Source organism: Arachis hypogaea, chromosome 11 (genome assembly GCF_003086295.3).
Source record: "Arachis hypogaea cultivar Tifrunner chromosome 11, arahy.Tifrunner.gnm2.J5K5, whole genome shotgun sequence".
NCBI classification, from domain to species: domain Eukaryota; kingdom Viridiplantae; phylum Streptophyta; class Magnoliopsida; order Fabales; family Fabaceae; genus Arachis; species Arachis hypogaea.
The window spans coordinates 16,879,530-16,951,618 of record NC_092046.1 but is presented as its reverse complement, the minus strand read 5'-3'; the positions used below and the strand labels follow the sequence as shown (position 1 = coordinate 16,951,618).

Below are 72,089 nucleotides of genomic sequence, written 5' to 3'. Positions count from 1 at the left end.
TATATGTCCACAATTCCGATTACCTGAGTGGTGCGCGGAAATCGTGACGGTTCATTTCCTTGGTAACGGTGCTAAAAACTCAATACGCATGTTCATAATCTTAGTTCTTTGTCACAACTTTGCACAACTAACCAGCAAGTGCACTGGGTCGTCCAAGTAATAATCCTTACGTGAGTAAGGGTTGATCCCACGGAGATTGTCGGCTTGAAGCAAGGTATGGTCACCTTGTAAATCTCAGTCAGGCGGATTCAATTGATTATAGAGACTTAATAATTAAAAGATAAATAAAATGTAAAATAAAGATAGTGATACTTATGTAATTCATTGGTGAGAATTTCAGATAAGCGTATAGAGATGCGTTCGTTCCTCCTGACCCTCTGCTTTCCTATTGTCTTCATCCAATCATTCATACTCATTTCTATGGCAAGCTGTATGTTAGGCATCACCGTTGTCAATGGCTACATCCTGTCCTCTCAGTGAAAATGGTCCAATGCGCTGTCACTGCATGGCTAATCATCTGTCGGTTCTCGATCATACTGGAATAGGATCCATTAATCCTTTTGCGTCTGTCACTACGCCCAGCACTCGCGAGTTTGAAGCTCGTCGCAGCCATCCCTTCCCAGATCCTACTCGGAATACCACAGACAAGGTTTATACTTTCCGGATCTCAAGAATGGCCATCCATGGATTCTAACTTATACCACGAAGATTCTGATTAAGGAATCCCAGAGATACTCATTCAATCTAAGGTAGAACGGAAGTGGTTGTCAGGCACGCGTTCATAGGTTGGGAATGATGATAACTGTCACGATCATCACATTCATATTGAGGTGCGAATGAATATCTTAGAATCAAAATAAGCTTGAATTGAATAGAAAAATGATAGTACTTTGTATTAATTCATGAGGAACAGCAGAGCTCCACACCTTAATCTATGGTGTGTAGAAACTCTACCGTTGAAAATACATAAGTGATGAAGGTTCAGGCGTGGCCGAATGGCCAGCCCCCAAACGTGATCAAAGGATCAAAAGACCATCCAAAGATGTAAATACAATAGTAAAAAGTCCTATTTATGCTAAACTAGTTACTAGGGTTTACAAAAATGAGTAAATGATGCAGAAATCTACTTCTGGGGCCCACTTGGTATGTGCTTGGGCTGAGCATTGAGCTTTACACGTGTAAAGGCTTTTCTTGGAGTTGAACGCCAGTTTGTAACCTGTTTCTGGCATTTAACTCCACTTTGAAACCTGTTTCTGGCGTTTAACTCCAGAATGCAGCATAGAATTGGCGTTGAACGCCAGTTTACGTCATCTAAACTCAGGTAAAGTATGGACTATTATATATTTCTGGAAAGCCCTGGATGTCTACTTTCCAACGCAATTAAGAGCGCGCCATTTGGAGTTCTGTAGCTCCATAAAATCCACTTTGAGTGCAGGGAGGTCAGAATCCAACAGCATCTGCAGTCCTTCTTCAACCTCTGAATCTGATTTTTGCTCAAGTCCATCAATTTCAGCCAGAAATTATCTGAAATCACAGAAAAATACACAAACTCATAGTAAAGTCCAGAAATGTGATTTTTATTTAAAAACTAATAAAAATATACTAAAAACTAACTAAATTATACTGAAAACTATGTAAAAACAATGCCAAAAAGAGTATAAATTATCCGCTCATCACAACACCAAACTTAAATTGTTACTTGTCCCCAAGCAACCAAAAATCAAATAGGATAAAAAGAAGAGAATATACTATAAATTCCAAAATATCAATGAAACTTAGCTCCAATCAGATGAGCGGGACTTGTAGCTTTTTGCCTCTTGAATAGTTTTGGCATCTCACTTTATCCATTGAAGTTCAGAATGATTGGCATCTATAGGAACTCAGAGTTCAGATAGTGTTATTGATTCTCCTAGTTTAGTATGTTGATTCTTGAACACAACTACTTTATGAGTCTTGGTTGTGGCCCTAAGCACTTTGTTTTCTAGTATTATCACCGGATACATAAATGCCACAGACACATAACTGGGTGAACATTTTCAGATTGTGACTCAGCTTTGCTAGAGTCCCCAATTAGAGGTGTCCAGGGTTCTTAAGCACACTCTTCTTTTTGCTTTGGACCTCGACTTTAACCACTCAGTCTCAAGTTTTCACTTGACACCTTCACGCCACAAGCACATGGTTAGGGACAGCTTGGTTTAGCCGCTTAGGCCAGAATTTTATTCCTTTAGGCCCTCCTATCCACTGATGCTCAAAGCCTTGGATCCTTTTTATTTACCCTTGCCTTTTGGTTTTAAGGGCTATTGGCTTTTTGCTCTTGCCTTTTGGTTTAAAGAGCTTTTGGCTTTTTCTGCTTGCTTTTTCTTTTTCTTTCTTTTTTTCACCATTTTTTTTCTTTTTTTTTTCTGCAAGCTTTTGTATTCACTGCTTTTTCTTGCTTTAAGAATCATTTTTATGATTTTTCAGATTATCAAATAACAATTCTCCTTATCATCATTCTTTCAAGAGCCAACATATTTAACATTCATAAACAACAACTTCAAAAGACATATGCACTGTTCAAGCATTCATTCAGAAAACAAAAAGTATTGTCATCACATCAAAATAATTAAACTAATTTCAAGGATGAATTCGAAACCATGTACTTCTTGTTCTTTTGTGATTAAAACATTTTTCATTTAAGAAAGGTGATGGATTCATAGGACATTCATAACTTTAAGGCATAGACACTTAGACACTAGTGATCATATAGTAAAGACACAAACATAAATAAAACATAAAGCTCAAAAATAAAAAAAAAACCCGTAAAATAAATAGACAAGGAGATTAAGGAATGAGTCCACCTTAGTGAGGGTGACGTCTTCCTCTTCTTGAAGAACCAATGGTGCTTTTGAGCTCCTCTATGTCTCTTCCTTGCCTTTGTTGCTCCTCCCTCATGGCTCTTTGATCTTCTCTAATCTCATGGAGGATGATGGAGTGCTATTGGTGCCCCACCCTTAGTTGTCCCATGTTGAAACTTAATTCTCCTAGGGAAGTGTTGATTTGCTCCCAATAATTCTGTGGAGGAAAGTGCATCCCTTGAGGCATCTCAGAGATTTCATGGTGAGGAATTTCCTCATGCTCATGTTGAGGCCCATGATCTCTTATTTGCTCCATCCTTTTCTTAGTGATGGGCTTGTCCTCTTCAATGAGGATGTCTCCCTCAATGTCAATTCCAGCCGAATTGCAGAGGTGGCATATGAGGTGAGGAAAGGCTAACCTTGCCCAAGTGGAGGACTTGTCAGCCACCTTGTAAAGTTCTTGAGGTATAATCTCATGAACTTCCACCTCCTCTCCAATCATGATACTATGGATCATGATGGCCCGGTCTTTAGTAACTTCAGACCGGTTACTAGTAGGAATGATTGAGTGTTGAATGAACTCTAGCCATCCCCTAGTCACTGGTTTGAGGTCATGCCTTCTTAATTGAACCGGCTTGCCTCTTGAGTCAATTTTCCATTGATCTCCTTCCTCACATATGTCTATGAGGACTTGGTCCAACCTTTGATCAAAGTTGACCCTTCTTGTGTAGGGGCGTGCGTTCTCTTCCATCGTTGGCAAGTTGAACGCCAGCCTTACATTTTCCGGACTGAAATCTAAGTATTTCCCCCGAACCATGGTAAGCCAATGCTTTGGATTCGGGTTCACACTTTGATCATGGTTCCGAGTGATCCATGCGTTTGCATAAAACTCTTGAACCATTAGGATCCCGACTTGTTAAATGGGGTTGGTGAGAACTTTCCAACCTCTTCTTTGGATCTCAAGTCGGATCTCCGGATACTCATTATTTTTGAGCTTGAAAGGAACCTCAGGGATCACTTTCTTCTTGGCCACAACTTCATAGAAGTGGTCTTGATGGACCTTTGAGATGAATCTCTCTATCTCCCATGACTCAGAGGTGGAAGCAATTGCCTTCTCTTTCCTCTTTCTAGAGGTTTCTCTGGCCTTAGGTGCCATAAATGGTTATAGAAAAACAAAAAGCAATGCTTTTACCACACCAAACTTAAAATGTTTGCTCGTCCCTGAGCAAAAGAAGAAGGAAAGAAGGAGAAGAAGAAAAAGAATGGAGGAGATGGAGGGAGAAGGTGTATTCGGCCAAGGGTAAGAAGAGAGGGTTGTGTTGTGTGAAAATGAAGAAGGAATGAGGGGTTTATATAGGGGTGGGATGGGATGTAGGGTACGACCATTAGGGTTGGGTTTGGAAGGGAAAATATTTTGAATTTTGAAGGTAGGTGGGGTTTATGGGGAAGAGAGGATGGATGTGAGTGGTGAAGAGGTGATGGGAAAGAGTGATTGAGGTGATTGGTGAAGGGTATTTGGGGAAGAGAGTTATGAAAAGGTGTGAAGAGGAGAGAAGAAGATGTGGGGATCCTGTGGGGTCCACAGATCAAGTGGGGTCAAGGACTTAACATCCCTGCCCCAATTAGGCGTGTAAAACGCCCTTACTGTGCAATCCTGGCGTTTAACGCCAGAATGCTGCCTATTTCTGGCGTTTAACGCCAGGAAGATGCTTGTTTCTGGCGTTAAACGCCAGCTTGGTGCCTTTTTCTGACGTTAAACGCCAGACAGATGCTTGTTTCTGGCGTTTAAACGCCAGGCTGCTCTCCTCCAGGGTGTGCTATTTTCAATGCTATTTTTCATTCTATTTTTGATTTTTCAGTAGTTTTTGTGACTTCACATGATCATCAACCTAATAAAACACGGAATAACAAAAATAAAATAAAATAGATATGATTAAATAACATTGGGTTGCCTCCCAACAAGCGCTTCTTTAATGTCAATAGCTTGACAGTGAGCTCTCATGGAGCCTCACAGATAATCAGAGCAAGGTTGGAACCTCCCAACACCAAACTTAGAGTTTGAATGTGGGGGTTCAACACCAAACTTAGAGTTTGGTTGTGGCCTCCTAACACCAAACTTAGAGTTTGACTATGGGGGCTTTAGTTGACTCTGCAGTGAGATAAGCTTTTCATGCTTCCTCTCCATGGTTACAGAAGGAGATCCTTGAGTCTTAAACACAAGGTTGTCCTTATTCATTTGAAGGACCAACTCTCCTCTGTCCACATCAACCATAGCTCTTGCTGTGGCTAGGGAGGGTCTTCCAAGGATGATGGATTCATCCTCTTCCTTCCTAGTGTCTAGGATTATGAAATCAGCAGGGATGTAAAGGCCTTCAACCTTTACTAACACGTCCTCTACTTGTCCATAAGCCTATTTTCTTGAGTTGTCTGCCATCTCTAATGAGATTCTGACAGCTTGCGCCTCAAAGATCCCAAGTTTCTCCATTATAGAGAGTGGCATTAAGTTTATTCCTGACCCCAGGTCACACAGAGCCTTCTCAAAGGTCATGGTGCCTATGGTATATGGTATTAAGAATTTGCCAGGATCCTGTTTCTTTTGAGGTAATATCTGCCTATCCAATGCATTTAGTTTATTGGTGAGCAAGGGAGGTTCATCTTCCCAAGTCTCATTACCAAATAATTTGGCATTCAGCTTCATGATTGCACCAAGGTACTTAGCAACTTGCTCTTCAGTAATTTCTTCATCCTCTTCAGAGGAAGAATACTCATCAGAGCTCATGAAGGGCAGAAGGAGGTTCAATGGAATCTCTATGGTCTCTAATTGAGCCTCAGATTCCTTTGGTTCCTCAAAGGGAAACTTCTTATTGGTCACTGGACGTCCCAGGAGGTCTTCCTCACTAGGATTCACGTCCTCCTCCTCCCTTGTAGGTTCGGCCATGATGGTTAAATCAATGGGCTTGCACTCGCTCTTCAGATTTTCTTCTGTATTGCTTGGGAGAGTACTAGGAGGAGTTTCAGTGACTCTTTTACTCAGCTGGCCCACTTGTGCCTCCAAATTTCTAATGGAGGACCTTGTTTCATTCATGAAACTTAAAGTGGCCTTAGATAGATCAGAGACTATATTTGCTAAGCTAGATGGATTCTGCTCAGAATTCTCTGTCTGTTGCTGAGTGGATGATGGAGAAGGCTTGCTATTGCTAAACCTGTTTCTTCCACCATTATTAAAGCCTTATTGAGGCTTTTGTTGATCCTTCTATGAGAAATTTGGATGATTTCTCCATGAGGGATTATAGGTGTTTCCATAGGGTTCACCCATGTAATTCACCTATGCTATTGCAGGGTTCTCAGGATCATAAGCTTCTTCTTCAGAAGATGCCTCTTTAGTACTGTTGGATGATTTCTTCAATCCATTCAGACTCTGAGAAATCATATTGACTTGCTGAGTCAATATTTTGTTCTGAGCCAATATGGCATTCAGAGTATCAATTTCAAGAACTCCCTTCTTTTGAGACGTCCCATTATTCACAGGATTCCTTTCAGAAGTATAAATGAACTGGTTATTTGCAACCATGTCAATGAGTTCCTAAGCTTCTGCAGGCATTTTCTTTAGGTGAATGGATCCACCTACAGAATGGTCCAATGACATCTTTGATAATTCAGACAGACCATCATAGAATATATACAGGATGGTCCATTCTGAAAGCATGTCAGAAGGACACTTTTTGGTCAGTTCCTTGTATCTCTCCCAAGCTTCATAGAGGGATTCACCTTCCTTCTGTCTGAAGGTTTGAACATCCACTCTAAGCTTGCTAAGCTTTTGAGGAGGAAAGAACTTGGCTAAGAAAGCCGTGACCAGCTTATCCCAAGAGTTCAGGCTGTCTTTAGGTTGAGAGTCCAACCATATTCTAGCTCTGTCTCTTACAGCAAATGGGAAAAGCATAAGCCTGTAGACCTTGGGATCAACCCCATTGGTCTTAACAGTATCACAGATCTGCAAGAATTCAGTTAAGAACTGAAAGGGATCTTCGGATGGAAGTCCATAAAACTTGCAATTCTGTTGCATCAGAGAAACTAGTTGAGGTTTCAGCTCAAAATTGTTTGCTCCAATGGCAGGGATTGTGATGCTTCTTCCATGTAAATTAGAATTAGGTGCAGTAAAGTCACCAAGTATCTTCCTTGCATTGTTATTATTTTCGGCCATGCTTCCTTCTTTTTCGAAAATTTCTGTAAGATTTTCTCCAGAGAGTTGTGCTTTAGCTTTCCTTAGCTTCCTCTTTAGAGTTCTTTCAGGTTCAGGATCATCTTCAACAAGAATGTTCTTGTCCTTGTTCCTGCTCATATGAAAAAGAAGAGAACAGAAAATATAGAATCCTCTATGTCACAGTATAGAGATTCCTTTATTTGAGTAGAAGAAGATATGAATAGAAGAAGGAGAATCTAAACACAAGGGTGAGGAATAGGTTCGAATTCTTGGATGAAGAGGAGTGTTAGTAAATGAATAAATAAATAGAAGGAGGTGAGGGAGAAGAATTTTCGAAAATTATATAGAATAAAATAAAAGTATTTTTGTTTTTAAATTAGAATTAAAATAAAAAATTCAAAAATTAAGAAAGGAAAAATTAAATCAAATTAAATTTAATTTAAAACAATTAGTTAAAAAAGGAATTTTGAAAAAGATGAAGGTGATTTTCGAAAATTAAAGAAAGAATTAGTTAGATAGTTTTGAAAAAGATATGATTGAAATAGTAAACTTTTAAAATCAATCAAAAAGTTAAGTGGTTAGTTGAAAAAGATTTGAAAATTAATTTTGAAAAGATAAGAAGTTAGAAAAGATTTTGAAATTGATTTTGAAAAAGATGTGATTGAAATTTATTTTGAAAAAGATTTGAAAAAGAAATTTAAAAAGATTTGATTTTGAAAATTAAAGTTGATTACTTGACTAACAAGAAACTAAAAAGATATGATTCTAGAGTTTAAAGATTGAACATTTCTTACTAGGCAAGTAACAAACTTAAAAATTTTGAATCAATCACATTAATTGTTAGCATTAATTTCGAAAATATGAATTAGAAATAAGAAAAAGATTTTGAAAATCAATCATAAAGTTTTCGAAAATATGAAAGAAAAAATGAAAAATATTTGATTTTTGAAAAAGATTTGAAAAAGATAGAATTTTTAAATTGAAAATTTGATTTGACTCATAAAAAACAACTAAATTTTAAAAAGTTTTGAAAAAGTCAACTCAAATTTTCGAAAATTTATGAATGAAAAAGGAAAAGATATTTTTTTTTATTTTTGAATTTTTAATGATGAAAGAGAAAAACATCAAAAAGACTCAATGCATGAAAATTTTGGATCAAAACACATTATGCATGCAAGAACACTATGAATGCCAAGATGAACACCAAGAACACTTTGAATGTCAAGATGAACACCAAGAACTTATTTTTGAAAATTTTGAAGAAAAGAAAAACATGCAAGACACCAAACTTAAAGATTTTTAATTTTTAGACACTAACAAATTGAAAATGCATATGAAAAACAAGAAAAGACACAAAATAAGAAAATATGAAGATCAAACAAGAAGACTTGTCAAGAACAACTTGAAGATCATGAAGAACACATGCATGAGTTTTCGAAAAATGCACAAATTTTTAAACATGCAATTGACACCAAACTTAAAAATTGACTCAAGACTCAAACAAGCAACACAAATATTTTTGATTTTATGATTTTATAATTTTTTTTTTTGGATTTTCAAAAATTAATTGGAAAAGGAAAAATAAGGATTTCAAAATTTTTAATAAGAATTCCAAGAATCTTGCAATGTTAGTCTAAAGTTCCAGTCCAGGAATTAGACATGACTTACTAGCCAGCCAAGCTTTCAGTGAAAGCTCCGGTCCAAAACACTAGACATGGCTAATGGCCAGCCAAGCTTCAGCAGATATTGATACCTCACATGTATACAACAACTATGTGTGTAACTGCCAAATGGGTGAAGATCAACAAGCTCTTGTGATGATAAGTTGAAACCCCGGTCCAAAAGATTAGACATGGCTTACAGCCAGCTAGGATTCAACAGATCATCATGAAACACTAGAATTCATTCTTAAAAATTCTGAATAAAAATATTTTTTTGAAAATATTTATTTTTATTTTTTTCAAAAATAAGAATAATAAAAACAAAAAACTTAAAATTAAAATAAAATTACCTAATCTGAGCAACAAGATGAACCGTCAGTTGTCCAAACTCGAACAAACCCCGGCAACGGCGCCAAAAACTTGGTGCGCGAAAATCGTGACGGTTCTTTTCCTTGGTAACGGCGCTAAAAACTCAATACGCATGTTCATAATCTTAGTTCTTTGTCACAACTTCGTACAACTAACCAGCAAGTGCACTGGGTCGTCCAAGTAATAAACCTTACGTGAGTAAGGGTCGATCCCACGGAGATTGTCGGCTTGAAGCAAGCTATGGTCACCTTGTAAATCTCAGTCAGTCGGATTTAATTGATTATAGAGACTTAATAATTAAAAGATAAATAAAATGTAAAATAAAGATAGTGATACTTATGTAATTCATTGGTGAGAATTTCAGATAAGCGTATAGAGATGCGTTCGTTCCTCCTAAACATCTACTTTCCTATTGTCTTCAACCAATCATTTATACTCCTTTCTATGGCAAGCTGTATGTTAGGCATCACCGTTGTCAATGGCTACATCCTGTCCTCTCAGTGAAAATGGTCTAATGCGCTGTCACTGCATGGCTAATCATCTTTCGGATCTTGATCATACTGGAATAGGATCCATTGATCTTTTTGCGTCTGTCACTATGCCCAGCACTCGCGAGTTTGAAGCTCGTCGCAGCCATCCCTTCCCAGATCCTACTCGGAATACCACAGACAAGGTTTAGACTTTTCGGATCTCAAGAATGGCCGTCCATGGATTTTAACTTATACCACGAAGATTCTGATTAAGGAATCCCAGAGATACTCATTCAATCTAAGGTAGAACGGAAGTGGTTGTCAGGCACGCATTCATAGGTTGGGAATGATGATGACTGTCATGATCATCACATTCATATTGAGGTGTAAATGAATATCTTAGAATCAGAATAAGCTTAAATTGAATAGAAAAATGATAGTACTTTGTATTAATTCATGAGGAACAGCAGAGCTCTACACCTTAATCTATGGTGTGTAGAAACTCTACCGTTGAAAATACATAAGTGATGAAGGTTCAGGCATGGCCGAATGGCCAGCCCCCAAACGTGATCAAAGGATCAAAAGACAATCCAAAGATGTAAATACAATAGTAAAAAGTCCTATTTATGCTAAACTAGTTAGTAGGGTTTACAGAAATGAGTAAATGATGCAGAAATCCACTTCTGGGGCCTACTTGGTGTGTGCTTAGGCTGAGCATTAAGCTTTACACGTGTAGAGGCTTTTCTTGGAGTTGAACGCCAGTTTGTAACCTGTTTCTGGCGTTTAACTCTACTTTGCAACCTGTTTCTGGCGTTTAACTCTAGAATGCAGCATGGAACTGGCGTTGAACGCCAGTTTGCATCATCTAAACTAGGGCAAAGTATGAAATATTATATATTGATGGAAAGCCCTGGATGTCTACTTTCCAACGCAATTGAGAGCGCACCATTTGGAGTTCTGTAGCTCCAGAAAATCCACTTTGAGTGCAGGGAGGTCAGAATCCAACAGCATCTGTAGTCCTTCTTCAACCTCTGAATCTGATTTTTGCTCAAGTCCCTCAATTTCAGCCAAAAATTACCTGAAATCACAGAAAAACACGCAAACTCATAGTAAAGTCCAGAAATATGATTTTTATTTAAAATCTAATAAAAATATACTAAAAACTAACTAAATTATACTAAAAACTATGTAAAAACAATGCCAAAAAGCGTATAAATTATCCGCTCATCACTGAGCACCATCAAACAAGGACCGAACAAAAGCCTGAAAGACTACATGACTAGGTTCGCTGAAGCAACCAATGAAATACCCAACCTAAACCCTAAAGTACACCTCCACGCCCTAAAAAGTGGCCTCCGACCAGGGAAATTCCAGGAATCTATAGTGGTGGCGAAACCAAAAACCCTGGCCGAATTCCGAGAAAAGGCAACGACTCAGATCGAAATCGAAGAATTTCGAGCACTACGAAGAGCGGAAAAACTACCACAAACAGGGAAGAAGAAAGACGAAACAGACACCCAACCGGCAGGACAGAGCAGAGATCATTCAGATTAACTCCTAAGTTCGACAGCTATACCCCCCTTAACGCAAAAAGGGAGGACATTATAAAGAACATACTACACTCAAAACTCATCAAACCCCCAAATAAAGCTGGTATATATCAGGACCAGCAACATATGGACAGATCAAAGTATTGTGCTTTTCACCAAAAGTACGGCCACACCACAGACGACTGCGTAATAGCAAAAGATGTCCTAGAGAAGCTGGCCCGCCAGGGACTACTCGACAAATACATTGACAGCCGAGCACAAAGGCGGAATATGGAAGACCTCGGCCAACAACCAAAAGCAACTGACAATTCTCGAGATAAAGGGAAAAAGGTAGATAGTGATATCAATCCACCACGTAGGATAATAAACTGCATTTCTGGTGGTTTTGCAGGTGGCGGATGTACAAACTCGGCACGAAAAAGGTCGTACCGAGCTATGATGACGATGACAGAATCCACTTCATCTCAACCTATCGACAAGGACAAGCCGAAAATTTTATTCGTCCCCAAAGACTATAAGGCAAATGATCGAAACTTGGATGACCCGGTTGTCATCACAGCACAAGTCGGAGAACCATTAGTAAAGAAGATCCTAATGGATCCAGGAAGCAGCGCAGACATGCTTTTCTATTCAACATTCCAAAAGATGAAACTAAGTGACAAGAATATCCAACCATCTTCCGGCAAACTGGTAGGTTTCTCAGGTGAGCGCGTCTCCATTTGAGGTTATATTTGGTTACAAACCACCTTTGGGGATTATCCTAACAGCAAGACAATAGACATACAGTATCTTGTCGTGGACTACAAAAGCCCATACAACATTATTTTGGGCAGACCATCTTTGAACGTATTCAATGCTATTGTTTCTACTGTGCATTTGTGTGTTAAGTTTCTTTCGCATGATAATAAAGTCATCACTATCCACGGAGACTAGAAGAGGCCAGACAGTGCTATAACGCCAGTCTGAAAAGTGAACAGCCAAGACAACCCAAACAGCAATATGTCCAAGCAGTATATAACTCGGATCAACTGCCTTCCCTGGCCGACCTAGACCCCAAAACTAACCATCAAGAGTGGCTGATGCCAATAGATGATCTGACTAAAATTCAATTAACAAACAACGAATCCAAGTACACATACCTCGGCAACGCGCTTAAAAAAGAAGAACAAGACCAATTAGCCAAACTTCTGAGGAACAACACTGACCTATTCGCTTGGACCCCAGCAGACATGCCAGGAATAGATCCTAACGTCATTTGCCATAAGTTGGCCATCAACCCAACAGTCCGACCTATAGCCCAAAAGAAACGACACCTCGGCACCGACAAGAGAGCAGCCTCTTTGGAAGAAACTCAAAAGCTACTTAACGCTGGCTTCATCAAAGAACTCAGATACTCCACTTGGTTAGCCAATGTTGTAATGGTAAAAAAGAACAACGGTAAGTGGAGGATGTGTGTGGACTATACAGACCTTAACAAGGCCTGTCCAAAGGACGCATACCCCCTCCCATGCATTGATAAACTTGTTGATAATTCTTCTGGTTTCCAATGTTTAAGCTTCATGGATGCCTATTCTGGCTATAATAAAATCCTTATGCATAAGGCTGACCAAGATAAAACTGCCTTTATTACTGACAATGGAAATTTCTGTTATAAGGTTATGCCATTTGGACTCAAGAATGCAGGTGCTACCTACCAACGACTTATGGACAAAATTTTCACAAGTCAAATCGGACGAAACATAGAAGTCTATGTCGATGATATGGTGGCAAAATCAACACACACGGCAAACCATGTTAAAGACCTAACAGAGATATTCCAACAACTCCGAAGGTACAATATGAAGCTTAATCCTGATAAATGTGCTTTCGGAGTACAGAGTGGAAAATTCCTTGGCTTCATGCTCACTTGCCGAGGTATTGAAGCAAATCCCGAAAAGTTCCCGGAAATCCTAAACATGCAAAGCCCAAATACAGTCAAGGAGGTCCAACAACTAACTGGCCGACTCGCAGCCTTAGCCAGGTTTCTGCGTCGAGTAGCCCACCGATCACGTCATTTTTTCAAAAATCTACAGAAACAAGAAGAGTTTCACTAGACCGGGGAATGCAAAACAGCTTTCACCGAACTCAAGGCCATACTTTCAGCTCCTCCAATCCTCAAAACTCTAGAAACTGGTAAACCACTCTATTTATATTTATCTATTACTAACCAGGCTATCAGTTCTGTCTTGGTAACAGAAACAGAAAAACAGCAACACCCGGTATATTGCGTCAGCAAATCTCTTCAAAATGCCGAGGTTCGTTACCCAAAGATAGAGAAACTGGCTCTAGCTCTGGTCACAATGGCCAGACGCCTACGACATTACTTCCAAAGCCACACCATCGTGGTCAGAACAGAACAACCTTTAAGACAAATACTAACGAAGCCCGAGCTAGCAGGAAGATTAATCAAATGGTTGATCGAGCTGTCAGAATACGACATCCAATATCAATTCAGAGGAGCCATCAAATCACAAGCACTAGCCGACTTCATTGTAGAACTCACTACAGAAGAGCAGGATCCTAAAGATAACATATGGACACTATATATTGATGGAGCCTCAAACAGCAAAGGTTCCGGAGCAGGAATACTCCTCGAAGACAAACACGAAACACAATTCGAGCAATCCCTGCAATTTACTTTTCATGCAAGCAATAACCAAGCAGAGTACGAAGCTCTAATAGCAGGACTTCAACTGGCTCACACAATGGGAATAGCACATTTAAACGTCAAATGCGACTCCTTCCTTGTGGTGCAACAGGTAACAGGTAGTTTCCAGGTAAAAGACCCGTTGTTAGAAAATTACAATATCATAGTCAATAACCTCGTCAATAATTTTCAGAAATTTAATATATCTCACATACCTCGGGAACAAAATGATAGAGCAGATATTCTCTCAAAATTAGCAACAACAAGAAGTCAAACCACACCACCTATCTTATCCCAACTAACACTCGAAGAGCCTAGTGTTATACTAACATCAATCTCGAGTATTTCGGAGAAAGATGACTGGAGATCACCCTTCATCACTTACTTGTAAACAGGTCACATCCCTAGCAACATCCAAAATCAACGAAAGTTCAAACGAAGAGCGAGTTTCTATACAATGCTCGGAACCAAATTATACAAAAGAGGATTCATAAGACCTCTGCTAAGATGTCTAAATACAGCAGAAGCCAAACTGGCAATAGATGAAGTCCATGAAGGAGTCTGTGGCACACACATCGGCGGCCGGAGTCTAGCTGCCAAAATCCTCCAAGCTGGTTACTACTGGCTGACGTTACAACAAGACTGCATGAATAAAGTCAAACATTGTGACCACTGCCAACGTCATGCACCAATTATTCATAACCCAGTCGAGCAGTTACATACATCCGAGATATGCTGGCCGTTCAACAAATGGGGGCTAGATATCCTCGGACCATTTCCACCCGCTCCAGGCCAGGTTAAATTTTTAATTGTCGCCATAGATTACTTCACAAAATGGATAGAGGCTACACCATTGGCAAAAATCACTTCCGAAAAAATGATTTCTTTCGTATGGAAAAACATACTATGCCACTTTGGTATTCCTCAATCCATCATCACCGATAATGGTAGACAATTTATAGATCAAAAGTTCACAAATTTTTTACAAAATTTAAAAATATTTCAATAGTTCTCTTCTGTCGAACATCCACAAACTAACGGCTTAGCTGAAGCCGCCAATAAGATCATTTTGCAGGGCCTTAAAAAGAAGCTCGACGACTCAAAATGAGAATGGGCCGAGCTTATTCCTGAAGTACTATGGAGCTATAACATATCTGAACAATCAGCAACAAAGGAAACACCATTCAGGCTAGTCTACAGAAGCGACGTAATGATACCAATTGAGGTATCCCTACAAAACACCATAACCACAAATACAAGCGAAAGCGACAATGCTGAAAATAGAAGAGCCGAGCTCGACCTCATAGAGGAAGCTTGAGACAAAACTGCACTACAACAGACAGCGGCAAAACGAGCTATAGCTCAAAAATACAATAGGAAGCTCAAGACGAGGACATTCTCAGAAGGAGACCTCATACTCAGAAAAGTTGAAGACATACAAAAGCCACAAGGACATGGCAAACTAAGCGCAAATTGAGAAGGACCATTCAGAATACGCAAAGTCGTCTGCAAGGGAGCATACAAAATACAAAGGCTCGACGGAACTATACTACCAAACACTTGGAACATATCCTCTCTGAAAATGTACTTCAGTTAGTCTATAAGTCGGACATGGTGATGCACTCTTTTTCCTACTACCAGATTTTATCCCTAAGGAGGGTTTTGCTGGAGAGGTTTTAATGAGGCACACCACCCTGCATCTTTTTCAATCAATTAAATTGCACACTAAGAAACACAACTATCTATATCCTATCTTACATTCCATTCGCGTGACTAAACTCAAACAACCAATACTAACTCTTCGACACATTCAATCTGTTGCAAAACAAATCAAACATTCCATACGTTTATCAAACCCAGTTCTAACTTTATCAAACTTTCTCAAACCAAACTCGTATAGTTCCAAATAAACACAGTCAAATGGCAGTAAGCCCAAACAACACTGATACTATGTATCTAGTTACACAAATCCTATGTATCAAACCAAAACGCAAACTGCTCGGAGGTACAAAAAACAAACACTTGTACCTTACTCCATCCTCTAATCATTCGATACCAATATGCCAAAATATTCAAACATGAAATATGAACAAAAACAAATATTTGTTTGGCTAAAGGCCAGCAGTTCATAACAACAAGCCAAAACGACCTTAAGTCAAATACGTTCAAAAAACTACACAAACCAGCCTATTACAAACTTAAACATCAGGGTTCTCCCCCTCACCCTTGACACCATCCTCGTCCTGAACTAACTCATCCCCAACAACAACCTTACACGGATCTATTTTCGAAAAGTCAGCAGCAGGAGCTAGAAGCTTTGCCTGCTCAACAGCTCTCTCAAATCCAGCCGAGAACATCTCCAAACCATGATCCTCTTTCTCAGTTTCAGCCTGTTTCTTTTCCACTCCAAGAACCACAAGTCTAGCCTCCAAAGATACATTTTTCTCTTTCAATTCCTTTCCCGCACTCTCATAAGTCGTCAATTTCTCTTGCAATGTGTTGACCAAGTCAAGAGCATCACGCAGCTTACTCGCCTTCTCCACATTCTCCTGCATTAATTGAGTCATGGCAGCCTTATCAAACGAATCCCTAGCATGCTTCAACTCTTGAGTTCGACCAATAGACATCTACCGAGCTCCAATCACCTACATCAAATAAGCAAAACAAATCAAAAATCCACACAAGCAAACACAATAAAACAACGAAGTGACACTATACCTGCGGATACTGACAAACCCCAATGCAATATCGTCAACTTCCTGGACGAGTTTAACATCAGCCGGATTCTGACAGTGCTCATCAACAACCATAATAAACGGGAAATGCTCATTCCAAAGGGAAGTCAAATCCTCATCCCCACGATAACCATGAAGCACCCTTTGGTTCTCGGTAAAACGCTTGACCACCTCAAGATCAATCTCTTTCCCTCCGACCTTATCCTCGGCCACATCCACCGGCCTATCTTTCGTCCCATTTCCTCTTTTTCTTTTAAAGTTAACCTTCTTTGGAGACGGTTGATTAACTTCAGCACCTTTCTCCGCCATAATACGACTAGTAGAGCTTTTCTTTTCAATGTTTTTCGACCGAAAATACGCTCGCAAGCTGCTTGAGGTCACCTTTGGAGCCTTTTCAACTACACACAAAACATAAAGATAACGAATAAACAACCGTTACCGAACCATACAAAAACAAATTACACAAAGCAAATACTTATATATCCAGCCAAGGCATCTCTATCCATTTCCAACTCCAGAAGTTCAACAACCGACAACAAACTCGACGACAAAACATGATTAACCAAAAACTCCACAACCATCTCATTTCTGTATTTCATCCCATCCATACCCAATATTTGCCTAGGCCTCGGAACCCAGAATAATGGGAACCTCTCCAATAAATACTCATCTATAAACCAAGAAAATTTACCCTCAACAACGCCAATCTTCACAAACATAGACTTAAACCCTTTATACGAAGACCTATATAAGCTGAAAATGGCACGACCTGGAACACTAGCGAGATTCAACCAACAGCCTCACCTAACCCCCTTACACTGAAACAAAGTAAAAAAAGACTTCCAAGGATGGTTCAATCTCTAAATACCTCATCAGAATCTGAAAAGCTCTAACAAAAGCCCACGAATTAGGATGCAGCTGAGACGGTGCACACTTAAGCTGCATGAGAACACCACACTCAAATTCAGAAAAGGAAAACTTAACACCCAAGTCCACAAAAACACAGCTGTACATGAAGAAAAACTCAAACCCTTCCCCACGATGAAAGACACGATCATCAGCATTATACGGTATGAACTTAAGCTTAATATCAGTTCCCTCCCTGACCCACGAAGACACTAACCCTAATTGCGACACACTTTGATCATCGTCGAACACAGAAGCATACTCCTTCATTGAATCTGCAACCCATGAAAAAAGGATTCACAGGATCCCAAACCCAAACATCTTCAACTAGCTTAACTTCTACCTTACCACCCACATCCGTCCCTATCTCAACCTTTTTCCCTTATCCATCCCGAAAACAAACATGCACACAGAAAACAAGAGCACACGAGGAAGAAAGGAATAACTAACCTTTCTTATTCATCTTCCAAAAACACAGGCGAAAAAAGAAAAAGCAAGCCTCGAAACCAGATAATCAAACAATCCAAACAAAAAACCACCCACCAGCCCACTACCCACACCTTCTTCAAGCAGTAAAAATTCAAGAATAATCCCTAACCGTCGATTATTAAACACAAAAAGAAAATCAGCGGCTAGATCTCACTAGCGCTACATTACCCAACACGCATTAAAAGCGAATGCGTTTTCCAATATTTCTCTTTCCTCCCCAAGAGACGCACACAAAATATTAAGCGCGAAAATTCAAAAGGACAACCTACTTCCACTCCTTACACCGAGAATAAACATGCTAACCTTGGGGCTCCGAGCTATAACTCGGCACACCTAAAAGTTGTCACAATCAACCCACTCCAGATCCTGGTTCCGAGTTATAACACCTGAAAAAGGTTAACCTGTTTATATCTCGACCCCAAAACAAGCCAACTTTGGGGACTATGATCCGTTATGTTAGAACCGAGTCATAACGGGAATATCGGAACCAGGATCAACTCACAACTCCTCCGCAGACCTCTCTCCATAGATACCTAAGTTCCGAAATATTAGAACACAACCAAATCAATAACAAACAATGTGGATAACAGTTCCCCAATTACTCCATTATATACGAGTGATTTACTCAGTTACAGGTACGCAATTCATTCTGGTTTTCTACTCTGAACTCTCTCACACTCGTACTTACTTGAGCGTTGGAGTCCCTTTGTAGGTACTCAACGCCGCCTTCTCAGGAGAAGACGACGTTCCACGCCTTCTACTCCAAGGAAAGCCGGTTCCAGCATCAGCAGAACGAGCTATACCTCGGAGTTCACTTTCATACAGGAACAACATATATCAAGATATATATAATACAAGTAGGAGTTACTCTAGCGAAAGAAAGATTGATGATTGAGATACTAGTGTTTATATGGCTTTTGCCACCAAAATTTGAGTTGTGGGATTATTAATAGAGTAAGTACCCAACTCGATTCGTGATAATTTTTTTTTTTTGAAGGACTATGAGATTTTTAAACTAAAAATATTTTTTTTATTTTTAATATGTATTTTGTGAGATTAGTTAGTTTCTGTATCAATGATCTTTTTTTAAAACATATTTATATGACATGTTAATCACTAATATATCTTCTATTTAATTTTTATAAATAAAAATAATTTAAAAATTACTAATATTTCTTACTTTTATACAGTAAATTTAGTTAATATATTTAAAAAAAAGTAATAGAAAATAAAAATAAAAACTAAACTGCCCTAATAATTATTCTTAAAAGACAACGAAATTCTCAACAAAAAAGAATTTGTTAATCCTAGTTGATTCTTAATGAATAAATCAATAATTTAACATACATACCATGTAGACTTATTCTGTTAATACCGATCAAAGATATTGACAGAAGAACTAATCAATCTTATAAAAATAAAAATTAAGAATAAAAAAATATATTTTTGTTAAAAGCATCGTTGTTTTTGGAAGTAATTATCTGCGCCGTTTAAAATTTATCTCTTATTAATATTGTATAATAAAGGTAACAGCTGATGCAATCTAAAGCATAGTTATCAAACCCAGCTCAATCCGGACGGTTCGACCGGAAATCTGGTCACCCAGTCACCTAACCGGACCAAACCACTCATTGAACCGTTCACACAACAGACCCGGTCAAACCCGGTTCGATCCGACGGGTTTCATGCAAACCCGGTGACCCGGCCGGTTAATCCAACCCGGTCCGGGTCATGTTTATTAATTTTTTTTCTTCCTTGAAACGGCATCGTTTCAGACCCATCCCAACCCCCCTCTTTGAATGAACCCTAACTCCCTGGCGTCATAGAGTGGAACCCAACCACCCCCTCCCAAGCCCTCGTCTCTCTGTCTCTGCTCTCTCAAGCTTGGCGTTGGCAGCGGGTAGTCTCTCACCTTCACCTCGTCACTCTCTCGAGCTCGGCGTCGGCATCCCCTCACCCTCACCTCGTCGTCAGTTCGTCACTCTCAGTTTCTGGGTCTCTCACCTCATCGCTGTCTCGGTCTCTCACCATGAGTCCGTGATCCTGCGTTCGCTTCGTCGAAACCAGTGAAGCAACACCTGCTCCCTCGGGTGGTGGTGGTGGCGTCTTCTCTACCATGCAAGCTCCAGTTTTCAACCCTGTTCTTTCTCTAGGTCAATGTTCATTTCGGTGAATCTGGTGATTGTTGAATATGAGTTGTTGCTGTTTTATTTAGTTTTTTGAGTTCTTGTTGATGTTATTTCTCTGGTTTGATGTTAATTTTGGTGAACCTGAGCAAATTTTAGAGTTGTTGCTGTTCTTTTTGTTTGTTGAATGTTGATTTTTTAGAGTTGTTGTTGCTGTTCATTCTCGGATTCGATGTTAATTTTGGTGAATCTGAGCAAATTTTAGAGTTGTTGCTGTTCTTTCTGTTTATTGAATATTGGTTTTTTAGAGTTGTTGTTGCTGTTCATTCTCTTATTCGATGTTAATTTTGGTGAATCTTAGCAAATTTTAGAGTTGTTGCTGTTCTTTCTATTTATTGAATATTGGTTTTTTAGAGTTGTTGTTGCTGTTCTTTCACTGATTCGATGTTAATTTTGGTGAATCTGAGCAAATTTTAGAATTATTGTTCTTTCTGTTTGTTGAATGTTGGTTTTTTAGAGTTGTTGTTTCTGTTCTTTCTGTTCTTTCTCTGGTTTAAATTTTAGTTAGAATTATTGTTGAATCTGGCAGTTGCTGCTGTTATTTGATTTTTTTAGAGTTGTTGTTGAACCTGAAAAAATTTTAGTGAACTTAATTAGATTGAATAGTTAAATTCGTTGTTGATTATCATTAGTGAACTTTTGGTGGTTGTTGATTCTCATTAGTTGTTGCTGTGTTTCTTTTGCTTGAATGGAAAGGTTTTCCAACTAGCCATTATACCTGAGATTGCGAGAAGTCCTTCTTCTTCTTTGGAGCTTGTTCTTGTTCCTAGGGGTAAGTTCTACTGGTTTGTCGGGGATGCTCTTGTTTTTCTTTCAGGAGTTGGTTCGTGGCATGGACACCTAGCCCTTTCTTATTTTTAGTATTTGTGACAATCATAGAGTTTATAATAATAGAGGGAAGACTGATTCTGCTTGGGGTCATTGTAAACAAATTGTGGATTTATCGATTGTGTTATCTTTTACTCGCCTTTGATGATTTAAATTAAAAAAGTATTTTGTAATAGAGACTAATATATTATATTTTTTTAGATAATTAGTTATGTTTAAAAATTAATATTAAATTATTAATATTTGTAAAGATTTATATTTTAATTTTTAAGACATTATTTTAATTTTATTCATATAATTTTTTTTTTATAATAACCGAATTGATCGAATAAATTAATGACCAACCAGTTGAACTAATAACCTAGTGACTCATCGTATAACCATATTGATTACTAGTTTAATTATGATAACTATGATCTAAAACTAATCTAGACCATATACACACATGCGTGGAGTGAAGAGTGAAACTTCCAAAATCATCATCTTGTTACGCGATTGACGCCCAACCCATCATGCAAGTGGGGCAATCCGTGTGGTACCCAGCAAACTCTTTTTGCTTCTTCTGCTGCATTGCCTACGGTGCATATATAACATGCATTTTTCTCTTTATATATGTTTTTTTTCAATAATATTAAAGAGACAATAATATATAGGGTGTGTTTGGCAAACACGTTGGGGAGGAGAAAAGTCCGTTTGAGCTTCTTGAAAGTTTCATTTTGATGTTTAACAATTTTTATCTTTTTAAACGCAGAATTGATTTTGCCTCTAAACGTACGTTCAGGAGAAGCTGAAATTCGTAGCTTCTGCGTTTCACGTTCATGGTTGTGATTGCCATTAGAAAATTGGGTACAAAATTTATTTTATTTTTACCAACCCTACCCTTCATTTTCTTCTATAAGAATGATACCAATAACTATTACATGTTCTTTGTAGTTCTTTCTAGTTCCTATTTCTTCATAGTTTTTTCGTTCCAATTTTTTTTTCATCAAAATGGTTCAAATTTGTTTCAATCACTAGCAAATTGAATATTTTTTTTATTATTTTTAGTACTCATTTTCATATTTTAATTTTTATGTTTTTTTTATTGTATTATTTATTTATATTTTTTATTTATATGATAAAAATTTTTATATTATTTATGTAGTATTCTGATTTCTCATGTTATGTTTTTATACGAGTTTTTTTATCATTTAATATATTATTTTTTATATGTATATTTTTTATAAATTTTTTTTAAATTTTTGGTTGGCTTTGTTTATATGATTTTTTATTTATTTTATTGTATTTCTTTTATTCATATGATAAATGTTGTTGATTTTTTTTTATTTTTTATGGTGCTATGATTTTTTAAGTATTTTATTAATTTTTACAATATTTTTATTATTTTTTTATATGAATTCTTTTTTTTTTTATCCTTTACTGCATTGTATTTATGTTGTGTATGAAATTTTTTATTTTTTTATTTGATTTTATTCATATGAATTTTATTTACTTTTTATGGTATTTTTTGGTTCATATGATATATGTTGTTGATTTTATGGAATTTTTATTATTTTTTATTTGTATAATTTTTTTTCTATTCTTTGATGTACTCTATTTTTATTTTATATTAATTTTTTTATTTTTTATTCTGATTTTGTAAAATTTGTAATTGTAATTATTATATACTACGTTTAGTATCAAAATTTTGTATAATATAAATTATGATCCTATAAAAAAAAGACAAAATGAATAAAAAATTAATTATAAATAACAATAAAGTCATAAATAATAAAAATTTATAGTGCAAAATAATACTAAATTAAAGAGTACTGACGGTATTAAAAAAATTATAGAATATTTTTTTTGACATTATAAAATTTATAGTACTCTCTTTTATATTTTTATTTTTTATTGTATTTATTTTATTTATATGATAAATATTTTTTATATTATTTTTGATAGTGTTTTGATTTTGTAGGTATATAAAAAAAATTATTTAAATTCATGTTTCTTTTAGTAATTTTTCATCTAAAAGTGATTTTAAGTAATATAATCCAAACAACATTTATTTTACTATAATCAATTTTGATATAAAGATTGCCAAACATAAATCACGTTAACTCAAACTTACTTATCATCAAAATCAATTTTGTAAAATCAATTTTATGCAAACTCCCGTTTGCAAACTGTAATCCAAACACACACATAAAATTATTTTAAGTAATTTAATATTTATAATTTAATATTTATTATATTTAAAATTATTTATTTATTTTAATAATAATTTAAAATATAAAATATAAAATAAATATATTAAAAAAATTGTAACTCTCTATGGTTTTTAAATTATGATTCCAAATATTACTCGTTCTTTTTAAATTTTTCATAAGATTGATAAAAAAAAATATATTATCCCAGCATAAAATAATTCATTCTTGCCCTTTTAAAAGGGGTTAACTTTTCATGATATATTCTTTTTTTGGGTTAAAATTTTAGAATTTTTTATTTAAATTAAATAAATATAGAAATTACGAAAATATATAAAATATGAAGTAATTATCTAAATGTATAATAAATCACATTTCAAATATTGAGAGGTGAAGTGAAAAATAAGCATATCTAAGCAACTGAAATCCTGTGCTGCGATGATACAACACTGTGACAAATCTAGGGTGTACCTAAAATACGTGTTAAGTGGGAGAACGGATATTGAGTATCCGAGATACGCGTGAACTCGAAACAAGGTCAGTATTCGAGATACATGTAAAACGCGTAATTCAGGTCTCAACATCTGGGATACACTCAAACGTGTAATGCAGGTCTCAACATCCAAGATATGTATATTATGGTGTAGGTGTCTTTGCACCCTAGATATTTTGGAGAAAAAAATCTATATATATCCTCCCATTCTCAACTATTTTCTCACAATTCACAATTCAATCTTTTCTTTCTCCTCTTTCTATTTTGTTCTCATGGAGAATAATCAGTTCTTTTTTGTTATGATTTATCCCAATGAAATAGTAAAAAATGGTGATGAAGGAGTGATTTTGTAATCTAATTCAACTATGATGTTACGCACTAACCGTGTTGATATTCTACATGCGCTAAAGACGGTCATACTGAGCAACAATGGAGGGAGAATAGGTAGCAAGGGGGTTGGACGGGTTGCATATAGATTTTTGCACGCATTTTTGAACAGTGGATTTACCAACAGGTTATTCTGGATTGAAGGGGATCAGCATGTGAGGGCAATGTTCGACGTACATATAAGGCTAATGCCACAACATGTGATGGAGTGGTATGCTGCCGTGCGTGACATGGTTGTTGGTGGTGGGCCGTCCTCTTCGAGTTCTCAAGTAGTCCCACTGGATGCAACACCAATTCACTACACCCTGCCTCATGATAGTGCCGAAGAAGACGACAACGAGGCGATTCAGATTATGTTGCCGAATTTGGGTTGTCCAACGAGACTTCTACCAATAGTGGTGCTCGATTTCTCCTGCCTCCTCTTTTATCCGTTCCTCAATTGTCATAAGTTTCAAGTCATTATCACAGTTTAAATTTGCACATAATGCAGCTAGATGATCCTTTCAATGTCGGCCAAGGAGAGGCTTACAACACCGATGGTGGGTTGGAATTTCGGGTTGGCCATAGGTTCAGGAATCGTGATGCTATTCTGATAATAGTGAAGAACTACAGTATTCGAAGAAATGTAGAGTATATAGTTTTGGAGTCGGATAGGCTTGAATACCACTGTTGTTGCAAGCAATTCACCAACGGTTGTCCATTGAGTTTTCGTGTGGCACTATGTTAGAACTTGAACTACTGGTATATTTTACATGTTATTTTTTAGTTGAAATTAAAGTCTATTACGTTAATTATGTCTTGTACTAAACATTGACATACACGAGTATTTTTGTAGGGAAGTGTGTAGGTTCGATAGAGCACATACCTGTTTGACACCAACCATGTCTCAAGACCATGCTTAGTTGGATAGTAGCTTGATGTGCAAGGTCATTCTACCTATAATAAAGAATGACCCCGTCGGTGTCTATCCTAGTGTTGCAAAGTGAGGGTGCATCAGAGTTACCATTTCAAGTCATCGTATCGAAAAATGTGGATGACAAAGCAAAAAGTGATTGCTTAGATTTATGGTGATTGAAAAGAGTCGTATAACAAGATACCCGATCTCTCACAAGCTTTGCAGGAATGCTTCCTAGATACGATTCACAACTGCGTTGTTGTTCCTTATTATGACGAGGACATGGTTGACGGAGATTGAAGCCAGGTTAATAAGGTCTTTTGGATATTCTCTCATTGCATTGAGGCAATTAAATATTGCAAGACTTTTGTATCGCTGGATGGGATACATTTGTACGAAAAGTACGAGAGTGTGCTGTTAATTGTTGTGGTTCAAGATGGTAATAACAACATTCTGCCCATAGCTTTCGTATTAGTCAAGTCTGAGATAACTGAGTCATGGTCATTTTTCCTCTCGAATTTGAGGCAGCATGTTACTCCGCAGCTGGAACTTCTTCTCATATCTAGTAGATCGCAGACCATTCGCGCTGCCCTAAATGTACCTCACAATGGATGGCATCCTCCCTCCACACATCATGCTTAATTAATTGCTTATTGCACATCATCCTACTATGGCCTTATATATGTCTCAGAGCATATTTTGGATGTCTGGATTCGAATTATGCGTTTTACACATATCTCGGATACTGAGATTCTGTTTTGAATTTATGCATATTTCGGATATTCAGTATCCATTCTCACACTTAACACATATTCTGGGTGCATCTTGGAAATGTCATGGCGCCGTATTGTTACAGTATGGAGTCTCAGTCGCCAAGATATATTTATATTCCACTTCACCCTTCAATATCCAAGATGTTATACGTTGTGCATTTAAGTAATTACTTCATATTTTATGTATTTTTGTAATTTTTATATTTATTTAATTTAAATAAAAATTCCAAAATTTTGTGATAAATAACTATAGCGTATCGATAATAAATTAATAATGTGAATGGATAAAGCATGGAAAAGCACAAGCAAGCCAGTAACGTCCCAAAGGGCAAAAGCAATGTAATAATATGTTAGTTGTGAAACTATGGCCTACATTACATTAATTGCCTGTTGGTTCTTAATTAGTTGAATCTCTGATAAAATTTATTTTCCTCTGCTTTAATTTGTTTTGGCTCCGGCATAATGACCCTTTTTTTTAAATAATAATAAAAAAAGAAGGCGGTTCTTTTATTATTGCATTGAAACGGTTACTAGTCCACTTTATGAATTCACATGGAACTATTATGATTTAGGATAGCTGCATTTATAAAATTACTCCGCTAGGGAAAAAAAATATTATATACACCATCTTCTATATTCACTTTTCTTGTATATTTTTATTTTTGTTATTGAATGAAATTTGATAAATGAAAAAGAAAAAAGAATCATCTTTATATATCATAAAAAAAGTTATATATAAGAAAATTTGAACACAAAAATAATGCAAATATTATTTTTTAAAAAAATAAAAAGTTATTAATAATAATATTTTGTAAAATGATAGTTAGAAATCATAATTAACCTAAATGTTTGGAAACAAAAATTAATATTCTATCTTTAAATAACTTATACTTTAAAAAAATGAATTTAATTTTGATGCAGTGACTCAATATAATCGTTTTATACGTGCATCTAATCATATAACGTTACATTAGCAAAAATATTTACATTGATCACGTGAATAATCATTTAAGAAAATGATTGTAATTATACAACATTATAAAATATTTTACACATTCCGTAGCATCAAATTAAACTAAAAAAAATTAGCTTTCATTTGTATGGAAAACTACATCTAGAACATTTTTTCAAAATGAACGATGAAAATGTATCAGCAAAATTAATACTCAATTTAACCTTTAAAATTTGAAGTTGGATTCAATTTGACTTTTAAAATTTTAATAAACTCAAATTAGACTAATTATAATCGTAACTCACATTAACTCTTGAGTTAATCTCCGTTAACGATACGTTAATTTTGTACATTAACTTATTTTTATTTGAATTTTTTACCCAAATTCTATGTGATCAAGATTTATTAGAATTTTAAAATCTTGATTGTTGCTCCAAAGTCGCACAATTTTTAAATTAAACTTGTTCGTCCTTACGAACATATTGTGAAATCAATCAAATTTTTACGGAGTCTACTAATAAATCTTAATCATATAGAATCTAAATAAAAAATTTAAATATTAATAAATTAATGTATAAAATTAACACACTATTTATAAAAATTAACTCAAAAACTAATATAAGTTATTATTATAAATTTTGAAGACCGAATCGAATCGATTATAATTTTATTTAATATAAGTCTTACCTCAAAATTTATGAATCATAACAGCATATATATGCAAGTGCAAGTGAGAAACCGGAAAAGACATAAAAAGAAGACAAAGTTGAAATCAGTGGCGAAATTTCAGGAGTTTAGTAGTCAAAAATCATAAAAGTGCCGGACTTTTGAAGTTACATTTTAACTTTAATAACGAGTAGTCGAGTACAGTTGTTGTCATTTATCATATGAACTAATATATTTTTTCTATTGTGTTTTAAAAAGTATATTTTAAATATACAAAATAAATTCTTTTTAGAATTATTTTATACCATAAACATTTGAATAATCTTGAGAATTTTATTTCACTAAGACATTTTATTTTTACGTTTTTAAATAATGTTGCTAATAAAACATCTTCTATCAAAATTTTTAGTTTAACAATAATATCACATATTCACATTATTACAAAAAAAAAAAAAAACGCCTATAATGTATTTGATGTTTACGAAAAATAATTGATTATACTATTGTAAAAAAAATTGATTATACTATTATAAAAAAACTAATAATAATATTATGATAAATTTAATTATTTTACTATATCAAATTTAATTATTCTAATAACTAATTATTTTATATATAATAATAATAATAATAATAATAATAATAATAATAATAATAATAATAATAATAATAATTAATAGTACTTTGCTAGTCCATGTACCAGCTTATTAAGAAAAGAATAAAGACTATATATATTTACCAATAATGATGAAAAATATTCGAAAAGCTAACATGCTATTTTTTTTTAATATTATACACATACAAGTTTAAACGACTAAAATTCACTTTTTTAACTTATTATGAATGTATTTAAAAGATACGCCAAGCTTGTATTTTGTATATAAACATGTTATAATATTTATATTGTCAATTATATACAATTCTTGAGGTGAGAATTATTCACACCTTATGGTCAACAAACAATAATCAATATTGTCAAAAAAAAAAAATCTTAATAATAATATTCATATGAATAATCTTACTTCTTACATAGATTTATGACATATATAATTTTTAAAGTGATATAATTGGACTCTATATTTACACAAATTAGATAAATTTGAATTCAAGAATTTCAAATTTAGCTTCTTACTTAATGAATATTTGAACCTAATTATATTAAAACAATTAGTATTTTATTATGATAGATGATTTAATAATATATTAAATAATTAGTTGTGGATAAAATAAGAACAAAAAATTAATACTAAAAAACAGAAACATACCTTGATAAGTGTTAATTTTATAGAATTAAAAAAATAATTAGACTTACTATTTGGTGCTCCCAATTATTTCTCATACTTGATATGTTGATTCTTGAGTTTGAAGCAATAGGTAACAAAGCAATCAAAAGTCAAAACGCGTTGACAGCGCCGAATATGAATGATCAATTTGCAACCTTAAACTAAGCAATAACCATCCATTTAAATATTCTAAAATTAAAATTTATCATATCACTCACTTTTTCATATAAATATAACGAAAAGGTTCAGCAGTTTCACTCCTCAGAACCATAGAACTAGCTGGTACTTTTCATTTTTCAATGCTCTCATTAACACTTAACTATGTATAACGTTTTGCATTAAAATTAAACTTGTGTATATCTTGTGCTTATTTTGTAGTAGACTTGATGGGATTAAAAGGGTTGGTGCAGTTGTTCTGTATTGTTGTGACTCTGGTGAGTGTGTGTTTGGTGCAACTGAAAGCAGAAGATGCATACAAGTATTTCACATGGACTGTGACTTATGGAACACTCTCTCCTCTTGGTACACCCCAGAAGGTAGTAGTAATTAAGGTTTAGTTTAATTTTAATTATGATCTTTCAATTAATGTAGTATTATTTTTCTTTGCTTATTGATGTAGTATTATTTTTAAGGTGATTTTGATCAATGGTCAATTCCCTGGGCCTCAACTTGACTTGGTAACAAACGACAATGTAGTTCTTAACCTTATCAACAAGTTGGATGAGCCATTTTTACTCACTTGGTGAGTTTCTCTGTTTATCCGTGTGCCTTTTCTTTCCCCTGCTTTTTAACATAAACATATTACTCTAATGGTGAGCATTTAATTTTCTGTATTGTCAACTTCTCATGCTATCATTGTGGCTTCGGGGTATTCTAATTTGTCCACTAAGAATGCGTTTGGAAGGAAAATTAAATTTAGACAAAGAGATAGAGACTAAAAGATTGTGACTGAGAAACTAAATTAAATCTTTATATTATATTTGGTGTAAAATGTACGAGATTGAGTTATATCTCAATATCATGTTTGGTTTAAGATAAATATAAAGATTAATACGTAGATTTATAATTTAAAAAGTTAAATGAGTGTATTTTTAGTAAAAAAATGTTATTAAAATTTCAGTTTTTGTTTTTAAAAATTTTAATCCCTTATATCTCTATTTTTTAAAAGTTGATTAAAATTTTAATTTTAGTCTAATCACCAAATACAATATTCAGCCACATTCTTTTAATCTTAGTCTCAATCTTAAAACAAATACAATCTAAGAGTGTCAGAGATAATGTCGTTAGTAAAAAATTAAATTTATCCTGAAAAAAAATTTTTAATATAAAAATAAAATAAATAAACAAAAATATACATAAAATAGTTTGAAATAGACAAAAGTATATAAAAATACACTCCAAAAATTATTTTTTATAAACAAGAAGTATTATACTATTAATAAGGATTTGATATTCATGAATTTTAGTGTGTATTTTTTGTTCATCAAAAACAATCTCTAGAGTACACTTTGATATTTATGAATTTTGGTATGTATTTTTTTCGCTCCAAACTCTTTTACATATACTTTTATCTATTTATTCTATAAATAAAATATTTTAGAGCACCTTTTTACGATAAAAAAAAAAGTCAGATATCGCATTCTTACATAGCTAATTTTCTAGATATGCATTGATTTAGTGAAAGTATAAGTGACGATCTTGGGGAATATTTAGCTACAAGATTTTGCATTCCTTCGAGTAAAAATTTATAACAACGCCGCAAAAGCAAAACAAATGAATTTTCCATCAGTTTTGTAATACTTTGTTTTCTTGATGAAACAGGAATGGTATTAAACAAAGGAAAAACTCATGGCAAGATGGGGTATTGGGAACCAACTGTCCTATCCCTCCAAACTCAAACTACACTTACAAGTTTCAGGCAAAGGATCAAATTGGAACATACACATATTTTCCATCAACTCACCTGCATAAAGCAGCTGGAGGATTTGGTGGACTCAATGTGTACCATAGATCAGTCATCCCACTCCCTTATCCATACCCTCATGGAGATTTTACTTTGCTCATTGCTGATTGGTACAAAACTGGCCACAAGGTATAACTATATATACGTAACACTTCTCTAATCTAGATCATCACATTTTTCTCTTCTTTCTTCATTCATCAACTTATTAATAGTGTGTATAATTTTAGACTAATTAAACATTTGCAATTTCTTAAAACAATTATTCTTTTGAAGAAAAATAAACTTTCTAGAGTATCTGTGTTGGATGATTGGATCCTGCCTTTATTCCTCGTTACAATAAAAGTTAGAGTTTAATTTTGATGCATTTAACACAGTCGTCCAATCACAAACAATCGTTTATAATTACATTCATTCTTTTGGATGACTATTCACTCGGTCAATGTAAAAAGTAGTTACTTTTGTTATTTCATACGCATCAATGCATTCTTCTTCCTTGCAAATTTGCCACCAAGAGCTTGAAATTGAATTCAAATTGTTTGTCATCATGCAAACCATATTTATAGTTTTTTGTTCTGATCTTTACAGGCATTACAACAATCCTTAGATTCTGGAAAATCTCTTTCCTTCCCTGATGGTCTCCTTATCAATGGCCAGGCACATACTACTCTCAATGGTGACCAGGGTATGTTCTTTGCTTTAACAATATATTGTCCTATTTTCAGGTACCCAAATGTTGAAACTTCTCTATGATGCTAATTTTTCAAGACATGTTTGCACTAACCAACATTATTGTTTATGTTCAATTTCAGGAAAGACCTACATGTTCAGGATCTCAAATATGGGGTTATCAACCTCAATTAACTTCAGAATTCAGGGTCATTCATTGAAGCTAGTAGAAATTGAAGGGTCACACACTATTCAAAACATGTATGACTCCCTTGATGTCCATGCTGGCCAATCATTTTCAGTATTGGTGACCTTGAATCAATCTCCAAAAGACTACTACATTGTTGCCTCAACAAGATTTTCCAGGAAAGTTCTCACTGCTACTGCCGTTCTTCACTATTCAAACTCTCATTCACCTGCTTCTGGACCTCTTCCTAGCCCCCCTGCTTACCAGTATCATTGGTCTGTTAGGCAAGCAAGATCCTTTAGGTAACTAAATATCAAATCATTTCTCTTCAAAGTTTATGCGATTAGGAAAAAATTAAAAGAATAGTTATATATCTAATACGTTTTTTTCGTGTCGAGCAGGAGTGTTAAGAAAAAAAGGTCTATTTTGCCTTATTCAAAAGAATGAATCAACAAAAATCAAACTCTAGACCTAATAACGTATCAAGACATCATTATGCAAAAAATTTAAGATGTTGAATTACATTGATTATATATCTTCTACAAATTAAATTTAAGTAAGTAACCTTCACTCTACTCCCATCTATCTATATTCTTGATATGTTACATCCATGATTCTGAGAATTGAATCAAACTGGTTAGTAAGTCTAGGTTAATCTAGAAGACTAGAACCAACTACGAAGGTTTAAGTTAAAAAATGGTTACTAGCAAATCAGAGAAAAACTAGTCAGAAAATTAATAAAATGATCGAATTGGTTTGATTTTTAGTGATTAACCATTTATTTAAAAAGATTAAAATGTTGAGTTATATAAATATTAAGAACTATATTAGATATGCCAATGAGTTATATCTCAAATGTCATACTCTCTCCATACTCAATTAAGAGGTTCGAATCTCCCTATCTTTGATAAAATATATATATATATACTAAAATCAGTTACCAATATAAATACAAATTAAGTTAACATTTTTGAAACATTAATTATCTAGATTGTTGATCAGTTACAATATTGATGGATTGTTGTTGTTGCAGATGGAATCTGACAGCAAATGCAGCGAGGCCAAACCCACAAGGATCATACCATTATGGGAAAATAACTCCAACAAAGACAATTGTGTTGGCAAATTCAGCAGCTATGATCAACGGGAAAAAACGTTATGCTGTGAACAAGGTTTCCTATGTGAACCCTGATACTCCTCTGAAGCTTGCCGATTACTTCAACATCCCCGGAATTTTCAGTGTGGATTCAATCCAAAGCCTTCCTTCTAATGGACCCGCTTCGGCGCAGATAGCTACTTCTGTCATTCCAAATTCTCTTCACGACTTCATTGAGGTCGTTTTCCAGAACAATGAGAACACCATGCAATCTTGGCACCTTGATGGCTATGATTTTTGGGTCGTAGGGTATGTAATTCTTTTCTTTCTTCAATTTTTCTTTACATGTTTTAGAAGCAATTAATTATGTAGGTTTAGAAGTATAAGACTTGGGATTTATAGGTGGAAACTTACATACAGTAGTTGTCTAAGATACTAGTTGAGATTATCTAAATGATTCTGTTAGCAACTTCATATAAAAGACAAATATACGTGAGTCTTGTTCAGAATTATAACATTGATACTAATCAAAATTAATTTTAAAAATCACATCGTTTCTAAACGGTGAAGCAGCCACATATTTAATGATGCTCGTTGCAACCGTTACAGTTATGGTTTTGGAGAGTGGACACCAGCCAAGAGAAGATCCTACAATCTTGTGGATGCCGTGACAAGACATACTGCACAGGTAACTATAATTAGAATGAGATGAAATACTCAATTGGTTGCTTGGCGAAGATTTCACGACAAATTAGACTATTAAAATTAAGATAATGTAAAACGTTTTATATATTCTTTTAATCACATAAATTTTTTTTGGATAATCATTCACGTGATCTAATATGAAAAGTAATTATAAAATTTTTTTATATTGATAGTACATCAAAATTAAATTGTTAGGTTTTTTATGTAACATTTTCAAAAAAGAATATAGTAATACATATTTGAATAGAATATATGTCTATCATTTTTTAGTTGAAAGAATTACTTATAGAGAAATTACTTTTAAAAAGATAGATCTGTATTTAGTTTAAGTGTGCTAAAAGTAAATTTAATAAAAATAAAATTTACTTGTACAAAAGGTAATTTCCGAACCTCAAAAAATAATTTTGAACATACAAAACAAAACCGAACAAAATTAGAGCCTCTGTAGTTGGTGTACATTTTCGTTCTCAATCCCCTAAAATGAGTATTGTGTGAAACAAGTGTCAAATAAAAATGTAATGTGCTTACCTTTGTGTTGTCTAAATTAATGTAGGTATATCCAAATGGTTGGACTACAATATTGGTGTCGTTGGACAATGAAGGTATGTGGAACTTGAGGTCTGCAATATGGGAGAGGCAGTATCTTGGGCAGCAATTGTATCTCAGAGTTTGGACTGCTCAAAAAAGCCTTTCTACTGAATATAATATTCCTCCTAATGTCTTGCTTTGTGGGAAAGTCAACGGACATCATCACCCTTAGTAATTGACATCAACATATGCAATATTTTGGTGTCATTTTCTAGTCATGAGGGGTTGACTAAAATTGAAGATTGAAAGAAGAGAGAATTTGATTTATCATTTAATTTTCATGGTGAAATATGTAAAGTTAAAGAGACAAAGACACTTGATGAGAATTCGGTGATTGCTCTCTTATATATTTGGAGAAGTTATATTTTATTTTTAGGGTTAAGTACGATTTTGGTCTCTAACATAAAGGTCGAAAATTTATTTTGTCTCTGACCTATTTTTTGCTATAAAATGGTCTCGAAGTTTTTAGTTTGTTTTAAAATCGTTTTTCAGACAAAAATACCATTCCCCCTTCATTCCCAAAATCAACCAAATGCATAAATAGAAGCAGACAGAAGCAGAATGCAGAAACAGAAACAGACAAAAGCAGAATGCAGAAGCAATGAAACAACAACAACAACTAGAAGAACAACACCACCAACAACAATGGATAACGAAATCAGAACAACAACAAAAAAACAAAACCAGAAGCAGAAACAAAAACAGAAATAGAAGTAGAAGCAAAAGCAGAAACGGCAAGGAGCATCGACAACCAAGCAAGGAGGAGGAGCAGAAACGGCGAGCGGCGTGCGAGTGGCTGCGGCAACGCTGAATGCGGTCTCCCTCTCCCTTTCGACCTCTCTCTTCTCCCTTTCTCCTCTCTTCATCCGTGTGTGTGTGGCGGTTTCCCCTTCTCTCCATCACAGGTGGCAGCGCGGGGCGCGGGCGCTACCTTCCCTTCCCCCTTCTTCCCTCCCTCCCCCCTCCCCCAATTTCTCTTTCCCCCTCTTCTCCTTCTTTCTTTTTTTATTTATTTTATTTTATAATTTTTTTAGAAAAGGATAATTTGATAATAAAAATAAAAAATTTAGTAAAAATGACGATTTTAAAATAAACTGAAACTTTTGGGACCATTTTGTAGCGAAAAAAAAGGTCGAAGACAAAATAAATTTCCAGCCTCTAAATTAGGGACCAAAATCGTACTTAACCATTATTTTTACTAAAAATATTTACGTGTAGTCATAGTTTACTATTTAAGTTGACACTCTTCTTTATGCCCAAATTTCATAATTATTTTATTTTTTAGTTTTGAAACCCATTTTTGAAAAAACTATTTTGCTTCCTTGAATGACCCTCTTCCAATGCAAAGACATAATGTTTAAATCTAACCTCTTGCAAAACTCAACTAAATCCAACCAAACTTTATGGTTGTCCCTAGTTTTATCAATATTTATTATTGTGTAAATAATATTACTAAATATATTCTTCTCAATATATATCACACCGAGACAAACAGATATTATTAGACTAGGTAATCTTTTAAATAAGTCAAGTTTAAAAAGTAAAAACAAATTTTGTCAATTATGTTAAATCTCATACTTTAGCATTGTAACTAATACTCTGATGTGAGTCAACTATTTTTTTTATATCTACTAATCGTAGATTATGTTAGAATTTTTATTCTAATAGTAGTCCAATTTATTAATATAGAAATTAGTTTGGGTAATATTGTAATTATTAATTAATTATATTGACAGTTGGTCTGTTTTTTTATGGAAAGAATATGATTATTTATAAACTTTATAAAGTTTAGATCCCCAATTCTGATTACACAAGTGATTGTTTTGCACTCTTTTAAGATACTGCTCCATCAGCAAGCATAAAAATGTATCCTGACGTTGACTTCCTAGAATCAACACATCCCGCCAAGTCTGAATCTGAGTATCCAACAATCGGTTCGTCTATATGTAAGCATGAAATCTTTGGTCCCTTGAAGATACCTTAAGACTTTTTTTGTTGCTCTCCAATGGATAATTTCTGGATTAGTTTGATATCTTCCTAACATGCTACCAGCAAAAGCAATGTCAGGTCTTGTATAGATCTGAGCATACATTAGGCTTCGAACGGATGAAGCATAAGGAATATTTTGCATCTGTTCCTTTTCAAGTTCATTTTTAGGATATTGATCTAAGAAGAATTTGTCACCTTTCACAATAGGTGCAACACTTGGTGAACAATTTTGCATTTTAAACCACTCAAGAACTTTATTAATATAGGCTTTTTGAGATAAACCTAAAATTCCTTTATGTTTATCTCTATGAATCTTTATGCCAATGATATCAGGGGTGTCCGCGGATCGGATCGGATCAGATATGAGAAAAATTTCGATCCGATCCGCACTACAATCATCGGATCGGATCGGATCCAATATCCGCAGTTTTTAAGGTCGGATCCGATCTGATCCGATCCGCACATTTGCGGATCGGATCGGATCGGATATCGGATATATCCGCAAAACACAAAAATATTTTTAAAAGCTTATTTTTATTTAAAAAATATCAATAAAATTTATTTTTTCTATTCTTTTAAATATGTTTACTCTTAAAATAATATTAAACATACTTTTCTTGAATAATAAATTAAAATAATTTAACATATATGATAATTATTAGTTAAAATAAAACATAAAAAGAATATTTTACTTATTTATTTCTTTATTTTTGCGGATACGCGGATATGCGGATCGGATATGCAGATACCAACACAAAATCCGCAATCCGATTCGATTAGTGTGTGGATCCGATCTGATCCGATCCGAAAGCCTTGCGGATCGGATCCATATCCGTAATTTTCGGATTGGATTCGGATAAACACCACGGATATGCGGATCGGATCCGATCCATGGACACCCCTAAATGACATAAGATACATCACCCACATCTTTCATATCAAAATGTCTAGAGAGAAATTGTTTCACTTCATGTAACAACCCTAAATCATTTGTTGCAAGCAAAATATCATTTACATATAAGATGAAAAATATGATCTTGCTCCCACTAACCTTGTGACATATACATTGATCAGAAATAGTCTCAATGAATCCAAATAAAGAAATCACATTGTGAAACTTCAAATACCACTGTCGAAAAGCCTGCTTAAGACCATACATTGCTCTCTTAAGCTTGCAAACTAACTCTTTACCAGCACTTAAGATAAACCCTTCGAGTTGTCTCATATAGACCTCTTCTTCCAAATCTCCATTAAGAAATGTTGTTTTCACATCCATTTGATGCAATTATATGTCAAAATGTGCTACCAATGCCATAATAATCCGAAAAGAGTCTTTCTTTAAAACAGGAGAAATATTTTTCTGTAGTCAACTCCTTCCCTTTGTGTAAATCCTTTGGCAACAAGTCAAGCCTTGCAGCGCTCAATATTGCCTGATGAATTCTTCTTAGTCTTAAAGACCCATTTACAGCTAATGGCCTTTTTTCCATCAGGCAATTCTACAAGATCCCAAACTTGATTATTTGTCATAAAATTCATTTCATCTTTCATAGCATCTAGCCATAAATTGGAATTACGACTTTCCATTACTTGTGAAAACATCGTTGGGTCATTTTTATCACAAACATCATAGTCAGACTCAGTAAGATACATTACATAGTCACTAGAAATTGCAGGCTTTATTATTCTTGTTGATCTTTTTAATGTTACATCATCAATCTCTTGTAAAAGTAGTGTCATAACAGGTTCTCCTTCTTCTTGAAGTTGCTCTTGAGCAATATGTTCTTGAACAATATTTTAATTATGAAGAGTTTGATCCTCCACCATATAATCTACTTGAATATTTTCTTCATGATGTAGAACATCAGCAATAGGTTATTCTACATTGACCCTATCTGTATGGGCATTATATTGAACAATCACTCTTGTACATGGAGAGGTTTGACAAACATTATCATTCTCAATAATTTTAATAGGATGATTTCTCCTCCTTTTTACATCATGCTCTAAAAACTTTGCATTTCTAGAGTCAACTATTTTACTTGAATGGGAGGGACAATAAAATCTGTAACCCTTAGACTTTTCTGCAAAGTCGATAAAATAAGCACTTATCATCCTTGGGTCCAACTTCCTTTCTTGTGGACTATAAATCCGAACATTAACAGGACAACCCTAAATGCGTATATGATTCAAACTAGGTTTCCAACCTTTTCATAGCTCAAATGGCATTTTAGAAACTGCCTTTGTTGGAATTCTATTTAATATATACGTGGTTGTCTTAAGGGCTTCACTCCACAAGGATAAAGGAAGATTGGAGTTGCTAAGCATACTCCTCACCATATCCAGCAAAGTCCTATTTCTTCTTTCAGCTACACCATTTTGATCTGGTGTGCCAGGCATGGTGTATTGTGTCACAATACCATGCTCTTGAAGATACTTTGCAAATGGACCAAGTGTTTGTCCACTTTCAGTATATCTCCCGTAGAATTCTCCACCTCTATCCGATCTCACGATCTTAATTTGATTTTCGCATTATTTCTCTACTTCAACTTTATAAACTTTAAAAGCGTCCAATGCCTCATATTTATTATGAAGCATATAGAGATACATATATCATGAATAATCATCAATAAAGGAGATGAAGTATTTCTGACCACTTAAAGATATATCAGCACAACATATGTCAGTGTAAATTATTTCTAATATGTCAGAGCTCCTCTTAGCATCCTTTTGAGACTTTTTGGTTTGCTTCCCCTTAATTCAATCCACACAAGTATCAAAATCAGTAATGTTTAGAGGTTCAAGAATCCCATCACTTACTAATTTCTTCATTCTCTCAATGGAGATGTGTCCCAACCTTCGATGGCACAACATAGAGGATTTTTCATTCATACCATTACCATGCATAACCATAAAATTAGATGGAATATTATTAGCTAAAAGGACTTTAAATAAATCACCAATTAAAGTACCACGTCCAATAATATTAGAATTTTTAATAATATCAACAGAATCATCATAAAAATTTATACATAATCCTTGTTTTACAAGCTTAGATAAAGAAATTAAATTTTTAGAAAAATCTGGAATATAAAAAGTTTTTTCTAAATCTAAAATACAACCAATACTTAATACAAGCCAAAATGTTCCAACAGCTTCTACACGTGAATTCGATTGCCCATATAGATGCTCAGTTCACTTCCTATCAGTTTCCTTTTCCTTATGAAACCCTGCATGGTATTTGAAATATGAATTTCAGCATCAAAATCAATTCACTAAGTGTCACGACATATTTCAACAAAATTATATTCAAAACAGACCGAAGGAATAAAATCACAAAGGTTAGTACCTTTCTTTTCAAGCCAAAATTTAAATTTTGGGCACTCCTTCTTCATGTGTCCTTTCTTTTTACAAAAAAAATACCGTGCACCTTCTTTCTTCATAGGATGAGATGCAATACCCTTTCCTTTCTTCTGATGAGCTTACTTTTTACTACTCTCATATGTCACTAATAGTACACTTTCACCAAATTCTTGAATTAGCCTTCCTTCCTCTTGCACACACATCACCAGTAATTCGTTAATGGACCATTTTTTCGCATGTGTGTTATAAAAAATCTTAAATAGTCCATACTGGGTAGGAAGAGAATTCAGAATAAGATGTACCAGAAATGAGTCAGAGATCTCAACCTCTAAGGCTTTCAGTTGTGCTGCAATGTCTCTCAACCTTATGGATAACAATTGTGCCATTAGGGTGCTTGCAAGTGCCTTACTAGAAGACTCAAACTGTTCATCAATAGCTTTCATATAATCCTTGACATTCCCGCAATCAGGAATCGAACCTCGGATACTAGCTGAGATACGAGACTTAATGAACATCATACTTAAACGGTTGGATTTCTCCCACCGTTCATATAATGATACCTCGGCTCGAGAACTAGCATCAGTAGGTGTCGGAGGCTCTTCCCTACGAAGAGCATAGTCAAGGTCTGCACACCCTAAGTGAAAGAGAACCTTATTTTTTCATTCTTTATAGTTGTACCACTTAACAAATGAACTTCAGATACAGTTTCAGATATCATTACTGCTGCAAATAATAAATCACGCTAACATTACTCAACTTTAAATAGGCACATCAAAATCTATAACGTATGATAATACATGCCAATGCAACTCATATCAAAATAAATATGAATCATAGTGTCATTAAAATCTACCTGTGGACAAAGATTTTAACACACATAATATTCACTATATTAACTAAAGTATTGGAACTAGAAAATAAAATACTACTTCTTAATATTTGTAGGTTAATTAAGAAGTAAAAATATTTTCTATTTCAACCTAATTATATGTGAATAACATAATAAATTTCTGTGGGTAAGTTCATTATATAATTCACAACAATTACAAATATATCATATTAATATTTCCGTGATTTCTTTAAATATAATTATTATTAAGGATGTTGTGGCTACTTCTCAATAAATCATATATTAATCACAATATGATATACAGCGAAAGAATTTATATTGCATGCAAATATAATTATTAAATAAATAAATTTAGTGACATAAACAATGCTAAAAGTGAAGATGATCTAGTGGACAAATATTTTGACAATATTTAGAAGATCCAAGTTCAAACCTCACTCCTACCAAAGTTTGAATTTTTTATAACAAATTTAAATTTTGAAGTCCAACAACTTCAACGTGAAAGTAGCAAGCATTCAATATTATATAACAAACAAAATTCATCCATTGAAACAAGTTCTTTTGGTCTTCTCTCTTCCAGCGTCTTCCCTTTCTCCTTTTTTTCCAAGAATAGGAAAACTTATGGAAATTACGAAAAATTATGTTATTATGAAGAACAACTACGACACAAATTTAGAAGATTTCTTCTGGGAGTATTATTTATTATTCCCTCTTCTGATGATGCGTCAACTTTAATTTCAATGATTTTCTCTTATTTATTCCAAAATTTATACTATGCATTTTTTTCTTTGAAAATAATTAATCAAAATAATGCACAGTAATTAAATTTGAGATGACAAGAGGCAGAAATAATTTTGCACTGATAGTCTGATACCACATGTTAGAAATTTTATAAAACCAGTAATTTACGTACCTCCAACCATTGCCAATAAATTCTTTGATTTAATTTGGAACTTCCAATTCTTGAATCACAAAGCCAATAAATTCTTTCTTCTTCATAGTCTTTTCTGTGACTTCTTATTTCTTTTATCTTCTTTTCTGATAGATTGAAGTGAACGAAAGCAAGAGAGAAGAGAGAGAAGAAAGAGAAAATTTTCGAACGAAGCATTAAATGGAATTAAACCAAATTGAATTTCCACTTCCATTACCCAAGACATAAAGTAATGTGTAAAGCTTTCAATGTGATTAAATCAAATTGAATTTTGACTTCTAGTTACCAAGGCGAAGCATGCTTAAAGTCCTTGGGCCATATGTTTCTTTCTTTAATTTTTGATGGTCTTTGAGGGACTTTGGCTTCTTTGGATTCCTTTTTTTTTCCTTTAACATTCAGCCACTTGATTTAATTATTTTTGAAAAAAGATTTAATACTTGAATTGGTTTGATTTTGAAATGATTTGATACTGAAAATGATTTGAGTGGTCGAGAGGTGATTGATTTGGTGGTTGGGACCCTTGAAAGGCGGCAAAAATTTAAGTTTTAGAAGAGATACAGCCGAAATTTCTATAAAAATTGGAGTTTTAATTTGAAGTGTTGTTTAAAAAAAAAAAGATTATTATGTGACTTGTATATTTGAGACTATTTGTTGACCCTCTGTCGCAAAATGTGATCGGACACTTTAATTTTTTAGGTTCCCCATGGACATACATATATATGGATTTTGAATATTATATTATTGAGTTTGGAGTTTGACTTCATGGAATATTATTGAGTTTGGAGTTTGACTCCATGGAATATTCTATTTAAGTTTGGAGTTTGACTCCATGGATATTATTTTTTAGCTTGGGGATGCACGCACAGAGGGACTGTCCAATGGTTAACTCTCAGCACATGTCGGGTTGACTATATAACCGACAGATGAAACTCATAAGCCATAGGACATGCATACATCATGTGCATTTGTATGTTTTGTTTGAATATGCATTGTTTTGGTTTGCTTAATTGCTTAACTCTGCTTATCTGCTACTTGTTCTACTTGCTGTAATTGTACTTCTATCTGTGTTTTTCTTACTTAAATTGTATGTGTATATTTTCTGAGAGACCCCTCTTGGCGGGGGTGTAAGGGGGTGTTCCACCGGTGATTCAGAGGATTGGAGGAGACAGAAAGTGAAGAGTTAAGTTAAAGTTAGATTTAGAACTTGAATACCTTAGATAACTTACTTAATTTCTGATTTAGTTGGATCTTTGAGCTGAAATCTGAGTGTCGGAATTCTAGGAATGCCTTTGGCTTTTTCAGGACCTTTTATATTAAATATGCGGGCACATTTACCATGCTGAGAACCCCCGATTCTCATTCCATACATATTTATGTTATTTTTTAGATACAGGTCAAGAGACACCTCGTTGAGCGTCTGGCGACCCTCCTTACAAGCGAAGAATTGTATTTTGGGATGTTATATTTTGTTTTAGGTTGTATATATATGTATATAGAATTTTCACGTATATATTTTCTATTTTGTCCCTCCTAGAGGTTGACTTAGAGAAACATGTGTTTATTCTGTAGTTTGAGTTATATTTTGGGTTGTATATATATATGTAGTTACATACTCTGGCCAGCCTTAGCTTCGCAGGTCGAGTCTGGATCTTGATATATGTGTTTTGGAACTCTGATCTGTATATTATGTTTTTAACCTTCTTTTGATCTTGCCTATCTGTTTATGCTTATCCGTACGAGTGTGACACAATTTTTTTTTTCGTTTTTGTTTAGCTTCTTCTTTAAAGCTCCTAGATATGAATTCTCTCAACTATGTTTAGGTACATATTTTACATGTAGAGGTCATAATACCTCACCACCTCTGCTTTATGACTTAAGTGTAAGGCTCTGTGTGGTAGGGTATTACAACTACAAACATCAGCTTAAATTTTCACACATAGTGGGTTGTCCGCGTTATGGATCGGTATGATCTTGCCTATCTGTTTATGCTTATCCGTACGAGTGTAACACGATTTTCTTTTCTTTTTTTTTTCGTTTTTGTTTAGCTTCTTCTTTAAGGCTCCTAGATATGAATTCTCTCAACTATATTTAGGTACATATTTTACGTGTAGAGATCGTAATTCCTCGCCACCTCTGCTTTACGACTTAAGTGTAAGGCTCTCTGTGGTAGGATGTTACAACTACAAACATCAGCTTAAATTTTCACACAGAGTGGGTTGTCTGCGTTATTGATCGGTAGCAGAATCTATTACCCACTGTCTCTGAGACTGTCCTGAATCTACAACGGCATGGAGAATGGTGGGTCTCCCAACTCTACAATACATTGATGAACCATTGAAGAGATGGACAGAAATAAAGAACCAAATTAATAGAAGCAGCGATTCGAAGGAAAAGTTAAAATTGACAGCTAACCTAGCTTAGTTCTTGTGGAAATCACGAAACTCCCTCATTTTCGAAGGCCAGCGTAGCTCCCCGTCCATGGTAGTGGAAGTTTCCCATCGAGCTATCCGTGAAGGAACCTTTCCTCTTTTTTTCTTTTTCTTAGTTCATATAAATGTATTAAGTCTATTAGTTCTTTAGATTTTGGATGGATCTCTTTTAATTCTATTCCTGTCAGTCGTCCTCTTTTAGACCAAACTCTTTTATTTAATTAATAAATAAAAAAGGTCTACTTTGCACACAAAAATTAAAATTAAATAAATAAAGAAGAGTCAGATAAGAAAATTAAAAATAAAAAGAAAGTAGGGCTGGAGACAAGTGTTAGAAAAGGGGGTAATGGCCTCTCCAAATTAAAAATTTTAATGTATAAAAGTTATTAATTTTTATGAGATAAATACCAAATTGGTATCCGAAAGATTTTGGCGCTGACAAAATGGTACCTGACTTTTGTTATTAACAAAATAGTCCCTAAAAGATTTTAAAATTTGACAAGTGTGTCTTCGAGCTCGCCGGAGCAAATTTCCGATAAGCACAATGCTGATATGACCACCGTATTTTGATGACCTGGCAAATTACCCCCCTAACCCTAATCCCTCCCTCCCATCGCAGCGCCCATCTTTCCTCTCCCTCCTCATCGCAGCTCCAACGCACACTCTCCCCTTCTCTTTCCCTCCCTATCGCAGCCCCCTTTCCTCTCACTCTCTCTCATATCATTTCTGCAATAAAGAAGAATAAAAATCTGATACCTCAAAATCTCATCCCTTCAAAGCAATCACAAACTAAAAATTCCATCCCTTCAAAGCAATCACAAACTAAAACGAGAATCTGAGAAAAAGAAGAAGAAGGAATAATGGATCTAGTACCAGACGAGCTGCAATTCCTAAACATCACAAAAATTTTGAGAGAATCAATCTCAATTCCAAAGAGATCACCGAAGACGTTCTCCCTCATAACCCTAACCCTAATTTTTCCTCTCTCATTCGCAATCTTCGCACACTCACTCTTCATACACCCACTCGTCGCTCATCAGTTTCAGAACCCACATTAGGACTCTTCCCAAGCTAACCATGAATGGACTCTTCTCCTCACAATCCATTTCTGCTACCTTCTCTTTCTCTTCGTCTTTTCTCTCCTCTCCACCACTGTCGTCGTCACTGTCACTTCCCTCTACACCAACAAAGCTGTTTTCTTTTCCTCCACCGTCTTCGCAATTCCCAAAGTCTTCAAGCGTTTGTTCATCACTTATCTCTAGGTCACTCTTTTGATGTTCATCTATAACTTTGTCTTTGTGATTTTCTTGATTTTGCTTATTATAGCAATTGATATCCTTCTATTCCTCTACTATTTTTTGCTGTTATTGTGGGTGTGTTGGTCATTGTGAATTTGGTGGGATTGTGAATTTGTTTATCTACTATGTTGGCGCAGAATGTATATGCCCCTCAAGAGCAACATTCAAATGGAGAATCTGGATGTATGATCAAAGGGAAAGAAATGGGGGGGGGGTTGTAATTGAATTTTTTCTTTTTCTTCTTTTTTTAATGTAATTGATGGAATAGTGTAATAAATTTGGAAAGAAACACAAATTGTATTGGTAGATTGTAATTTGAATTGTGATATTGTGTTCTATTATGCGTACTTCTATCTGTGCCTTTATATGATCTACGATAAAAAGGAGAGGGAAGGGGACTGCGATGGAAGGAAAAGATAAGGGAGAGTGTGCGTTGAGGGGCTGCGATGGGGAGGGAGAGGAAAAGGGGCTGCGATGGGGAGGGAGGGGAAGGGGGTGGGCTGCGATGGGGAGGGAGATGGAAGGAGAGTCTGCGTTGGGGAGGGAGGGATTAGGGTTTGGAGATGGTTTGCCAAGTCACCAAAATATGGTGGCCATGTCAGCATTGTACTTGCTGGAGATTTGTTCCGGCGAGCTTAGGGATACGCTTGTCAAATTTTAAAATTTTTTAGGGATTATTTTGTCAATAACAAAAGTCAGGTACCATTTTATCAGCACCAAAATCTTTCGAATACCGATTTAATATTTACCTCTAATTTTTATATTAGTCTCTCTTTAATTTTAATTTTTTTTCTAGAATTATATTTTTATATTGGCCCACCTCCTAAACATTACTCTAGCTCCGTTCCTAGAAGAAAGCGTGGAGAAATTTTTGCAGCATTATTTCATTTCAGCGTTATCTCATACTTTTTTTTTCTAGGGATTGAGTCATATCTCATATGTGTGTGTGTTATTCGTTAATTTTTTTTGTCTTCTTCTCTCTGTTTCTTAAAATGTGCACAAGGACAAGTGTTTTTTGTTTGTACATGAGTCATTTTCTTTTTAGGCAACTTCCAACTATACTTTGAAGAAAAAACTACTCTTGCAAAAGGTTTAAATTAACTTGTTAGATATGCTTATTTTAAATGGTTAGTCAAAATACATATTTCACTTGACGTATTTTTGGGATGGACACTTCGTATTTTTTGTGCTTTTTCACTTATGAAATATGAACGTTACTTCTGAAGTAAGCTATCATATGGAGTTGCATTTATAAAGTGAAATGTTTACCCAAATTTAATTTCTGAGATTGTTTAATTCTTTCTTTAGTTTAGATTTATCTAATTTATTTATATTATTTAAAGATCAGAAAAATGTTTCCTACTGCATTGCACACTTAAATAAATATTAAATAATAATTAATAAAATTATTAAATTATATTTAAATTTATTAATTATTAAATTTTAATTCGAGAAATCGTAGAAGCTACATAAACCACATTATTATGGAATAAAATATACAATTTTACACAGTCTTTATCATATACAATATTTCAAAATAAAATCCTTAAGTATATGCACTTTTATGTTGACAAACTTTCTCAAAATACATAAAATATGTGTTGGATATTTATTAGATGTTTTTGTGTTTTATATAGAGTATTTCGAATTCTTTATGGTTTATATATTATGAACGGACAACATTATTTAAAACAAAAAAGAATTTCATAGAAAGAAGGGAAGGTGATGAAACCAACACAGATCCACACTATTCGATCCCGTTGTCTTCAATGATACTTCCGCAGCCACGTTAGACCTCTTGGAATTTTTTTTCCTTAGTTGCTATACCGAAAACCTCGCTATTAACAATCCATCGAAAAAATATTAGTAAAAGTTGAAGTACTAAAATGTTGCGCTACAACTTATTCTTCTCATATTTAATCCGTGAATCAGTGCCAGCCTTGGATCTGCAAATAAACACACATTATGATACTTGGCTTGTCCACTTTGATCACGTAATAAATTTAAATTTTTTTTAGAGTTAATAGTCAAATTCATTCTCGAAAAGATCATCCATTCTTCAAATTAGTTCTCAAAAGATTTTTTTAGTCATATTAGTGATAAAACGTAAGTTAAATTGGTCCTTCTGTTAATTAGACAATAACGGCATGATGATGTGTCATGTTAAGTGCCATGTGACATGATGACGTAGTAGGTTAATGCCACATGTCACTTGACGTGTAAAAAAGTTATTTATAATTAAGATAGTCCTTGAAAATTTAGACGTAAGTCATTTTCATCTTTAAAATTTTAAAAATTAATCAAATTAGTTCTTATACAAATTTCTTTTATTTTTTTTCATAATATTAAATTTAAAGTATTTTTTGATAGTACTATTTTAATATTATTTTTTAGACTTTAATAAATAAAAATTTCTTTACATAAAATAATAAAAATAATAAAATTATTATAAAATTATTTTGTGATTTATATTTTAAATTTTATATTTTCAAATTATAATTTTTATAATGACATTTTTTTATTTAAACGAATTTATCAAATTATTGTTGATTATATATTTAAAAATTTAATATTTTTTTATTGTTGATTATATTAATGATTAATTAATTAAAATAATATCTCTCTCTTCCCCGCGTCCTAGTTGGTTGTTTCTAAAATTTCAATTCAACGAACTAACGAAAATACAATAATATGCTGTACATGTAGATTTGGATATAATATAAGGTCGTAGAATTTACTCCAATTCTAGACCTAAACTAATTAATCATGAACGAGGAATGGATCCGCCATCGGCTGCGTCGCACCCGCTATGTTCAGATCTCTCCACTCTTCCATTTTCCAATTTCCTCACACCACCGACTTAACACTGCCTTTTCCATGCTTCACATTCTAATCCAATAACAATAATCAATCATTTCAATTATAACTTTGTCCAAGATCAAAAGCAATCCCCCAATTAAATGTAAACCCCTCATAATAGCAATATACTAACAATTTTCCCCCAACTAACGCCGCATGGCCTTGACTATTATTATTATTATTATTATTATTATTATTATTATTATTATTATTCAAAAATTAATTTATTACAAATTTAAATTTTATTTAAAAATTTATTGTAAATCAATAAATTATTGTATGTACAATAAAATTTAAATTTTTAATACTTATTTAAATATACAAATGAACTAATTTAAATTAGTTTGACTATTATTATTATTATTATTATTTCAAGAAATACTTAATGTGGTCAACTTATTAGTTATTAGCAACTTGTGCATTAATTTGAAAATATAATAATGCACCATGCATGTTACTACAACACGCAGTATTATGTGTACACACATTGTACCCCGGCCACCCTGGCATTCATCTTCCACATAACATCTTCTATTGTGTCTTATTATATATATATATATGAGTCTATCCATACTTCATCCTCAATTCAACACCTTAGTTCTCCATCTCAATTTGTTTCTCTCCAAGGCGAAGCTAGAGTTTTGGTAAGTTCATTTTTAGCTTGAGAAATTCATAGTTGTTCGTAATTCGAACAATATCATTGAGCTATAAAATTCACTTTCTATCCTTTCAACTTTAAACTCCTAATCACACTAAGGCAATATCTTTTTCCTACGCAATTTCTTGGGATGCAAGCATTACATTATACGTTAGGGTTTAGTATAGAAAACTCCCAGTGAAATTACTTAAGAAGAAACAATTTTTTTTTAATTAAAATTTTGAAATTAAGTAAATAAAATAAATAAAAAAATAATTCGAAAATAAAAAATAATTTTTGAAATTTCGAAAAATTTTAAAAAACAATATAGAAAAAGAAATTTTGAAATTCAAAAAAAAGAGAAAACACCAAACTTTTAAAATTTAAATTTAAAATCACTAGTTATTTGTAGAGCACTTTTTATTTAAAAAGATTGTTGCATATTTAATTTATGCAGTGTTTCATCATACAAGAGATGAAGATCTCTTTGGCTCTAGCTTTTCTTGGAATTTTGGGTGCTCTCTCTGTTGTAGCAGAAGATCGCTATCAATTTTTCACATGGGAAGTTACTTATGGAACAATTTACCCTCTTGGGGTTCCTCAACAGGTTAGACAATGCATAGTCCTTTTTTATGTATATGTATTTTAGTTTGAAATATATATGTATGCCTTTCTTTAATTTCATGCTAAATTAAAGTGATTAATGTTTTAATTCACATCTTATATATTATTAGGGCATTCTTATCAATGGCCAATTTCCAGGCCCTACAATTGATGGCATCACTAATGACAACATCGTTGTTAATGTCATTAACAAGCTTGACGAGAAATTCCTCATCACATGGTTAGTGATTTTTTTTTTTTCGCAATTTAATTTTCTCGAACATTTTACTTTAACTTTTTGTAGTCTTTGTCCTCCCAAAATATTTTCTTATAAGTATTTTACGATATCCTTCAGCCTTAAAAATTTTGATTTGTTTTTGTAATTATAACTATTTACTAATTTTCGTTAGTCTTCATAAATATTGTCATGCAACACCAAAATCCAAATGATATGTAGTAAATATTTTTCAACACACACACATATAAAATCAGCTATCAAATTAATTACTATGTATTTTTATCTATAAATTCATGAGATGTTTAACTCATTTTTAATATATATTTATATTTTAATATATATTTTATACAAATAACTGATTTAATAACTGATTTTTTATGTATAGTTAATATGGTTGAATATTTTTAGACGAAACAAAAACCATAAAACCCTTATTTATAGAGATTGAAAACATACATGATACATTTTTTTCTTCCTGATAAACTATGAATTTGGTGGAAATAATTAAGCATAATAATTAAATCATGTGAATGTGGTGGAAAAAAAAACAGGAATGGTATAAAGCAGAGAAGGACATCATGGGAAGATGGAGTATTGGGAACAAACTGCCCAATCCCTCCTAAGAGCAATTGGACATACAAGTTCCAACTGAAAGATCAAATTGGAACATACACATACTTCCCATCAACCAAGCTCCATAAAGCTGCTGGAGGTTTTGGGGCACTTAACATTGCCCAAAGATCTGTTATTTCCATTCCCTACCCTGCTCCTGATGCTGAATTCACCCTTCTTGTTGGTGATTGGTACAAGACCAACCACAAGGTTAGTTATCAAATCACTCCCTTATAGTTTTCAATATTATTCACTACTATTATATACAGTAAGTGTGTAATATGAATATGAATATATGAAATTATGAATGCTAAGTTAAATAAAGTAACTTTAGTATATTATTTTCATTAAATTATTTAAGGTAAAGTATATTTTCTTTTTAAAAAAATATTATTAACGTTTAATTTTATTTAATTTTATTCATAACATTTTCAATTCATTCAATTTTGTCATTAATATTTTAAATTTGTGTCAAAATTATTTCTGAATGGTTTTAATTTTGTCCCTAACAATTTAGATGAAATTAATGTTCAGGAATAATTTTAAAAAAATCGAAAACGTTAGAAATAAATTTAAAAACAATTAAATACTAAGTATTTTTCAAGAATATAACAAACATTTAGGGACTAAAAATATACTTTATTCAATTATTTATCAGTTTGAAAAATGTTTTTGGGACCGAATGAGTAACATAGAAATCAAAGAAGTATTGATGATCAAAACATAGATGGGCTAAAGAATCTTGATTTGCAGGTACTAAGGAGACTATTGGACTTTGGTAAGAAACTTCCTTCTCCTGATGCTCTTCTCATCAATGGGCAAAGAGATTCTGCTGTCTTTACTGGTCAAGCAGGTAATAACTAATTACTAATTAACCATCTCTCCATCTCCGTTAATACTTAATATTCACTATTTGAAACTAAATAAAAATGAAATCAACTATATTTATTTGCAGGGAAGACTTACAAATTCAGAGTGTCCAATGTTGGGTTAACAACATCAATCAACTTCAGGATTCAAGGCCACACATTGAAACTGATTGAAGTTGAAGGTGCTCACACATTACAGGACACATATGAGTCCCTTGATATTCATGTGGGTCAATCAGTGGCGGTTTTGGTCACACTTAACCAACCTGTGAATGGCTACACCATTGTTGCTACTAGCCGCTTCACTCCCATTGTTCTCACCACCACAGCCACTCTTCAATATGCTGGCTCCACTTCTAAGGCCCCTGGTCCATTGCCCATTGCCCCAACTACAGATGTAGATTGGTCCATGAAACAAGCCAACTCCATCAGGTAGTTAATTACTATAATTCTGGCTATAATATTATTTAACTTTTAAACACCACAAGCACAAACACACGATACGATTTTTTGTTTATCAAATGCAAAATAAATTACTTGTACTTTTAAAAATATTCCAAAAAATGAGTGTGAATATCACTTTAATTGAGACCCACCAAATTTATAGTTTAATAATAAGTCAAAATGAGAGTACATAAAGAATGATTCTTGTAGATCAATACTTGTCACCAAATTATATTCTCAAAGGCTTAATAAATATAAATGATTACACCTCTAACCTCCATTTTTATATAATAGCAACAGTTTCTTTTAGATATGTGTAAATTTTTTGCATAAACTTTTTTCTCTTTTATTTATCTTATGCTAAATGTTTTTGTCTCAAGATTGATCATACACTAAACTTTTAAAGAATAAAAGTTTTTGGTATCACACAGTGAGATTATTTCTCCTATATATTTTAGCGAAAAAGTTTAGGGGCTAGCAATTTTATTGAATTTTGGCCAGCATGTAACCAGCAGAGAAATGTGAGTCATTAGATGAAATCTCACACCAATCTCACACCATTAAATCATTATTAATGGTTATTTGATGGCTACTAATCACAAAAGTTGCTGGTCCCATAACATTGCTCTATTTTAGCAAATAAGAAGATGAATATAAATGACTATATCTATAATCTATATCTATATTCTAAAAGAAAGCTTCGAACTAACCTTCTAATGGTTGTTTGAATAGGTTGAATTTGACAGCAAACGCAGCAAGGCCAAATCCTCAAGGATCATTTCACTATGGAACCATCCCTATCACAAGGACAATCATATTGGCAAATTCTGAAGCAAACATCCATGGCAAGCTACGATATGCAGTGAATAGAATCTCCCACATTAATCCACTCACGGCATTGAAGCTTGCTGATTGGTTCAACATTCCAGGAGTGTTCAACCTCAACACTATCAGTGACGTTCCTCCTCCTGCAGGTACCCCTGCCAAATTAGGAACCTCTGTGGTAGGACTTACCCTTCATGACTTCGTAGAAATCATCTTCCAGAACAATGAAGACACAATCCAGTCATGGCACATGGATGGATCTAGCTTCTATGCTGTTGGGTAATCAAGAAATTAAAACTAAACTCATTTGGTCTTGTGAAGTTCAATTTCGATTTGATGAATGTTCGTTAATTAATAATATAATCCTCTTGTCATTAATTTTAGATATGAAAATGGCGTATGGACACCTGCCAGCAGAAACACTTACAACTTGGCTGATGCGGTTCCAAGATACACTGTTCAGGTCAGTAATCTTAATCCTTAATTTGTTTTTCAATTATCTTTAAATAAGAGAAAACAAGATAGACATACTTTCTATACTGATGATATATAAAATAGAATCAACACCTAAATTAGCCTTCCAAAAATTTTAGATAAGATATTTTGGTATCTAACAAATTTTTATATTTTAAAATTCTCAAAAATTATTTCTATTAAACAGATTGGTTCCTATGTAATTTTAAAGGGAGAATAATTTTGTCTTATTATAGTGATATTTTTTTACCTAATTGTATTATAACAAAATTTATTTAAAATTTAATTGAAAACGTTAAAAAAAACTAATTTGTCAGTATAAAAAATTCATTAGAACCATAATGTCTTATCTAACATTTTTTAGAACTAATTTGAATATTTATTCTATAAAATATTAGATGAACTCGTTTTATTTCAAATATGGTACTATTTATCCGACATCTACAATTAAGAAGACAATCTGCCAACTGTAATTAGTAAATAAACTTGGCACAATATCTCTAATAAATGACTTCAATTAATATTTTTCTTGTTACCTTGCATGCATAATGATCTTTATTATATATATTCGACTAATGGCTATTATTCATACATGAATGTATTTGTGTATATATACAGGTGTATCCAAAATCATGGACGGCCATATTGGTATCTTTGGACAATAAGGGGATGTGGAATTTGAGATCTGCAATTTGGCCAAGGCAATATTTGGGACAAGAATTGTATCTCAGGGTCTGGAACAACGAGAAGAGTCTATACACTGAAGCTAACATCCCTGACAATGCACTGTTATGTGGCATGGCCAAACACCTGCACTAATCATATTAATTAGTCTATGTAGACTTTTAAGAGATGAGGTTTTAATTTCATTATTATTATTATTATATTATATTGGTTTAAGTTGTAAGTTGCAACTCTGATTTTTATCTTCTTTAATTTCATTCTTATCATTAATTTGTTTAGAAACTTCAGTTACGAGAGTGTGACTGTCAAACAATGAAAAAAAAAGTAGATCGGGTTTCAATATTGAGGCCCATTTAGGAGCAGTGGTGCCAGTGCAATTTGATGTTGTGTTAGATTATTTCTTGTAATCATAATAAAGTTTTTTTTTCCAATACCTTTCTTGGTAATGCTAGAACTTGAAAAGGGTTAAATCAACAAAACTTTAAAATTGAAGTTCTATTAAATAGCTTTTGCAGAAGCAGATTATGCAAAAAAAAATTTTGTTTTGTTTCTAAAACCAGAATAAAATAAATTAAAGAAGGTGCGTGAGAATTACACAAATATATATTCTGATTTAATTTTTATGTACAATAAACTCTACATTCAGTCTCTACTATAATTATAGCGAATTTTTAACTATAATAAAATTGATTACATGCACAAATACTAATGAATTACAATCTAATTCATCTAGTATTTATCACAAAGTTTCTAACTAAGCCTAGTAACCACCAAGTGTTTTCAATTTGGCAAAGAAAAACTTAACCTGGTTCAATAGTCACCAAGTACTATCCCAACTTAGTAAGGAAAACTCAACTGGTTCTATGCCACCAAGTGTTATTCTAACTTGGCAAGGGAGATTAATCCTAGTTCAACAATAACTAAATACACAAAAAATTTCTTTTGACTTTTTTTTAATGTATTTCTCTTATCATTTTTCTCTCGTAGCTTTTTCTCATTTAACCTCATTATGATTTATCTTTTTTTCAATTATAGAAAGATAAACATCAAATAGCCATAACAATAAAATCTAAAATGAAACTCAAAAATGAAGGAAAATAATTCTGCATATATGACATGATGCTCTAAATTTCTCACTCTATTTTTTTCCTTTAAATGCTGTTGTGAGACCAGTTATATAGTATGTGGCTAGCTTTTTAATTTTGGTTCATCGTCTTTGCATTTTTCTTGAGCGTTGAATCAACTGAAGTTTTCTCCTTCTTTCAAGAAATCAAACCAGAAAATCAAGAATTGAGAACAGAATAATGTGACACAGAGGTGAGATGGACAACAATAGCTTCATGGGTATGAGATCCTCAATATATTTGCCAAATCAACACCCTTAATCTTGTACTTTGATCTCAAATTTTAATTTCAACTATTGATTTACAGCAGGAGAAAGTAACCTCAATTTTTTTCTTATTACTCGAAATGCATGTGCAAAGAGAAGGTAGATTCAACAAGCAATTGACTTACATAATAATGGACACCTTTTACCTTTTTTTCTGATTATACTTGATTTTGATAAGAATAAAATACACAATTTTTTACTTGCAAGAATAAGAAGAGTAACAATACCCACTCAATAATAAATAGCAGCAGCATAATAATATCCAATAACAGCAGAAAAATCACACAAACCAGAAAATAGAGACAAGTTAACATACCAAGATCTTTAACGTGAAAAAACTCCTCAATATGAGAAGTAAAAATCACGAGTCACTAAGACCAGGAAATAGCTTCACTATGATGAAAAATAGGGTACAACAGAGTCACAAATTACTGCACAAAATTGTTGGGTTTGGGCTCCCTTTCAGTGTGGAGAAAAAGCCCAAATGTTAGTATTCAAGCCTGTAGATAGTTGAAGTTGTTGAGGTGAGTTAAGGTTAAGTGAGAGAGGTCTCATTTGTAAGAAGAACATCAAACACTAAAGAGAAGAGAGGAGAGAAAGTTATTTTTGTATATATACAAAACAGTCTCTGTAAATTGGTTGCTGCAAATTTGTTAACTGTTGGATCAAGCTCAAATTTGGACAGTGTCTTTCAGATACTTGGTTCTTTGTTTTCACCGTTCAAATCTTCAATTCGACATCCGTAGCTGGAGCTATTGGCCACACACAGTAGCTCTATTTTTGTGGTATTTTTATCTTGTTCTTGTTTTGTAAGCTTTGAAACTTAGGTTTGGCTTGTTGTATGCACATTTTGTGCAGTAATTTGTGACTCTCCTGTACTCTATTTTTCATCGTAGTAAAGTTATTTTCTGGTCTTGGTGACTCGTAGTTTTTACTTCTCACATTGAAAAGGTTTTTCACATTAAAAATTTTGGTGTGTTAACTTGTCTCTAATTTCTGGTTTGTGTGATTTTTTAACTACTATTGGGTATTATTGTGCTGCTGTTAATACTTATTGTGAGTGGCTATTGTTATTCCTCTAATTCTTGCAAGTAGAAAATTGTGTGTTTTATTCCTATCATTTGGCATCAGAGTCAGTTTTGGACATTTGATTATAACTTGTTTGAAAGATGGAGACAAATAATTCTACTAAGATGATAAGTTTGAATGGCACTAATTACTATCTATGAAAAGAAAAAATGAAGGATTTGTTCTTTGTCAAAAATCTACATTTACCCATATTTTCTATACAAAAACCAGAATCTAAAACATATGAAGAATGAGAGCTTGAACACCAACAAGTTTTTAGTTTTATTAGGCAATAGGTGGATGATAATATTTACAATCACATTGCTAATGAGACTCATACTAGGACTTTGTGGAATCAAATTGAATCCTTGTATGCTTCTAAGTTTGGCAATAATAAATTGTATTTGTTGAATATGTTGATGAATTTAAGATATAAGGAGGGATCACAGGTATTAGATCACTTGAATGAATTTCAATAGGTTCTTGATGAGCGAAAATCAAAGTTCACGAATACTGGCAAGTGCACCGGATCACTCAAGTAATACCACGGTGAGTGGATATCGTTCTCATGAGAATTAAAGGATTGAGCAAGTAAATATCAGATTAAATTCTTAATTAGATTAATAAAACATGATTTTGAAAGGGGCAAGATTGTGTCTTGCTGAGAGCTTGAGAACCTTGAATGCTTGAATACTTGAATGCTTACGGATAGAGAGTTTGAATGCTGATTTGAGAGAAGACAGTGATGGTGAGAGTTAAGGGCTTTGGAGATGTTTATACTTTTAGAGAAATTAAACCTTGTTTACTTATCTTGAAGTTTGTAAAGATCTTTCACGACAAATTTTTGCTAACTGATTTTCAATTCCCTGATTCCTCAGTTTCTTAAGCATTAATTAGTCGTCAATTAATTAATCAAGAGATTAAACACAAAAACTTATTTAGAAAAAACACAATTTTTAAAAGTTGTTCTAATCCGAATCATATGTCACTTATTCAAAGTTAGAGTGATTGAAAAATCATGCACGTGTCGCGCACTAATTCAAGTAGTCATGTGAAAGAGTTTTCAACCTTTAATTCAAATATCAAAATTTTCAATTATAATAAAAGAATTCAAACGAGATTAGCATACCTTTCGATACGACTAATCCGAATAAAGAATGAATAACTCAATCATGAAATAAGTCAATGCAAAACTTTAAAATAAAATAAACGTAGATTAATAACCCATAGAAAATATAAACAGAGCTCCTAACCCTTTGACAAAGGATTAGTTATCCATGAAAAAGAAAAGAAAACAATGAAAAGAGATTACAGAGGAGCTGGATGTTTGGATTTAGATCCGAAGATCCTCCTCTGGGATCGTGCCTCTTGTGAACCTTGTTCACTTATTTATATTCTAATTCTAGAATTCAAATTTAAAACTAATCTTAATCTTATCTCTCGAAAAGAAAGATAAGGTAACTAACTACTTATTTCAATTTCAAATCAAAACAATAATTCAAAGCTAATCTAGAAACAAACCCTAACAACCAAATCTTTTATGATTTTAAAAATAAGGGGTAAGTACGATTTTGGTCCCTTAAGTATGGGGTCAGAATCGAATTCGTCCCTCTTGTTATTTTGTCATTAAAATCGTCCTTAATGTTTTTTTTCGTATTAAAATCGTCCTTTTTATTAAAATTTTTAATTTAATACCTAAACTACCCCTATTCCTATTTTAATAATAAAAATTATAAAATTAAAAAAAAAAAACAAAACGCGTTTGGGGAGGAGGGGGGGGGGAAGAAAACGCGTGGGTGGGTGAGGGGGGAGGGAGATGGCGCCGGGGAGGGGAGGGGAAGGGAGCGGGGGAGGGGGATGGCGCCGGGGAGGGAGCTGCTCACGTTGCTGCCGTCAGACCCTGTCGCCGCCGTTCGTGCTTCAGTCGCCGCTGCTGCTCGTCGCCTCTGCTTCTTGCTTCGTCTTCTGCTTCTTCTTCTTCTTCTTCTTCTTCTTCTTCCCTTCTTCTTCTTCTTCTTATTATTATTGTTGTTGCTGATTTGTGGAATATTATTGTTGTTTTCTGTTTCTGATTTGTTGATTTGGGTGAGGGGGAGACGGGGAGGGGGAGGTGACGCGGGGTGGGGGTGGAGGTGCTGGGAAGGGAAGACGGGGAGAGGGGGGTGACGCGGGGTGGGGGTGGGGGTGCTGGGAAGGGAAGACGGGGAGAGGGGGTGACGCCGGGTGGGGGGTGGGGGTGCTGGGAAGGGAAGACGGGGAGGGGGGTGACGCCGGGTGGGGGTGGGGGTGCTGGGAAGGGAAGACGGGGAGAGGGGGGTGACGCCGGGTGGGGGTTGGGGGTGCTGGGAAGGGAAGACGGGGAGGGGGGTGACGCCGGGTGGGGTGGGGGTGGGGGTGCTGGGAAGGGAAGACGGGGAGAGGGGGTGACGCCGGGTGGGGGGTGGGGGTGCTGGGAAGGGAAGACGGGGAGGGGGGTGACGCCGGGTGGGGGTGGGGGTGGGGGTGCTGGGAAGGGAAGACCGGGAGGGGGAGGGGGAGGGGAGGCGGGGAGGGGGAGGGGGAGGGGAAGGGGAAAGGGGGGGAACGACGGCAGCGTTGATGGTGGTGCTGGTGGTGCTGCGGTGGTGTTGGTGGAGGTTGTGGCGGTGGTGTTGGTGTTGGTGGTGGTGGTGGTGGAGGAAGTAATTATGTTGGTAGTGGTAAGGGTATTTTTGTCCAAAAAAAATAAAAAGGACGATTTTAATACGAAAAAAAACATTAAGGACGATTTTAATGGCAAAATAAGAAGAGGGACGAATTCGATTCTGACCCCATACTTAAGGGACCAAAATCGTACTTACCCCTAAAAATAATTAATAACTAATCTTCTAGAGTCTTAAATCTTTTGGATGTGATTAAGACTTCTAATGATGTGGATAATTAAGCTTGAGTTTTAATTGTTGCTTCTTGAGAGTTGTAATTGTGTTTAAGCTAGGCTTGCTTTAGAGAAAATTTGGCAAAAGCCCGAAATTTCACCTTCCAAGAAGGGGTATACGCCGGGCGTGCAGGTGTCTAGGAGGGAGGTCCGTCGGGCGTGTGCTTCATCCGTCGGACGTGTAGGAGTTGAGAGAGAGGCCGTCCGGCGTGCATCTTGCCTGCTGGGCGTAAGTCTTGTCTATCGGGTTTGTAATCATGCACATTGGGCGTGTGGTCATGACCACTGGGTGTGCATGTTTTTTTTTTTTTTTTTTCAATTTAGCACGCTTTTACTCCTTAGGTCATGCTTTTGTTATCTTTAAACATTACTTTTATCTAAAAGCACTATTCTCTTTAAATTGATGAGTTACATTTTTAAAGTGTGACTAAACAAATATCTTTGTAAAAACATGCTTTTTATTTCATTGAAGTAGGTGCCAATAGATTATAGAAAGATAGATAATATATATAATAGATAAAAATATATTTAAATTAAAGGGCCAATATCCTTAGATCGAAGAAAAGGCTAACATTCACAAACCTCAAATAATCACTTAAAAAACCAAGTGCTTGCAAGTTGCCACAATTTCTTTGGCGTGCTTTTTGTATCAGTTGTCATTTTTGTTCAAACTTTTAGCCACACTTTTTAGGTTATGTTTGTAAAGCATGATAATAGAGTTTAATGGATACGTTTTAAAAGTGTGGCTAACTGTTTACATTTAGCACATATTTTAAAAGTGCGATCTATTTCTTTAATTTATCATGCATAGACACAAAATATGATATGATATTTTATCATGTATAGACACAAAATATGATATGATATAAAATACATAGATACTTAAATTTTAAATTTTTATAAGACAAGAAGATATAATATAAATTATTTTTTAGATGAATTATAGTTATATATTGATATTTTATTAATATTAAAATATAAATTAATTTTTAAACTATTTTTACTATTTTTTTAATTATATAAAATATTTAAAATAAATTTGTGTTTTATAAATAATAATAATAATATATACTATTTCTAAACTCATTTCAATCATACATGTTAAGAATAAAAGTGAGTATTGTGTCTAAAATATATCAGACACGTGTACATGATAACTTAACTAAGGACTTGTTTGGGTGAGGTTCTAGTAAAAAATTTTTTTTCGAGTTATCTTTTTTTAATGAAAAAGTAAAAGTAATTTTATGTTTGGATATCTCATGCAAAAAGATATTTTTATCTATCAATTATGTTTGGGTATAACAATATAAAAGTACTTATTTATTTATTTATTATATAAAAAAAATCTTTTTTTAAGAAAAAAAAGATCTTTTAAAAAAGATATAAATTACAGTTTCTCAAAAAAGATATTTTTTTATTTTTCTAGTACTTTTACTTTTACTATTAGAAATTTATCAAACACGTAAAATTTTTTTTTTTCAATAAAAAAGATATTTTTTTATTAAAATAATGGCACCCAAACAAACACTAACTGTTTAACCATTCTGCTATACTAAATAAACGTAGCCAAAAAAAAATTCAAAAATTTCAAATTTACCATTAATTTACTCGTATGAGCTAATAAACTAAATAAAATAAAATAAAATAAAATAATGTTAAAAAAAAAAAAACTAAAAAATGAAATACTTTGACAAACACGAATTCAAACACAAAACGAAAGGACAATTGGATCACATTATAACCGTTCTCTCCAATTTTGAGAAGATTAAGGTTAGGGTTCGTGATTTTCTTCTCTCTCTCAAACCCCTCCCAAACCCATTCCCAATTTCGCCCCTCACTGGGTCGTCTCTTCCTCTCCGAGTTTCTGCTCTCAACTCTCCTCCTCTTCTTCGCCGTGACTGTCAAACCTCCATATCGCCGCTGCTCCTCCACCTCGACCACGCCGGCTCGCCGCTGTCTTGGTGCTGCCGTCGCATCAGCTCAGGTAGGCCTCTTCCTTGCTTCCTCCCTCTCAACCTCAATTTGCCATTATATTGTTCAGTTCCGAGTTCTGAATGATTGAATCTGTGATTATATTCTGCTCTGTTTCTGCTATGTTCAACTGCTTAGGGTTGTTCTACTTTGTAAGGTTCTGTGATTTTGTTCTGTTTTGCTCTATTTCTGTTTCTGCGTGTTCATCTCTATTTTTTGCTTTGTACTCATAATACATATGATATATTGAAGTACTGAATACTTTGCCTCTTGCCTTGGTTTCATTAAATCTCTTTTGTAAGATAAGTTATGAATCAGATAAAATTGAATATATCATAAATTTAGTATGATAGATGATAGCATAAATCAGATGATAATCCCCCTATACATATTGCTACCTCTGATTCTGTGTTGCTATTTATTACAGACGTAGTAGTGTTACCAAATCGAAGCTAGGGTTTCGTCTACTTCCATTATGAACTGTGAGGCTTGCCACCTCAAGGAACTGGTAAACCCTTTTCCCACTGTATTTTATCTATCAACACTCTGGCTTCATATGCTCTCTTGTAGTTCCCATCTCTAATTAAGTTTTTCCGCTGTTGTTGTTGTTGTTGCTGTTGCAGGAAGTAGAGCTCTTTGAGATACGTGAAGTTTTACGATGTAAATATTTACTTTTTGCTCACTCTTGCTTCGCGAAATTCTTATATTTCATGTTGAATTGAGATAACTCAGAAGTAGGGGAGATTTTGCAGGCATACTGCACACTATTGTGTTTCATCGGGCCTTGGGGCTTGTGCGTCCAAAAGATGTCGACTTGGAGCTTTTCGACATAACTTACGTATGTGTTTTCTTAGTGACTTGAAAATGCCATGTGATTATGTGTTTGCTTAAATGCCTTTTAAGTTGCCAATTCTGTATTGAACATACTGTTAATTGTGTTGATTAATGTATGATGATGGATATGAATAATATATTTGAGTTTACCCAAGATAAACAAAAAGGAATAATACATTCGAGTTTCTGTGGTTTGGGGCCTTGACTTACTAGCCTTATGTTGTTTAAAATTTGATGTGTGAGTTTGCCACCGTTCCTGTATAGGTGCAATGTGGGGAGGTGGAGCTTGAGAAGAAAATAGATGAAAAGATTGAGCAGTTTGTTTGTTGGGTGGAGAAGCATCCGAACAAAAAGAGTCAGGTGTGCTGATTGCTTTTGGCTTTCAATTTTTTATGCTTATTTTCGTGCTGTACCTATCTGTTATTGAGTGTGCTAGTAAAAGGAAATTATTGTGGTTCATCAATGACCTAGCTGATTTTTGTGACAAGTTTCTGAATATGTTACTATCTTTCATGGTGTTGTTCCTTTCTAAGGTTGTATTGTTAGAATTACTGTTGGTGTTGGATGATATACGATTTAATTGGCTCGCATATTGGCCCATGTCATGACCTTTTTCATCTGTATCACTGGTTATGCATGAGTATCTGTTTGCGATAGTGATGCAATCCAATTTTCTAACTCGATTCTGTAGTAAAAGGAATGGAACTTCTGCAGCATGATGCATGATAGGGCCATGTAGTTGACCTGCCAAGTGGGATAAGACTTTGTTGTTGTTGTTATAGTTAGCCTTTTTATGTCTTGGCTATACCATACCTATACCTTTTGTATCTAGGTGTGGATGGCTTATCCCCTTTTTAAAATTCTCTTCCCTTCTAATAAACTTTTTTTTTTCTATCCAAAAAAGGGTTTAAACACGAAGTAATGTTCCATGTAATTCAATCTGCAGATTATGGTACACTATAAAAGTTAATGTGCAATCATTGTTGCATCTGGGCATTGAAGTTTATTATTTTTTAATTTTTATCTTAGACTTCTGAATTAATGTGATGCAGATATGTTTATCTTTCTATGAGGTAAAAAACAAACAGGCATCTTGGTTCAGTAACAAGATTGAACGCCTGTATTGGGAACAATGGTATATTTATCTTAATGTGGCTCAACATCCGAAGGGACATTCTAACAAGTCTCATCATGCCAAAGTTGTTGATCCGGGAGGTGCAGTAACTTGTATTTTGCCAGCTATATTTCTTTTTCTGTTTCAGTCATTCTGTGATGGTACTTACAGGGCTCTCTCTCTCTCTCTCACTTGTCATTTTCCTAATTTGCAGAGGGGGCATTGGAAGATAGAAATGCTCGAAGTGCAGCACTTGAAGCATCACTTCGTGAGGTTTTATTTCAAATAATTAAATTTGTTAATGAGAAGAAGGATCATGTTCCTCCAATACCAAATCTTGAGGGTGCTGTTTCATTTCCCTATGAAATTACAATTCCCAGGTGCGCTGTGTTTACATTGTTTCGTTGTATCCATTGTGGTTACACATTCCATATATCCTCTTATTCTTTATTATTTCGGACGACTTAAATGTTGTTAGCTAGCTTTGATTATAGATGATTTTTTCTGCTTGCGCGTAGAATTGACGGTATGATATTGTGTAAATGAACTTTTTCAGTTTTTCTATCTTTATTCCTTCATTGTGACATATAGAAAATCTATAAAGCTTTCAAAGTCAAAAGGGTTTTGGTTAAAGATGTACATGGAATAGAGGGCAATTATAGTAAAATGTAAGTTGTGATTGTAATTTATTTAGAGATGACAATGAGTTAGCATGGCATCAAGGCATGTTGGACCCATGATAGAGAGATCACATTGTTTACAAACTGGGTGGCTAAAATAAGAAATGGTTGTCATTACTGATTTCAAAGCGAGATGTATATTCTAAATCTAAACAGAAAACTTCAAGACCAATCACCATACTCCATGTTAGTTATATTGGACACTAAACTGCCAACATTAGGTGGAAGTAGTATTTTATGAGAAAATTCTCACAGTACCTTTCCACTATGAATAAAATATGATGGAATCTCAACTAAGGTGGATTTGACAAGGGTTGTATGATTATAAGATCAACAAATGGGATCAAAACGGAAGTAATCCAATCCAATCCAATCATGTGGGACATTCTAAGGGGTTTAAACTTCTGCATGTTATATCAATTGATTTCTTTATCCTTAATTTTGTGGAGACTGGAGACACAAACACAGGATATCCATATATTTTGATTTTTAAGAATCTAGATTTTGAGGTGTACAAGTTTGACATTACAATATTGTTCTACTTAATCTAAAATTAGGAAATGCTATTTTCTCAGAATGGCATGATATTAGCATTATTGGCATGATATCACCATTTTAACAAATGCAAGCCTTATGCTTGCACCATGTGCTCTCTTAAGTCATTGTTATTCAATGTGCTGATTTACTACAAACATAAATTGTAGGTTTTTGTCATTGATGAAAGATATTCAGATTGAAATCTGAATTAATAATTGAGTGGGTAAATTCTTCTTTTGTTAGGTTTGGTTCTGTTGTTTTCCAATCTTTATGACACAATAATGAACGCTTGTTTAGAGGCAATGAAGTTATGGTCATCTTATTTGTGAATAATATATTCCCATAATCCATATGCTCTTAACTTTTATCATATTGTTATTTTGGTACAAGCAAAAAAGCTTCTATAAAGCCTAGATCTTGAGAATGTCTTTATTTGGTGAAGATGACTGCCCTTGTGATCTTTCTTGTGGATCTTCCTAATGAGTTGTAGTTTCATTCTGTGACAATTATTCTGAAATTGAATCTTAATATTCTGCTGTCGTTGTACAGTTCCTCAGATTCTGCATTTGGAATGGATATGATCAAGAGGATGCTCCAAACAGGACATCCAACAATGCTAAGTTAAAGAGTTTGTAGAGTTGTGGATGGGTTATAAATCAAATGTAATTTTACTGGTTGGATCTAAGATTGAAATGTAATGTTGAAGTTGCTAAGTAAAGGCAAGGTTCAGTCTCTCTGTAAATATGACATTCTATAGGTGCAAATGGTGAACATTTTTTTTTCAAATTTTGGACTCCGAGGGGTGTTATCCCCTATGGGAGCGCCGCAATTTTAATTTTTTTAATTCGTTAAAATAACAAAAGGGTAATGCCGTTTTCTATTTTTATAATAAAAAAAAAAAAACTAAACGGTGATGCCGTTGTCTATTTTAATAATTTAAAAAAATGAAAAAGAAAACGGCAATATTGTTTACTATTGTTTAAAAAAATAATTTTTTTTTTGAATGAAAAAGCTCAACACACTAGGTGGAGCAAACAGAAACCAAGAAACATAAGTACAACTGAACATAAAATAGAACTACTAACTTAAGAAAGTAAAGCAACTCTTAGTCATCTTCGGACTTGCCATCAACAACCAAAGGGAGTATTCTCAATCCACTCGTCGGAGAGTACAAAAGATCTGTTGGAGATTTCTGCGACATTTGAGCCTTTATTATTGAACACTCGATTATTCCTTTTCAGCCAAATTGTCCATATTACAGCAAAGAAACCAACAAACCACTTCTTCCTCTCATCCTTTCTCTGTGTGGTAGTCGTTCAACTCTCAAAGTGTTGTTTTAGTATACCTGGTACGGTCCAGTCTCTTCTAAAAGCGTACAGCCAAGCACCCCACACCTGCCAAGTGATCTCACACCCGAGAAACAGATGAAAAGCAGACTCTACAGCCTTACAGCATAACACACACGAATTATCAAGTTGGTTAATGATCCCTAATCTGCAAAGTCTTTCTTTAGTGTTCACCCTCTCAATCAAGACAAACCAAGAAAATAATTCGACCTTAGGCGGGACGAAACCCCTCCATATAGCACTAGTGAAGTTATAGCTTGTTATTTCCTCCGGAAGGACTGCTTCCTGCATCACCTGCACAAAGGAGTTAGTAGAGAAAATACCAGTTCTATCAAATTTCCATATTACCTTATCCTCTCTCTCTCTCTCTCCGTTGTTAGCTTAACTGAATGTAAGAGCTCATGGAGTTGGTTCAAAAGTTTCAGCTCCCATTGAAATAACTCCCTCCTCCACTGAAAGCTCCATATCCACTCTAACCCATCCCAAAACCCACAGTCCCCTATAACAGATCCTTTAAGGTTTGAGACCGAGAAGAGTCTAGGGAACAGATCTTTCAAGACCCCACCAGTTAACCAGTCATCCTCCCAGAACCAGATTGTTCTCCCGTTTCCCACATCCAGTGACAAGCCTCTAATCATCTTTTCTCTGATTTGTGGCTCTTTGATATGAAGCCGACAAATGTCCTTCCATGGACCCCCTCTTGAAGGAACCGGTTGACCATGCAGCAACACAAAAGGGTTCATGTTATTACAAGAGCAAACTACTTTTTTTCATAAGGGGCAATCATCTTTCGAGAACCGCTACCACCATTTAAATAGAAGAGCTGTATTCCGAACCACTGCATCTCCCACTCCCAACCCACCCGCCTTTTTAGGAGCCATCACTACCTCCCATCGAACTAGTGGCATCCCGATTTTTCCATCCTCTTTGCTCCACAAGAACCGTCGTTGCAATGAGATCAACTCATCTGCTACTGCCTTTGCCATCTTGTACAAACTGAGATAGTATATAGGCAGACTATTAAGAACAGACTTAATGAGTACTAGCTTACCCGCTTTATTGAGGATATTTGCTTTCCACAAACTCAGCTTTTCTTCCACCTTATCAATCACTGGTTTCCACGTCTTAACTAGCCTCAGATTCGCTCCCAAAGAGATGCCAAGATACCGTACAGGGAGAGAGGCCTCCTTACATCCCAGCAAGAGACACATCTTGCGCGCCCAACCCTGTTCACAATTAACCGGAATGAAGCTGGATTTCTCAAAATTGATACTCAACCCAGACATCAGCTCGAAGCATCGTAGTAGGCGCTGGTAATTCCATATGGTCTCTTCCTCTGGAGGGCAGAAAAGGATAGTGTCATCCGCAAACTGTAAGTGTGACAACTCGATGTTATCCCGTCCAACCAACAGCGGTGATATGCGCCCATTCCTCACCGCCTCCCCGATCATTCTATGAAGTACGTCAACAATGAGCACAAACAGAAAGGGAGATAAAGGATCCCCTTGTCGTAGGCCCCTTTCCATTTTGAAGGGCTTAGAGGGAGACCCATTAATGAGCACTGACATAGTCGCAGAACAAACACATTCCTTAATCCACCCCCGCCACCTATGTCCAAAACCCATCTTCTGCAGTACTACATCCACAAAACTCCATTTGACCCTATCGTAAGCCTTCTGAAAATCCAGTTTAATTAGCGCTGAACTCCTTTTCCTTAACCTTAGGCAGTGTACCGTTTCACAAGCTATCAAAGCCCCATCATGAATTTTCCTACCCTGCACAAAAGCACTCTGAGTCTCGCCTACTAGGTCTGGCATTACTTTCCTCCGAACCAACACCTTAGAGATGACCTTTTAGACACAACCCACCATACTAATAGGACGAACATCTTTTTTTTCTGTAGCTCCAACGAATTTTGGTGCCAGCGCCACCCACGTGACATTCGACCCTGCAGGTAACAATGCTAAGTGGAAGAACCCCATCACTGCATCCGTGAATTTCTTCCCAACTTCTGCCCAACACTTCTTGATAAAATTCATGTTATACCCATCGCTTCCTGGAGCTTTTGTTGACTCACAATCCCACACTGCAGACTTTATTTCCTCAGCACTTGGCATCAGCTTCAGCTCTGTTGCCTCATCCTCATTTATTCGCCTTACTAGTCCTTCCCGAAAACCAATGTTTGGTGATGTCTCCTGATGGTACAACTCCTTATAAAAATTTCTTATAGCAACCTTAATTCGAGATTGATTTCGTCAATAATGTTTTCTTTTAAATTAATTAAAAAAATTTCCTTTAGGTAAAATATTGATGCCGTTTAGTGTTTTATGAAAGTAAATTTTTAATCCTTTTCATCTATTTCTTTTATTTATCCTATGGTTGTGTTCCGTGTGATACATGATTAGCGTTACCTGAATAACTCATGCAGTCATACCCCAACTATACTGCCACGGATTGTCTGAATATTCTCGTCTTGAATAGCTGCGTTGTGTCATGTGTGTTTCTGATTAACGTAGAAAACTTAATTGGATTGTTGGGTCTTACAGAAGACCTTTTTTCCTCGTTTTTTATCCCCCTCCAAGATCGATATTTCATTTCTTGAAAATAAATTACAGATCATACACCACTAGCAATTGGAATAGTCGACAAGCGTCCAAAAGCATTATTACACACCGGACACAATTGATTAGTGGAGAGAATTCTTCTTTTTTGTAGCTTTGATATTCTTATTGGTAAGCCATGGTGCAAAGCTTTCCAGACAAAGTTTTTTTGTGGAATTTTCATATCCCATAGTGCTCCAAAGTTGCTTCTTGGCATAAATCCAGGGAATATTTCATTGGGAGGGTGGTAGAAATTAGAAGCTACTTTGTACCCTTCCAAGACTAAAATTTTTTGTCTTATTTAGCACTCATTTGATTTTATCTTCAATCAGGTTGAGATCCAACATTCATCGTCATTTCTCAAATGCCCCATAAAGAATATGCTTGGGATTGTATATGGATAAATGGCAGGGAGCCATGGATTCTCCTAGACTTTTTTTTGGGGTCTTACATTACACACATTCTCACTCACACTCACATTCACACTCACATTAAAAGAGGGTTCTTATTTCTCACTCTTTGGATTCAAACCGAGGTGCGGCTTGATGAGAAATCTATAAATTGTCAGTTGGTGATGTAGGGTTGAGTTTTGGTTCTTGCATGCTGAGTTTAATGACTGTTGCATACGACATCAAGCTGCTAATATTCCGTTCTCTCGCTTATTTATAATTACGGTAAGTTGTTTCTTGTTCCGAATTTCTATAATCGCTATTCTGTTATATATTACTAAGGATTATGATACGAGTCCTATGGGACAAACTGAGAACTGTCATATGCCAATTGGTCCAATTACAAGAGCAATAACTAAGAGAATAAAAGAAGGTTTTGCAAATATGGCTAAATCATGTGTTCAGGAGATGCATCAAGAATTGGGCAAGACAATGATTAACGATTATCAAAAGTCACACGTCTTACTATTTTACAAGATGCATTGAAGACTCTCATTAGTCAAGATGAATTAAAAGAGACATCACTTTCTTAGAATTTATTCTATGTTTATTTTATTTTTGTTATTTGTTTGTTTTAGGCCCAATTATGATTTGGCCCATATTTTATTCTAGTGAACTTATGAGTTAGGAATTTAATTTTAAGAGGTATAAAAACCCTCTAAAACCTGGTAGCCATTTTTTTCCTTAATTTTTATGAATGAAATTTTCTTTGAATTTCTTTGAGAAACTTGGGTGTGAACAGGTGAGGTAGAGTGATTCCCTTAGCTGTTGCATCAGGAAATCAAATTGAAGTAGAGGAGTCCCTTTCTTTGATCTTCCATCTTATCCTGGGTTACGTTTAGTATCATTTGGTATCAGATTTCAGGTATTAGATTAATTTTCATTAGTCTACGTTCACCCTTTTTGTGTTCTATATAAATTAAAAAAAAAAAAACTTCCAGCCACGCATAGTCACCTTATCCTTACGTCTTATTCTTTTTTTGTTGATTGGCTTTTAATTCCTTTTCCTAGGATTATTTTTCTTTCTTTGCTGCTTTTGTGTTCATCATTATTCTTTTCGTCCTTCCTTTTTATTTCTTTATTATCATTCTTCTCATTATTAGTAAAAAAAAAAAGAGTACGTCCTTTAAAGTTTCTTCTTATTATTAGTAAATTTTCTTTTGCCAACACATCTTGAGTATCCAAAAAACAAAAAAAAAGTACATACTTTGAAGTTTACATAGTAGCACTCAAGCAAAAAAAAAAAAATACAACAAAAAAAGCGTTGTGTTCTTATAAAAAAACAAAAACAAAGCAACCATCTCAAAAAAAAAAAAAATCATTACGTGCGTTATTATTATTATTCTTATTCTTATTATTTTTTATCATTTTTTTATTATTCTTATCTTTTGTCTTTTGTGTCTTTGTCCCTTTTTATTATTCTGTCCATCTTTTTCTCTTATCGTTGCGTCGGATTTTCTCTATCTTTTATTTTTATATGATTTTTAAAGTGCAACAGTCAAAGAGATTCAAGAGTGGTAAAAGACAAGAGTGGTAAGTTCAATAGAGGGTAAAAGCCAATTTTGAGAATAAACAGGAGTGTCCATCTTTGAGTGAAACACGTGAGCGAGTGATTGTGAGGTCCTTTTATAACATTTTTGTTACAGGTTCATTGTTATGGCAGCTCATTCCGAAGATACTTTAGTTGACATGGAGTTGATGCAAAGGGCCATTCAACACTTAACTAATCGCTTGACTAAATTGGAAGCATGGAAGCAAGAGGTGACACAGACACTATCCAAGATTACTAAACAAGGACCTTTCTAGAATCGGCGTCAGAATCATGTACCTTCTGATGATGACTCTGATGGGGTTATAACACCTCGACATAAAAGTCAAGATAGCAATATCAACGCCATCAAGATGCAAATACCACCATTCAAAGGGAGAAATGATTCTGAAGTTTATTTGGAGTGGGAACGTAAGGTGGAAAGAATTTTTTCTTGTCATAATTACTCTGAGGCAAAGAAGGTTCGTTTGGCAGCAGTTGCATTCTCTGACTACACCTTGCTTTGGTAGGATGAACTAGTGAAGACACGACAGCGGAATGATGATCACTCTATAGAGTCTTGGGATCTTATGAAGTGCCTCATGAAAAAACGATTTGTGCCTTCGTACTACTACAGGAAAGTGCATCAGAAGTTACATCGACTGACTCAAGGCTCCAAGTCCGTTGAAGACTACCATAAGGAAATGGAAATGCTTATGATTACTGCCAACATAGAAGAGGACACTGAGGTTACTATGGCACGATTTGTGGGTGGTTTGAATAGAGCAATTGCTGATGTGGTGGAGTTACATCATTATGTGGAGATGGAGGATTTGGTCAGTATGGCAATGAAGGTGGAGAGGCAACAACAAAGAAGAGCACCAAGAGGATTATCGCATGCTAATCCAAAGTGGGAGTCTCGTAGTGCTGACACAACAAAGACTAAGGGTGTTGAATCCAATGCATTGCTTGATGCTACGAAGAAGAAAGGTAATTCTAACTCTTCTTCTGCTACTTCTAGACATCGAGATATTAAATACTTCAAGTGTCATGGTATGGGTCATTATGCTAGTGATTGCCCAAATAGGAGATTGATGGTTATTAGAGGAGATGATATTGTGTCTGATTCTGATCATGGTGATGACTCTGATCATAATAGCATGCCATCTTTGGAGGATTGTTCTGATGGTGATGTTGAGTATGCAGTCCATGGTGAATCTCTTGTTGTTAGATGTGCTTTGAATTTGCAGGTGAAAGAAGAAAGTCTAGAGCAACACCACAATCTTTTTCATACTAGATGCTTGGTGGGTGGAAAAGTGTGTAGTTTAATTATTGATGGCGGGAGTTGGACTAATGTGGCTAGTACACTTATGGTGGAGAAATTGGGTTTGACATGTGTTCGACATCCTAAACCATATACGTTGCAGTGGTTGAATGACAGTGGAGAGATCAAGGTTGACAAACAAGTGACAGTTGCATTCTCTGTTGGCGAGTATGTTGATGAAGCATTGTGTGATGTGGTGCCAATGCAAGCTTGTCATTTATTATTGGGGCGACCTTGGCAGTTCGACCGTCGAGCTTTTCATAATGGTTACACGAATCGATTCTCCTTTGATTTTAATGGTCGCAAGATCACTCTTGCTCCTTTATCACCTAAGGAGGTTTACTTTGACCAGTTGAAGCTTCAACAGGATACCAAGGGAAATATGAGATGTGAGATCACAGAAAAATCTGAGAGAAAAGAGGCTATGAGAGAAAAGAATATAGCAAAAGGCCCAAAGGTGAGTGAAAAGAAAGAAAAGAGTCCATGTCATGAGAGTAGTACAAATACAAAAAAAATTGAGAAAGTTAAGAGCAAATTGTGTTTCTTTGCAAAAGAGAGAGATTTAAAGAGTGCTTTAATAGGCAAAAAAGCTTTGTTTATGGTTCGGTTTAGGGATATTTTATTCTCTGACACTGACCTTAACCCAAATTTGCCAAATAGCTTTGTCTCTTTGTTGCAGAAATTTGCCGATGTCTTTCCTACTGACGTACCACGTGGTTTGCCTCCATTACGTGGGATTGAGCACCAAATTGATTTTATTCCTGGTGCTAGCATTCCTAATAGACCAACCTATAGGAGTAATCCTGAAGAGACAAAGGAGCTTCAAAGGCAAGTGGAGGAGTTATTAGCCAAAGGTCACATCCGGGAGAGTATGAGTCCATGTGCTGTACCAGTTTTGTTGGTTCCAAAGAAGGATGGTACTTGGCGAATGTGTGTGGATTGTCGTGCAGTCAATAAAATTACGGTAAAGTATCGTTATCCTATCCCTAGGTTAGATGACATGCTTGATGAGTTATATGGTGCATGCATATTCACTAAAATTGATTTGAAAAGTGGGTATCATCAAATTAGAATGAAACCAGGGGATGAATGGAAGACTGCATTTAAAACAAAACATGGATTATATGAGTGGTTAGTAATGCCTTTTGGATTAACTAATGCCCCTGGTACTTTTATGCGTCTAATGAACCATGTTTTGTGAGACTTTTTGGGTAAATTTGTAGTTATTTATTTTGATGATATTCTCATTTATAGCACTTGTTTGGATGACCACTTGTCACATGTTTCAACTGTTTTGGAAGTGCTTCGAAAAGAAAAATTATATGCTAATCTTAAAAAGTGCACTTTTTGTATTGATCGAGTTATATTTCTTGGTTTTGTTGTGAGTGCGAGTAGAATTGAAGTTGATGAGGAAAAGGTAAAGGCTATTCGTGAATGGCCAACGCCTAAGAATGCTTCTGAGGTACGAAGT

The 72,089-nt window shown here is 34.6% G+C and overlaps 4 protein-coding genes, 1 long non-coding RNA gene, 1 other non-coding gene and 1 pseudogene across 7 annotated transcripts; all 7 read left to right on the top strand.

Moving 5' to 3' along the window:
* The first annotated feature begins 6,537 nt into the window (after positions 1–6,537).
* LOC112725776 (small nucleolar RNA R71) lies at positions 6,538–6,645 on the top strand. The gene has a single exon (XR_003164859.1). It is a non-coding gene; the product is annotated as a small nucleolar RNA R71 (small nucleolar RNA).
* A 4,569-nt stretch (positions 6,646–11,214) lies between these two features.
* LOC140176045 (uncharacterized) lies at positions 11,215–11,811 on the top strand. Its single transcript, XM_072205895.1, has one exon. The coding sequence runs from the start codon at positions 11,215–11,217 to the stop codon at positions 11,809–11,811; it is 597 nt and encodes a 198-aa protein (XP_072061996.1).
* A 7,858-nt stretch (positions 11,812–19,669) lies between these two features.
* Positions 19,670–21,052, top strand: LOC112720423 (uncharacterized). The gene is made up of 2 exons (XR_003162158.2): positions 19,670–20,057; positions 20,787–21,052. It is a non-coding gene; the product is annotated as an uncharacterized lncRNA (long non-coding RNA).
* A 7,684-nt stretch (positions 21,053–28,736) lies between these two features.
* On the top strand, positions 28,737–34,146 carry LOC112720422 (L-ascorbate oxidase homolog). Of its 2 annotated transcripts, none has more exons than XM_025771367.3 (9): positions 28,737–28,838; positions 28,935–29,092; positions 29,189–29,298; positions 30,378–30,648; positions 31,105–31,201; positions 31,329–31,674; positions 32,406–32,777; positions 33,078–33,156; positions 33,727–34,146. In XM_025771367.3, exons 2-9 carry the CDS (start codon positions 28,943–28,945, stop codon positions 33,931–33,933), a joined length of 1,632 nt encoding a protein of 543 aa, XP_025627152.1. In that variant the 5' UTR covers positions 28,737–28,838; positions 28,935–28,942; the 3' UTR covers positions 33,934–34,146. The 2 variants fall into 2 exon arrangements, with proteins under 2 accessions (XP_025627152.1, XP_025627153.1); XM_025771368.3 differs by having other exon boundaries at positions 28,746–28,838; positions 28,938–29,092.
* A 13,841-nt stretch (positions 34,147–47,987) lies between these two features.
* Positions 47,988–53,294, top strand: LOC112720421 (L-ascorbate oxidase homolog). Its single transcript, XM_025771366.3, has 9 exons — positions 47,988–48,121; positions 48,572–48,721; positions 48,849–48,958; positions 49,507–49,777; positions 50,321–50,420; positions 50,523–50,868; positions 51,613–51,984; positions 52,090–52,168; positions 52,798–53,294. Exons 2-9 carry the CDS (start codon positions 48,590–48,592, stop codon positions 52,996–52,998), a joined length of 1,611 nt encoding a protein of 536 aa, XP_025627151.1. The 5' UTR covers positions 47,988–48,121; positions 48,572–48,589; the 3' UTR covers positions 52,999–53,294.
* Positions 53,295–59,908: 6,614 nt separating this feature from the next.
* LOC112720420 (autophagy-related protein 101) lies at positions 59,909–64,157 on the top strand. Its single transcript, XM_025771364.3, has 8 exons — positions 59,909–60,219; positions 60,634–60,714; positions 60,830–60,866; positions 60,959–61,044; positions 61,305–61,400; positions 62,093–62,255; positions 62,369–62,534; positions 63,921–64,157. Exons 2-8 carry the CDS (start codon positions 60,682–60,684, stop codon positions 63,994–63,996), a joined length of 657 nt encoding a protein of 218 aa, XP_025627149.1. The 5' UTR covers positions 59,909–60,219; positions 60,634–60,681; the 3' UTR covers positions 63,997–64,157.
* A 5,727-nt stretch (positions 64,158–69,884) lies between these two features.
* The window catches only part of LOC140176044 (uncharacterized), a 4,221-nt pseudogene continuing 2,016 nt past the window's right edge, over positions 69,885–72,089 (top strand).

Bases quoted from the DNA above. Each gene is read 5' to 3' on its own strand.
- LOC140176045 (XM_072205895.1), top strand. From the start codon at position 11,215: ATGGACAGATCAAAGTATTGTGCTTTTCACCAAAAGTACGGCCACACC.
- LOC112720422 (XM_025771367.3), top strand. From the start codon at position 28,943: ATGGGATTAAAAGGGTTGGTGCAGTTGTTCTGTATTGTTGTGACTCTG. The intron at 29,093-29,188 runs GTAGTAGTAATT...ATTATTTTTAAG, and splicing joins CTCTTGGTACACCCCAGAAG to GTGATTTTGATCAATGGTCA. The intron at 30,649-31,104 runs GTATAACTATAT...TGATCTTTACAG, and splicing joins GGTACAAAACTGGCCACAAG to GCATTACAACAATCCTTAGA.
- LOC112720421 (XM_025771366.3), top strand. From the start codon at position 48,590: ATGAAGATCTCTTTGGCTCTAGCTTTTCTTGGAATTTTGGGTGCTCTC. The intron at 48,722-48,848 runs GTTAGACAATGC...ATATATTATTAG, and splicing joins CTCTTGGGGTTCCTCAACAG to GGCATTCTTATCAATGGCCA. The intron at 51,985-52,089 runs GTAATCAAGAAA...CATTAATTTTAG, and splicing joins TCTAGCTTCTATGCTGTTGG to ATATGAAAATGGCGTATGGA.
- LOC112720420 (XM_025771364.3), top strand. From the start codon at position 60,682: ATGAACTGTGAGGCTTGCCACCTCAAGGAACTG. The intron at 61,401-62,092 runs GTGTGCTGATTG...AATGTGATGCAG, and splicing joins ATCCGAACAAAAAGAGTCAG to ATATGTTTATCTTTCTATGA. The intron at 62,535-63,920 runs GTGCGCTGTGTT...GTCGTTGTACAG, and splicing joins TATGAAATTACAATTCCCAG to TTCCTCAGATTCTGCATTTG.